Source organism: Argiope bruennichi, chromosome 3 (genome assembly GCF_947563725.1).
Source record: "Argiope bruennichi chromosome 3, qqArgBrue1.1, whole genome shotgun sequence".
Taxonomy (NCBI): domain Eukaryota; kingdom Metazoa; phylum Arthropoda; class Arachnida; order Araneae; family Araneidae; genus Argiope; species Argiope bruennichi.
Window position 1 is genome coordinate 86,910,972 of NC_079153.1, and position 62,699 is coordinate 86,973,670.

A 62,699-nucleotide genomic window follows, 5' to 3' on the forward strand; every position below is an offset into this window, starting at 1 on the left:
TTTTTTTCTGTGAAGGGTCTGACTCTCGTCCAACAAACTGACCCCTCGTGACCCGAAAATCCCAGAAAATTGAGGTTTTGGAGACAAAATTAGTATCACAAGAATAAAAAATATACCAAAACAAGTAAAATCAATCCAGATAAAAACTCAGCAAATCAAACCACAAAATACCATGAAAATGGAACCAAAATCATTTAAACAAGAAAGCAACATACTTACTAATTGAAAATATAATTCCAAAAGACAATGTGAGGTATAAACATGTTAGTGCCAACGCACTTCGTTAAATTGAACTAAAACTTAATTTTCCACGTTTACAGCTATATATGTTTGCCACATTTTGTCATAATGCAACGTCATCAAAGTTGAAGCGCCATCTGTTGAGCCATAACTCCAAGCCAACAAACCGGAGGAAGTCAGAAATCAGACAGACCTTCCCTTATCAAAACCTCTATATTGCAAAAGTTTTGGGGAAATTCGTTAATAGTTAAGTTTTTAATGAGATTGTCTGTTGCTAAAATATAAGAACTTTTATTATTGCATGTTTTTTTAATTCTGTTAAATTATGAAAAAATCAAATTTTTGAAAATTTTAGAGTGTAAATTAGAATGGTAGTTACTAAGTTTTATTATTTTAAAGTTAAATATAAAATTAAATTGAAATTTTATTCGTTGATTATTAACACTTCATTTAGAAAGCATTGATTTTTAATAAGAAGATTTTTTTTATGATAGTACTTTTTTAATTCCCTGTGTATGTGGGAAAAATTTGAAAAAAAAAAAAAAAAAAAAGATATCTGTTGTCGAAGATTTTTTTGTTTGTTTAATCTTTTCTCTCTTTACTCTGTTTTCAGTACAAAAAAAGCCACCAGAAATTTTTCTTTCAATTGAAAAGTTATAAAATATAAAAGAAATTATGGAAATATTGAAGGTGGGTAAAAATCTATATCTTTAAAATAATTAGAAAAAACAAAGAACCAATCACGATACCTGATCTCATTTTAAGAGTTTTGTTATATACTGAATCTCTGGACATCAATATGCTGACATTATTAAATTAATGCTATTAATATGATAGGCTGATTGCTGAAGACGTATTGTATTTAATTAAAATATTAAATTATTCGCTAAAAAATTGTTTTCCCTGCAAATCTTGAGGAATCTAAAATATGAAGTTTCCTGAGACTTTTCATGATCTTATTGAATTTAAGACATTGTGGTTTATAAGAATTCAAACGTTTTCCTGCAACTTTTGTTCGCGAAGATATTTGGATATTCAACCACTTCTTTCTTCAACCAAATAATTTGATTCGTTTAAGTATAACATAACATTTGTCGCCACGGTCAAAGTTATTGATCTAGCATCTATTAAAATATCGGTAAATATCTTTTCCTTGTTATGCGATTAAAAGAGCAGGGAAGCAATATTACAGATTCGTAACATTTAATAAATCGACAATATTTTCAGATTCACTCTGAAAATATTGTCGATTCATAGAAATACGAATTCATAGAAATAGATTCTTCATAATTTCTTCCTACCTCTCCTTCTTTCTTTTCCTTTTGCTATTTCATTAAGGTAGCAAGAGTGTTCGTCTTTCTGCATTCTCCCATTTATAAAAAAAATATGATACTTTTTGTGCTCCGAAGTAGATTGAAAATAATATATGGCGCTTTTAATATTGTAATGATTCAGCTTCTTCCCTGGGTGACCACTGTGACATTCCTTTTTCCCACACTCGATAATTTACATTCCGGCCATTCTTCATCAACGAAACTCCCACAGTGTTAAGTGCCTCCAGATTGCCAAATGGAAGACCCTCCTTTTAAGTACGGTCGTCTGGCCAATTAGTGCTAATCCAGATAAGGAACCACACGTGCGTTTCCCAGGGAAATAAATCGTGTCTTCGAAAGGCGAGAGTGTCAAACACTCCAGTTGTCCAGATGTCCTTCATTTTTCCCATTGTGGAGGGTGGATCATCAATGGACATTTCCCACGGGCGACCAGAGACGATTCAGGTTGTTCTGAACGGTGATTGGGTAACAGAGAGTGGACAGGAAAGGTGGAGTCTGAGAGAAAGATAAAAGAGGAGATTTTTCGGAAGAAGAGGAGAGAGGGGAGCTTCGTATGAAGTGGACTTCTGAGAAAAATTCAACCCGAAGGAAATTCGGTGGATTCCTAGAGTTAACTCTGCAGTAGCCTGAGACGCCAACCGCCTGTTAGCTGTTCTTGTGAAGGCGTTTCCTCCAAATTTGTTCGAGGAACTATTCTTGTTTAAATTTCGTGCTATACATAACATCATTCATTTAACCTAGATGAGAAAGAGTTGTTTTTATGTAATAAAGCAGCAACTAAAGAATTTGATCATAACGCTACCTGTTATTGGATCGAGACTTTACAATATATATGTACTTATAAAAGGAAGAGTTTGTACAGGGATCTGAATATCTAGACAAATCTATTATTTTTGCAGTTATGAAATTTAGTACATATGCAGTCATAATGATGACTCATTGTACTTTGAATTATAGTTTATAGTTTTAGTATAAAGACATTTTTTTTTTCTAAATTTTTTGGGCTAGGTCCTTTTTGAATAATCATATGCACAGCTCGACATAATACCAAATTGCAGGAGTGGTCTATAAAGAATTCTCCAATAAAGAATCCTCCACCCCCACCCATCCATCACCCGCAAAATTGTGAACCTTCAGTAAGGCTGAGAACGCTATTAATGCACAGATTTTTATTTTTTATATATGAGAGGTATATGTTTCCTAGTATAGTAAAGAAAATAAGTATGTTTTAGCTTCATGCCATTGGGGAACAATAATTAAGAAAGATCAGCATAACTTTGGTGTGAATCTGTGTTTTCACTGAATTTATCGCGCGATCATCTGGTACTCAAAAAATCAAAAATGTACTTTTCCCGCATATTTACTTACCGATTGAAACCAAAATTTGACAAAGCACTACAACTGTAGTTACAAGATCACGTACCAAATTTTATTTAAGTAGTTGCGTTTGCATACTTCTGAAAGAACAGAAAGACGGATGTTCAAACTCTTGGCACATTCAATTTCAGATTTCAAAGCATTTTTGAGTTATTGTCTTCATAGACACTCATAATTTCAAAAATGCGTTTTTTGGAAGTGAAGATTTACCAAAAATCTCGAATTCGAATGTTTCGATGATTGAAAAACTTTCTCTTTCGTATACACAAAAATAAAAATATATTTCACTTTCAAAGAATGATTGAAATGTAATTATTCATTAGGATTTGGGAGCCGGAGTTTCTGATGGTAACAGCTCTACCACTTGTATTCTTCGTATATGTGAAAGTTTGAAAAAACACTCAAACAAATAAACCGAGATTAGATTGATAAAATTCATCGCATAAATTCGCTCACAACAAACTCCTGAATATTTTTACTTTCTGGTATATGTAGTATAGCACAGTATTTATCAAAAAATTCGAACTCGAAATTTCGATGAATCTCCACGTTTTAGATTTCCCTTAGTTTTCAAAACACATTTTTGGGAAATGCTCGCCTACGTATCTGTGACAAAGATAACTCAAAAACGCTCTGAGCTAGATTGATGAAATTTGGTATAGGGTCTTTATACCAAATTTGTAGATTTCTATCAAATTTTCAGTATAATCCGTTCAGAAGTTTACCTGTCCGATTGTTCAAATATAAATTATGGTAACTACAAAACGAAGAGAACTGGATGGATAAAATTTAGCACACAAATTTATCATCTATAGTGCAGGCAGCGATCAAATTTTCAGCCAAATTCAATGAGAGGTTGACCGTCTGTCCGTCTGTACTTTCAGAAACATATAAACGTGATAACTTAAAAACGCAATGAGTTAAATATATTAAATTTGATTAGTGATTTTGTGACAAGTGTAGCTTTTTAACAAATTTTTGATTCAATCGATTGGAAAAACGCATCTAAAATACATTCGGATTTTCGGATGTTGTTAATTACGTGCCAGGGCTTCATCGCCAAATAATTCGCCAAGGATGACGCGAAAGATGCAGTAAAAATGCCAAATTCGCGCCATATTTTCCTAACTTTTGTACCTCAGTGTCATGCAAAGCTTTCTCTGGTATAACACCTTTAATATAGAGAGTATGCGAGAAACTTTTGCGGAGATCACTCCAGCTGGTTCTTCTTAAAAATCCTTTCTCTCATAGTTTTTGACATAGAAAAATGGCAGAAAAAGAATTAATTGGATGTAGAGTGGGTTATACATAATCACTTGGAATATATATATATATATTTCAGTTTTATATGTCACTTATTTCAGTCTATTTGAATGCCCTATTTACAAATATTTTGAAATTCGTCTCTTCTTTTTTTAAACCTATCATTCCGAACAAAAGCTTTGAATGTAATGTATTCCTAGATTGAAATCAATGCCGACGTAATTCCTTACTTCCTATGCAAAACTAGAAAAATGAGTTCTCAAGGAAATAAACTAAAAATAAAATTAAATTAGTTTCCTGTTTTAAGAATTTAATAGAACACGAAACTAGTTTGAGACAACGAAAAAGTACAGAAGGCAACCGACCTTATTAAGCATGCGTATACTTATTAAAGGAAGTGAAATTGGTTATAAGACTTTGAACTGCAGCCAACTCGTTTTCTGTAAGGCGAAGCTTCTCTCTTTTAATATCAGGCGGTTTTTAACTAATCGCGTGATTCAGTTCATGTGCTTAACGCGATAAACAAAACACACCCAGATATGTCGTCTAAACTTTCGTTATTTTATTTTCGAAACTTCAACGATCCTTGGATTAAAACTTATACTCTAATTTAAGAAATACTGTAAAGCCGCTTTATTATGTCGTTCAAGGAATCGTTCAAAAATGAGAAAGTAATGAATCTTGGTTGAAAATGCGACAAGTGACTTATTTTACTTTAGCCGTATAATTCATTAGTAATGCAGCCTACTTTTTAATGAAGTTCTTTTACTCATTTTAGTATATTACTAGCCGCTTTCGGTGACCTGTTTGGCTTATCGGGATTAATATTTGCTAAAAACTTCCGTTAAAAATTTTTACTCTCTGGTGTATTTAGTATAGAGAAAGTATAATCGTCAAAAAATTTGTACTCAAAATTTTGGCGAATCTTCAAGTTTTAGATTTCTCTGAGTTCGAAAGACTCTTTTTTAAGAAAATATCTGTCTGTCTATCTGTTTGTGACAAAGATCAGCTAGCCGGCTGAAATTTGGTATGCAATTTTTATACCAAATTTTCAGATTTCTATCAAATTTTGAATAAATTCTGTTGAGAGGAAATCCGTCTGTCCGATTGTTCAATTATAAATTAATACGATAATTACAAAACGAAGCGAGTTAGACAGATAAGATTCGGTACACATAATTAACATTTATAATGAAGACTCTTCTCAAATTTTGAGCCAAATCCAACAACGTGTTGACTGTCTGTCGGTCTGTATTTTCAGAAACATGTAAATGTGATAATTCAGAAACGGAATGACCTAAATATATTAAATTTGGTACGGGATTTTTTGACTATAAATGAAGCTCTGCGTCAAAATTCTGTTTCAATAAGTTAAGAAAAATATAATGGAGAAGCACAAATTCGATTTTCGGATACTATTAACGGGGATTAATCGCAAGATATATCGCCAATAATGGCACGATAGATTAAGTAAAAATGCTAAATTTACACCAAAAGTTAACATTTCGTAACTATTGCCATGCAATGTGTTCTCTGGCATGACAAGTTTATTAGAGAGTATGCGAGAAAGTTTTAAGGAAACCACTTCCGCTGGTTTATTTACAACTTTGTCTTGAAGCTTCCTCAACAAGTGTATTTAAATATCAAATTTTGATAGACTTAGAAATCGTACTGTTTGGGGGTCCTTGTTTGGTTTGGTTATATTAACGTCCCGTTTGAAGTAACACTAGGGCTATTTTGGGACGGACCTCGTCATTTTGAACCGCGGTCAGATGACGAGGACGACACCTGAGCTGGCACCCCCCTCTCCACACCAGCGGGAGGACGTTTGGTCATGACGGATTTAACGTGTAACAGACCCTCTTACACGACGGTTCTTCGGTGGAATCGGGTCACGAACCTGAAACCCTCCGGTTCCGAAGCCGAGACCTTACTACCAGGCCACCGCGGCCTGCATTGGGGATCCTTGTACCGTTACGTTCTTTGTGCTAAATCAGGAAAAAAAGTATCAGCACTCATTTTCTTCATCGCACCTAAAATTAATCTTAAACTCATCTTACTCCTGATGTTAAATTTTATTTTTATGTATAACACAACTTCAAAAATTTATTAAACGCATGCCTTAAATAAGAAGATATTTAACATGGCAAAATATGCAATATCTTTTAAACTTTATTAAGAACAACGCGAAAAAAAACTCAGGAATGAAATATATCAGGAGGAGTAAGAAAACGATTTCAGTTTCATTTCAAGTATACAGTTAGAGAAATAAAATCTGTGTACTTTTTGTAGGTATGGTATTCACTTCTATTCGAACAGCTACATACACAGACTTCCTCTGACTGGATTTCGTTCAAAATTTGATTACTATCTATAAATTTAAGACCATATTTCAATAACCAAGCACAAAAGCATTTTTGAGGTATCGTTCACATGTAGACAGACACAATTCCAAAAGTGTCTTTTAAGGATTCAAGAAATTTTGAAATGTGATAATTCATCAAAATCCAGCGTTTGAATTTTTCAATAATTACAATACTTTCTACTGTATACGTATACGAGACAGTAGTGGGGGGGGGCGTATTGTCGAAGATTATAATAGCAATGAAAATTAGTAATAATGTCATAAAATATTAATGAGACAAAATCAACATAGAGATTCTTAATAGTATCCCTTCCCTTGTAGCAATGATATCATAAACTTCGATAGATTTCTAAGTTTCTTGCACAGTTGGAATAATTAGAAATCAATGGAATTGAGTATCTCACATGATTCTTTTTTATAATCCATAAATAACTTCCTTATCACTTTGTCAAAGAATTCGGTAGTATTAAAAAAAATTTTAACTTATTGTGGAATTTTCGTTTTAGATTCTATTTGTAAATTCGATCAAATTGTTTTTTTTTTCCTTGAATGCAAAAATATGGCATGAATAGCAATGGTTAAAGGTCATTGTTTAATTTTATTTTTGGAAAAGCGTATTTCCGTTTCCACGTTTCTTCGTTCAGATTGTCGGGACGGAGTGTATGCAAGGTTACTTGAGGTTGACCATATGGTGGTCATTGATATCAGTCAAGGTTAATGTATTCATCCGAGCTGTCCAGGGTCAACCATCAGATGATTTCCCAGCATCTGCATAACGCAAGAAGCAAAAGATAAAAGAGTATCGTTACCCTTTTCCTTTCCTTTTTTGAAAATTAAATGAACCGCATCATCTTCGTTATATATTTTTTTCTTTCCTTTCATTTTTCATTTTTCTGAAGCATTCATTGTATCCTATGAATTTGGTGGATGATTTAAACTACCCATTTTTTTTTCATGGAGTTTTCTCCCAAACAATTCAACGTCCATTTAGTGACTGCAAATTTTGGCGATTCATTTGAAGGCGGCTTTTGTTTGGCGATTAATTTAAGTACCAAAAAAAATATGTGTATTTTGGAGAACATTGTTCCGATTTACTGATATCAAATTTTGACACAGAATCAAAATTGTAACCTTTAGGTCACAAATATGTGTATTTTAGAGAACATTGTTCCGATTTACTGATATCAAATTTTGACACAGAATCAAAATTGTAACCTTTAGGTCACAAATATGTGTATTTTAGAGAACATTGTTCCGATTTACTGATATCAAATTTTGACACAGAATCAAAATTGTAACCTTTAGGTCACATACCAAATTTCATTTTTTAAGCCATTGCATTAATGAGTGATCGCATTTACATGCATATGAAAATATAGATTGACAGATGGACTACTTTTTAACTGATTTGATTCCAAATTTAATAAAAGCATATGCTTTAGATGTTTAAACTGTGTTCCAAATTTCATTAATACAAATGATGTTTCAATGTTATCACATTCCCATGCATGCGAAAGAACAGACCCTTTGTCGGATGTTCAAAATTTGATACCTATTTACACTTTAAATACTAAATTTGTGTACTAATTTCTGTTGTTTGTTGTTGTTTCTGATCCCAGGTGGTATAGCTGCGCTGTACCACATCCGTGAAACCAAACATCTCTAAAAAGTCCAAAAACAATAGTGGATCCTTTAAAATCTCAAAAGTAGTAAAATTTAAACATTTAAGAATATGATTAGGGGAGGCTTGATCTGCCTTACACCAAGGACATTCAGCAAAGATCCTCCGTCCGTTTTGGAAGATGAGGGATTTGGTGTGTCCACTTAAAAAACGAGAGAGAGCCGTTTGCTATTTTCTAGAGATATTCAGACGCTGACACCAACCGGGACTCTTACCAAAGTACCAAGGGTGAGCAGGTGGGACTCTCCAAAGTGCACTCGACTCCATCTTTTTCATAGAGGAGATTTCAGAATAAGTTAGCGTTGCGTCACCACGAAATATGTGAGCTGAGGCATTCTTAGCTAAATTATCCGCTATCTCATTACCATTTAAACCAACATGTGAGGGGAACCACTGAAAGTGTATACAGTGTTCAGCGGGGAGTCTGGCAATAAGGTTTAAGATATTCGTTCTAATCTTTGACCTTATTGCTAATTCTATTAATTGCACTAAATTCTATCTATTCTGTCTGTTTTGGTTTCGTAGCTATCGTATTAATTTGCATTCGGACAGTCGGACACGCAGACACTTTTAATTAAAAAAATCTGTCTCGTGTCGTTTGAGATACTACAAGCATTGCGAAATATGTTAGAATTCTATATTATAAAGTTAGGAACAGCCTATTCCACCACTACTTTGTTTTCTGAAAGTAAGAAATTCTTAATATTAAAATTCAAAGGAACTAGACTCAATCACCATACGTAAAGGTTCAAGCAGCAGACTTCAGATGATAGAGTAATCCCAATAAATCATGGTAAAAAAATTTCAAAAATTATATATTTAATTTCTAGTAAAACTAGAGATTGATAAATATTGTGGATTCTGTGTGTTTACCAGCATTGTTTACTTTACCAGCCAATTTTCTTTTAGGATTGGCGACTTGATAGCTTTTGGCATGAAAGGGCCCACAAAAACAGGTTTCAGTCAAAATTTATTTTGGTTCTAATGTAGATTTCTGGGCCCCTTCGATTTGCGAAAAATTTCAGCAATGAAGCACTACTTCTGGTTTCCATAATGTTTGTTGTCATTGATGTTACTGTTGGGTTACCGACCGAGAATTCCCTTGACGCCAATCTTGGCGTCAAAAAAAATTGCCAAAATATCAAGGGGCACGTAATTGTAAACTTTTACCAAAATTTTAAATGTTGAATTCTAATTTTTATAAATTTTTAAAAGAAATAAAAAAATGTGTAACCAAGCATGAATTACATTATACATGAATATTGCAATCCCGAATTACGTGTTCTTACGCCAGCAAAGCATTAAAATCAACCAATGATCACTAAATAGTCAAGAAACTACATAATGTAAAACTCCATTTAAAGTTCTTAGTGTAAAACAAAGTTTACACATAAAATAAAGTTAAATTCTTCATATATCAGTTTATTGCTCGTCTAACATAATCAATCAAATATTATTTGTATGTTTCAACTGACATTATGCATTTCGCTGGATCAATTATAATTTAAAGCATCGGTTGATAAAATTTTATGCCTTTCCTGAACACTATCAATCTTTAGATTTATATTGCCGGTGCTGCACTTTTCTTGGATTTCCTCCTTCGTCGTTTTCCACCAGATTTACTTCCAGACGACTTCTTTCTTTTCTTGCCAGAATATTTCCTGCGCTTTTTACTCCCACCTCCGGAAGACTTCTTACGTCTTTTACATTCGGAAACTTTTCCGGTATCCCCAAGATTCCGATATCGCAAGTAGCAGTATTTATAAATGAGTGATACTGAATTTATATAAAGCAAAATTGGATTTTTCATTGCTTATTTTTTAATTTACTTCCTGCAGAAAATTTTCTATTTCTTAGTCGATTAAATTTTTCTTATCTTGCAATCTTAAAGAAATTTTAAGACTTCATGATAAAAAATATTTATTTTTAAAAAGAAAACGATTTTTTCAAAATATCTATCCACGCATGAGTTTAATGTTTTGGATTGTATTATTAAAATTAAAATCAAATTTAAAGACAAAAATGAGTGCTTATAAAAATTTTTAAAGTTGCAAGAAATTGCAAAATTTAAATTTTTTTTAAAACATTCAATATCTTCAAAATTAAAATTTATTATTAATTTCATTCGGTTATTAGCATTCGATTAGTCAAGAGATTCATATATGAAAGTTTCTGGTCTTAACACCACATTTTGAATACTTTTGAAAAAACTTCTTTTTTTTTTTTTCATTCCCGATACATATCATAGATATCACTGTATGCGATTACATTAAGTTTATTTTAGTTATATTAACGTCCCGTTATAAAGCATCTCTAGGGCTTTTTTTTGGACGGACCTTGTAATTTTGAACCGTGGGCAGATGACGAGGACGACACCTGAGCTGGCAACCCCCTCTCCAGACCACACCACACCAGCGGGAGGACGCTTGGCATGACGGATTTAACGTGCAACAGACCCCCTTACACGACGGTTCTTTGGTGGAATCGGGTCTCGAACCTACGGCTCACAGGTCGAGACCTTACCACCAGGCCACCGCGGCTCTACACGATTACATTAAGGATCTATTTTTTGAAAAATGTCACAAAATTGTAATATTTTTGAAATTTTGCATAAAATATATTGAAAAAGCACCAATGAAACAAATATACCAGTTAAATTCAAAAGTATTTTTAAAAAATATGGAGGAAATATGAGATTTGAAGAAACATGAAATAAAAATTCCTTTTTTAAAAAAAAGTTTATCAAATGATTGCATAAAATCTGACAGGTAGCTTAGAAATTTATTTCTTAGTTTTTGAATTTTCTTTAAATCACAATGAGTGGTCTTTCTCGCATTCTTTTTTTTTCGCACCAAAACTTTCTCACATTCAGTCTAATAAAGGTATTGATCCAGGGAACGCCTTGCATGTTACAAAATATTAAATAGGTTTGAATTTAATATTTTTACTATATCTATTGTGTTATCCTTGACGAGTTAATTGGTAATTTAGCCCAGGCATGCGGTTAATAATGTCCGAAAATCAAATCTGTATTTTAGATTGGTTTTTCAGAATCGATTCAAATAAAAATTTGTTATATAGCTACAGTTGCTGTCACCAAATCCCATATCAAATTTGATATATTTAACTCATTATGTTTTTGAGTTATCACGTTTATATATTTCTGAAAGTACAAACCGACAGACAGTAAACCCCTCATTGAATCTGGCTCAAGATTGGATAGGTGGCTACCAATTTGGTGTAAAGACTGTACACCAAGTTCCATCCGTTTAGCTCAAAGCACTTGTGAATTATCTTTCTCACAGACGGACAGACGACAAATTTCCCCAAATGTGTTTTTGGAATTCAGGAAGGCCTAAAATGTTTGATCATCGATGAACTCGAGACACGTCAAAATCTCGAGTTCAAATTTTTCGATGAGTTCTATACTTTTTCTATACTACGTACATGAGAAAGTAAAAATAGTCTCCTTCTATTCAATTTTTTCTCGACAGTATTTTAATTTTTCCAAATTTGTTCGTTGACATATTTAGAAAGTTTTTAAAAAGTATCGCAATTTCTTGTTGCACTTTTGTTCAAACAATTTAAATTGAATTTAAATAATCCAATTGCATTATTTTAGTGCATTACCCTTATAAATTAAATGAGAGCACAAATTTAAATTACTCTAAAAAACGCCGTAAAAAAAAAAAAACTTTATGTTTTTCAATTTTCTGGGTTCTTTAGGTAGTTGAATATTTTACCTATTTGATAATTTGTTTATGATTAGTTTTTATGATTTTTCAAATTATTTTTGAACAACTCATGAAAAAAGAATTATTCCTTAACATTTAATTATAATTCAGAATTTTTATAGTTTGAGGAGCAGAATTTTGATTACCTTTTTAATAGGTTATAAATTATAAATTATTATTTTGGAAATTCAGTTTGTTATAAGTTTCGAAAAATTCATAAAAAGTAACAAGCGAAACAACAAATAAGGTTAAAGAATTTCTATATTAAAATATCATATTTCAGTTTCTAACATTTTGTGTAAAGGTACCGCATATCTGATTACCGCCTTAAACTGTCCTGTTTGATAGTTTTGATATGTTTGATAGTTTGATATGTTTGTTCGCAAAACATATTTAATTCATATTTATAGAACGCATTTTTTTTCTCCTCCGTTACTAGAAACAAAATATTATAGATATGATAAAATCTTCACGAAATTTTTCTTTATATCAAATATGGACAGCATATATTCTAAAATTTAAGAAAAACAAACGATCATATAAAAACGTCCATCAAATACCGTAGAGAAAAAAAAAATCGTGCTTTGATCCTTCCCAATAAAGAGCGAAAAGTAATTGTCTTAGCATTCGCATTGTGAAATTTACTGCCACTAAAAAATTGTGGAATTCGCTTTCTTAATAATGTGCTTTGTTGTAAAATACACATGAAAGTCGTATTTTTTCGGAATAATGAATTCTTTTTCAACATTTATTTTAGTTGTGGCATCAGTGTACGAGTAAAATGACTTTTTTCATTCTGTTCCTTATTTGGTGCAAAAAATGGTCTTTGTACCCTTTACACTTAAAATGAAGCTAATTTTTTATTTATGCATTGTTCTATTTATTCCTTTGTGGCTCTTAATAAATTTTTCAGGATTATTTTTTTGTTAATAAAATAATAGAAATTAGATTCATCATAAAAAAAAGCATTCTTTTCATTTTTTTGAAAAATATTATTAATTATATAAATATATGTCTATCGCCATAATGAAACTAGTACTAAACAGCACAAACAGCGCCTTTTCTCATTAATTCTCCAGCTGCTTATCCCGAGATTTCAACGGGTTGGCTATCAGTGTTTTTCGCAGTTTAGAGTGTTTATTTTTACGACGACAGAAGGGCCGCGGTGGCCTGATGGTAAGGTCTGGGCTTCGGAACCGGAGGGTTTCAGGTTCGAGACCCAATTCCACCGAAGAACCGTCGTGTAACTTCTGTTGCACGTTAAATCCGTCCTGACCAAACGTCCTCCCGCTGGTGTGATGTGGAGATGGGGGTGCCAGCTCAGGTGTCGTCCTCGTCATCTGACCGCGGTTCAAAATTACGAGGTCCGTCTCAAAATAGCCCTAGTGTTGCTTCAAACGGGACGTTAATATAAATAAACTAAACTTTACGATGATAGATTTTTATTACCTAATATTGTCATCATTTAAAATATAGTATCAGTTCATATTGTTTGAAAAAGATTTGAATTTATTTACAAAAACCGCATCTAAATAGTGATTTTAAAAAATTAAGCACTCAGAGGGTTAAAGCGCATAAATATGGCATATATTATAATGATATTTGGATATTCACTATCACAGATGTCCAATGTCAACTTCAGATATATTGAAGTCTCTTCCAATGCGATCTCAATTTGAAGACAAAGACACAGAAGGTGAATAAACATCCACATAAACCTGGTTCACATACACACTAATAAATGGATTGTCAGACAGCTAACTCATAAATGGATTTGGCTCAAAGTTCATTTATTGTTTGCCAACGGATTCTAAAACCCTCCGCGCTTTTGAGCATGCGTCAGGATGGGTTTATTTCGTCAAAATAGGAGTGAGAGGAAAGATGAAAGGAGGATTACTTGCAGACTGGATTAAAATAATACTGTCAAAAACGACACAAATGCACGTGAAAAAAAGATTGAACAAAAAAAGTATCTAATAGGGTGAAAATCAAGATCAAAGAATGACGAAGAATTCCGGAAATGCGCTCATCCTTCCGTGTCTCTCCCTTTAATGAGATAGAATCGTCGAAAAGTGGTCGTCTCAAAATAGTGAAACGAACAGTATCTAAGTTATTGCGTTGTTAAAGCTATCGGCTTCATCTTAACATATATGTAAATTATTACATTTCATGTTTTACACAATAATTTATTTGATAGGGAAGATTGTGTCCTGGATGAAATGACTTGAAGACACATGTTGTCTTTTATGTGGTTTATTGGTAACATCAGCAACAAAAGGCACGTGATTATGCCCTAGTGTAGTAGGCCTGGAGAACTACACATAAAACATCTCGGGTGAGAGAGAGAGCCGAGATCACACTCCCCCTAGTACACAAGTCAAGTTCGCTTCTACTGGGAAAAAAAAATATACTAAACAACAACAGGGGGACCACGTGATACATGATTGGCAGCTAGCCCCGCCCAGGAAAATCACGTGGTTAACTGAATTCTTAACAATATACACTGACACGCTATTTACACGTTAACATATTGACTGATTAAGTGATCATCTAGTTGACGAATTTGGTCAAAATTTAATACATACAATTTCAGTAATAAAAGTGTAAAATCCGTACATGAAGACTTAATTATCTAGCTGGATGTGTTTTAAAAATATCTATTTCATAGACACAGATAGTTAATTTTAAAAGGATATTTTCGAACTAGGACGCATCTAAAATATTGATCAAATTTCAAGATGGTATATTTTGATGATTGTAATTCTTTCCCGTTATGTACAAAAAAAAGAAGAAAAAAAGTCGGTAATTTCGATAAAAACGTGGAAAAAAAGTATGTTATTTAAATTCAGGATATTGAATGCCTTTAAATGCTCTTATTATGAAATGCATATTTACCAATTAAACAGCTTATAAGCCACATGGCTGATCACCTGCTTTTACAATAAACAATGAGACGTGACACACTCCACGACGAAAACAACTCAGCTGTCAATGTCAAGGGACGGAAAATAATATTTCTAATAGGAAGTACAAGTTTACGCATTGCACAGAACGAAAACGATTATTTTTTACAATCTGATGCTTATGGTCTGGTTTCTTATTTTTAATTGCAAAATGGTTTTCAAAAAATTCGTTCAAAAGTTTTACAAAGCGTAGCACAGCACCGTAAAAAATATATAATTTGGTTCATTAACAAAGAATTTTTCAAAATTTTAATTAGATTTTTAATTGAAAGTTAGTCAAAATTTTAATATTATCTCTCTTACTTCAGAGTCTATTATTATACAAAAACTATTATTACACAACTTTAAAAATTTAAAACTTCACCTTTTTGTGATATAAATTTTTTTTCTCGCACAAGTTTTTTTTTTTTCCTTTCAATAAATTTCTCAAAATAGTTTGATGAATATATCTACAAAAATACTTTTCATTGTTTTGATTTCTAGGTTGAAACTTATGCGCGTAAATACAATTTTTTACTTTCTCGTACACGAAGCATAGAGCAAGTATTGTGACCGCCAAAGAATTTGAAATCGAAATTTTGGCGACTCCACATTTTAACTCCGTGATTTCGAAAAACTCATTTATGCTATTACGTCTGTCCGTCCGTGACAAAGATAACTCAAAAACACTTTGAGCTTGGCGGATGAAATTTGATATATGGTCTTTACAAAAAATTTGTAGCCGATAGGAATAGGAAATCTGACTGTCCGATTGTTCGAATATAAGTTAACACGGTAAATACAAAACGCAGAGAGCTATATAGATAAAATTCAGCACACAGATTTAATAACTATGGTGTAGACACGATTCAAATTTTGAACCGAATCCAAGAAGAGGGGTGAATGTCTGTCAATCTGCACCCTCAGAAATATATAAATGTGATAGCTCAGAAACGCAGTGATTTAATTATATCAAATTTGGTATGGGATTGTATGATTACAAGTGCAGTTTTGTATCAAATTTTTATTTCAATCGGCTATGAAAAACTTATCTAATACACAAATTCGATTTTCAAGTATAATTAACCGCATGTCAGGGATTAATCGCCGAAAAAGTCGCCAAGAATTCAATAAAAATGCCAAATTCACGCCAAAGGTTGATATTCCGTAACTACTGAGCAGCAATACCATGCAAGACTTTTTCTAGGATAACACCTTTATTAGACAGTATGCCAGAAAGCTTTGGGGGGATCACCCCTGCTGGGTTTTCCCACTATACTATGAGTGTACAAACTGTTTATGTACGGGATTCTCAAAAATAAAAATCTGAGCACTTTGACATTCACTGCCTTGGTCAAGATCCTCAATTCTTATGCGGACAAGAGAGTATGCGAGAAAATTTTGGGGAGACCATTGCCGCTGGTTTTTAGTACAAGCAAAAGATATGACGAAAAAAAAAATTAAAGAGTGCTAGTTTTTTTTTTTTTTTTAATTGGCAAAGGCAAACCCATAAGTCAAAAGTATTGCTAAAGCAGATTCAGTAAATATCAAGCTGTACCTATCTATATAAATTCTTAGTTTGTGATATTTTTTTTTCAATCAAGTATCTCTATCTCGAATCAAGTGATCGTAATTTTACTTTTAAAAATAATCTAAAGATTAAACTACTTAGAAATACGCTTTTGGAAAATTCCGTTTATCAATTTATGGGTCAAAGTCTACTTAAAAATATTTTAGTCCATCTTGATTTCAAGAGTAACTATCCAATCCTCAGAGGAATGAAATTATGTTTATTAATATGGAATGTATTTATCCAATGCATTTATCTGCAATTTCCTTTTTGTTGTTTCATAAGAACTGTGGTGGAATGCAGATCATTATGGTTCGAGCAGTGGAAGCAATAGGACGTATGTTTTCGGAAACATTTCTTTAATGATCACATTTCACACAAAACAAACACAAACACGAAAACAAAACAAGACATTAACGCGCGCACACTTTAACAAAACAGCATGACATCTCATTATTATTTACAATCGCAATGCACTATGGGATGCGTACCTAATCAGGCATCGCCATCTATTATCCAAAAGAGAAGATAGAGTAAGTAATACAACTGCTACAAGACTTAAAATTATGAATTTAATAGAAATATAAATTTATGCAAAAAATACATTATCTTTTTACTTTATCAAATACGTAGTATAGTAATCGTCAAAAAATTGGAATTCGGAATTTTGACGGATCTCCACATTTTAGATCTCCTGGAGTTCGAAATACAGAATTTTGGAAAACACCCGTCCATCCGTCTGTCTGTCTGTGATAAAGATAACTCAAAAACGCTTTTATCTGGATGGATGAAATTTGGTATATGATCTTTATAGCAAGTTTGTAGATACCTGTCAAATTCTGAGCAAAATCCGCTTAGAGGAAGTCTGTCTGTCCAGGTGTTCGATTATAATTTAACACGATAACTACGAATCGAAGAAAGTTAGATAGCTAAAATTCGGTAAACAGAATTAACATCTATAGTCTAGACACCTAACAAATTCTGAGCCAAATCAAATAAGGGATTGACCATCTGTCCGTCTGCACTTTTAGAAACATTTAAATGCGATAGATAACTCAAAATTTCAATGTCTTAAATATATCAAATTTGGTATGTGATTGTGTGACTACAAGTGTAATTCTGTGTTAAATTTTTGTTTCAATCGGTTGAGAAAAACGTGTCGAAAACACAAATTCTATTTTCGAATATACTATTAACCGCAGATTAATAGCCAAATAACTTTCCCAGAAGGATACGATAGATTAAGTAAAAATGTCAAATTCGCAACAATGGTTAATATTTCGTAACTATTATACTGCAGTGCCCTGCAAGGTGTTCTCTAGGATAACTCCTTTATTAGAAAATATGCGAGAAAGTTTTGGGATACTAATCCCACTGGTTTTAAGTCTGATACCGAAATAAAGCATTTTAATATAATTGAAAACTAAGTATTTACAGAAGGCGGAATCGAAAGGCAAAAATAACATACGTATATGTATCCAAATTTGTTAATTCAAGAGCCAACAATTAATATATTTTTGCTAGGCAATTTCAAGTTACTGAGTCTCATGCTTGAGAGGTCTTATTATAATTCAGTTCGCGACTTGCACTTAATTTAATATATGCGCAAAAACAAGCAATAAAAATTCAGCATTACTATGGTGACGATGTTGTGTAGTCTAACAAAAACGCGATCTAAATTTTTCCTGGACAATCAGGTAACGACTTTCTTTCTTCCAACGCCATTTAGGAATATTGGTCATATTTTATGATGATAAATATTCATATGCGTTTTCGGCTATGAGAGATTCCTTGAGAAAATAGGAAAAATTTTCAGATTTTATGATTCGGATTCACACCCGTACTATTTTTTAGGAGCTTTGTGGTTATTCACTTCCTGGTGCTTTTCACAATTATTCGTAGTTCTAAAACTTTGAACTTTAATGCAAAAGCAGAAAAAAAATTCAATTGAGTTTTCGTTGAATTGAAATTTGTTTATAAAAGTATCACAACAGTGTGCATATAAAAATAGAGGCAATAAAAAATAATTAATTACAATAGGAAAGTAAAACATGAAATGGATGGAATACCAAAGTATACAAATAGGTCAACTATAAAATTTTATCTTATCATTAGGCACTTATGAAATTAAATAATGTGAAATTAAAAATCAGCAATATTTTAAGACACTAGTACTTAAAAGTAGCAGAAAAACATGTGATGAAATACTTTAAGAAACAATAAAAATGATATCACAACATTTGATAGCATATGTTAACAGGAAAATAAAATGTTTCAATTATAAATGCTTAAAAGCTATAAAAAGACCAAATTCTGTATAATTATCCTATATAACCTGTATAATTAATCTATTCTGTATAATGTATTCCTAAATTCTGCAGAATGAAAGGGTAAAAAAGGCCTATTTTAAAGAGCACTAGACGCCGTGAGCTACTCTTCCAACATATTGATATTATTAATATAGTCAAGTCAACCAGTTTTGATAAACATCTAATCACAACAAAACTATAACTAATATTTTAAATTATACTTATTTAATAAATCACAAGTTTACTTCATCAATCCGCCGTGAGGCATAAAAAAACTAATAAAAATTGTATGAAACTGATTATTAAATATTTATTTAAAGATAAAATTGTACGAAATTGAATTGTTGTCATAGAAAAACAAAATTTTTAAAACTTTTAAATGTTGCAAAATTAGTTTTTTTGTGCGATAAATATTTTTGGAAGTTATTGCTGAAAAAAGTCAAAAAACTTGTTTTATTTTTAATTGACTTTTGGGCCTTGAAAAATTTATAATGAGTTTCTTCTGCCATGAATGCCAAATTTTATCAAAAATTATAGATGTATATGAAAGATGTACGAAAAAATGTTCATCTTTATATCGTTATGAATTTGAAATATTGTTTTCCTGTCCATTTAGTTTCATGATAAGGAAGAAAGTTTTACTGAGAGTTCTAGCGAACGCTTAATGGGTGCCAGGTCAGTGGCTCTAAGTCTTGGAAACTTTTCGACAACAAAATCTTCCTTGAAACTATCAGAATTTTGGCGATATATCATTTAGGAATTAAAATACAACATCTTTCCAGAACATTCGATATCCTGTCATGGGAGTTATACAAATAAAGGCTCACAGATGAGAGTAATGCCAAAATCAAAGACAGCTGAGTTGAGTTCAAACAAGTAGCTGTGGAGTATTGATCTAGTGCGAGACCTCTTTGTGCTCTTATTGTTATTTATTACAAATTTACTCTTTGTGTGCTACTGTTTACTTTAAATGTTGTCCTTGTGTACTCTTTGTTTATATTTTCTTTCTGTGAATTAGTACAGAATATAACGTAATTATCCATTTTTGAGTTTGTTTGAAATTTCACTATACACCCACCAAGCGATTTTGGATTCATAACAAGATATAGTATATGTAATGATATTTCTTAATCTAATTTAAATCTTAATTAATTTCCTAATTTTTATCTTAATTCAATTCATATTAATTTCCTTCTAAAATGTTTCCTTATTTCCTGATCCAATTCCACTTTTTATTTAATTATTTCCAACACGCGCTCTAGAAAACTGCTAAATTTAACAGGTTCTCTCGCTCCGATTGAGGGAATAAAAATCCTTAATGCTTAGCACATTCTTTTAAAGATACCTAAATTTCCCTGTTTTAAGACTACATGTGTTAAAGAAATGTCTGTCAAAATCTCATTATAAAATCACCGAGGGAAAAATTTCGGTCTCTCTTACGTTCTTTTTTGCTCTTCTGCTCTTGTGCCGCAATGTGAACGGTGTATATATATATATATATATATATATATATATATATATATATATATATATATATATATATATATATATATATATATATATATATAATTCTAATTTATCACAGAAAAGAGGGACTATTTTTATTTATTTATTTATTTTTATTTAGAAGCAGAGACACCAATCACTTTTTATGCATTGCTGTTTTCTCACACAAAAATAAATGATTTCTTGCTATTCATCCATTTCCGGATTCTTGAACTTAATCAAGATATATTGGGTGACAAATATCGTTATCGTGTGATTCCGTGGCTGAATCAGTGAATGTATAAATAATAAAGAGTTCCGTGTGGGTGGAATTTGTAGCTGCGTCATTACAGAAGAATTCTGTTGACATGCTGTCATTCAAAATAGTATTGAGACGCGTACTAAGGTCTTTCTTAAGTGTTAGCCTAAAATAGAACGATTGTAAACAAATGGGAATTTCAACCTTTCAAAGCGAAGGGATTAAATTTGACTCAAATGAGAGGTTGAAAAATTCATTCTGGATCCTCACTAATGTCTGTCGAAGAATTTCGTTCTTTTTATTATACATAAAATAGTAATAAAATAAGACAAAAGGACATTCATTTAAAATTTTTTTATTTATTTTAAAATGAGAAATGCTTTTTATTCGATAACCTTCAATGTTCAGTTTTGAGTACTTTTACAATTGCTTTTCTTCTTTTTCTAATATCACGATTCGGTCTTTGCACCTTATTTAATTTACTAGGCTTTATTGTTCTCATAAAAAAATGCAGATATTTATCTGAATTTTATATGTTATATACATTTATATGCATTATATTATTTATATGCATTTATACATTTGTTATACATTATGATATTTTATATGCTGTATACATTGTGTAAGTTTACACAGGAAATTTTCAATTCGATTTTTTTTTTCTCTGGTGTCTTGAATTTTTCATTTACCGCATGTTCAAATATTGTCTATATTATCAATTTATTCTGATTAGTTAAAAATCAAAATTAAGTAGCGAGAATGATCCCCACAAAACTTTCTAGCATATTCTGTAATAAAGACGTTATCTCCCTTCTTCTATATAAAATTGTGGGCCTAGGGTAAAGCCGCGAATGTCTAGTATAGCAATGGCGGATAATAGTTATATAAATTGTTTGCATAAATGAAGACTTTTTATTGAATCTAGAATGCAATTTTTCGTGGACCTTTCTTGGGATTAATTCCTAACATACAGTTACTAAACCAAATATTTATTTTGGACCCCTTTTTTCTGGCTGAAATCAACATTTAATATAAAGCTGCAGTTACAGTCATAAAACCAAAGCCAAATTTCATTTACTTAATTCAATGCTTTTACATGCATAAGGAAATATAGAATGATATAACATCGATTAAGAGAGAGAACGTAACTCTCTTTAAACTAATTACAGTAAATAAAATTTACTCTAAAGTATTTTATTGCGAATCAGTATCTTATTCCCACGATATTATGAATTATCTGGTGCTTACATCGCATAAGTCCATGCATAATGCAATTTCTTATTGATAAATGTAAACACCTCCTTCAATCATCATTCCTATTTTGTTTAAATAAATGCATCCTGATGCATGCGCAAAAGCGTGGAGGGTTTTAGAATCTGAAAATATATAATTTTATATATTTTGTATATATATAATTTTGTGTGTATATATCATTTTTAAATAAATTTATACAAAAAAAAAGTGAAAAAAATTTTTTAATTTTTTTTTTTTAGCTATCTAAGTACAGTGAGCGTAAAAGAAAGTAAACACTCCTGATTGATATAGAAAATGTTTTATTCCAAATATGTTATTGATTTATAATATAAAGTAGATATATACAATTGTTAACTTATTCATCTAGGATACAACAACTAGTAAGCGTTTAATTAAATCAAAATACAAAAAGAAATAATTCAACTAAAACAGAAAAGCATCAAATTTCATGCGTCAAAAAAAAAAGTAAACAGAGAACATTAATACAAAAAAAAAAAAAAACAATGAAAATGAACAGAATCCCCCCCCCCCAAAAAAAATCCCCTAAATTCTTATTAAGGTATTTTTTGGCAAACAGCAGATGCTTTTTCTGGTTCGATTTCGAGATGAAAGGTTTCTTACGTGGAATCCTGCCATGTAACCTATGTTCATAAAGAGTTCTCCTTATAGTGCTTGCATTTATTGTCTTCGTTGAATTTTGAGAGATGCTTTGAGATATTTTAATTGCATTTACAGATGGATTAGCACTGATCTCTCATATTACTGTTCTCTCTTCTATATCAGGAAGTCGTCTTGGTTTTCTTGTTCTCTAAAACTCTTTAATTTGTATGTATTTGTCTGTTTTTCACTGTGCAGGGGCTTCAATCAACAAATTTTTCTATTTCATGTAAGGATTTACCATTTTCCTTCAAGTTTACTATAATTTTTTTTTTTTTTTTCATTTCCAGTGCTGTTTGTTTCTCCATCTCAGATTATGTAAATTTCTAGAAAAATCACCCAGATCTTTCTAGAAATTTACATAAATTCAAACAGAATGTTAGACCTTAACTTATATCAAGACCCTGTAAGAAAAAACGTGGTGATATCTAAAAAATTAAAATATTTGAAGGAGAAAGAGTTATGAGTGTTTACTTTTTCTTGACGCAAAAAACCGGATGATTTTAAGTTGAATTATTTCTTTATGTAATTTATTTTAATTGAATGCTTGCAAGTTGTACGATTTTGCTTAAATAAGTTAATAATTGCATATATCTACTTTATATTATAAGTCAATAATATATTTGAAATAACACATTTTCTAACTCAATCATGGGTGTTTATTTTCTTTTAATTCTCACTGTATTCTAATTCAAAGTGCTCTAAAAGTGCTGATTAACGAGGTAATAAATCATTCTGATCTGTAAGTGAATTTGACAAAGATAAGTTTTAAAAAAATCTTAAAAATTATGTTTTGAAATTTCAACAATACTTTATTTTTACTTCAATAAGGTGGAGGACATAGTTTATGCAAATGAAATTTTTAAAAATCATCTAAAAAATGTGACCCAAGACAATTGTTTATTTATCTGTTTGATAATTTAAATTATAAACATAATTTATTATATTTGATAATTTAAATTATATAACCGCAGAAATTATGAACACTGCTAGAAAAAGTCACTGCACTTTAGATTTATCAAAAATTATCAAGTAAACAGAACGTCGAAGGAAATACAAGATTGACCTGAAAATCTATGTGGACTTTGAAACAAACAAACAAACAAAGAGAGAGAGAAAGTGAAATATAATTTTAGAAGCATTCTTCGATAATTTCGTAATTCCGATTTGAGTGATGTAAAGTTCAATATTCCATTTTCTCTCATCTTACAATCACAATACAAAAAATGCGTGCTATCTTTAAATCGATTGTTTCATTTATCAGTTCTGCTGTAGTAATCGTCACTATTTCACACTTTAGAAAACAAAAGCATCTTAGTAATAGTCGTTATTATTCAATACATAGATAAAACTATAATTCCCGTCTGCGTTTTTAGAAATGACAATACTTTTCTTCGAGAAAATTCCAAAAGGTCATTGATGACGTATGCACTAATTCAGTTTAATTCAATAAATATCGTTTCGAAACTATATTAGGATTATCGTGTGATTAATGTCATAATTTTGAAACTATAGTTCAGTGAACTAATTCCCAGGTCACTAGCAAACCTTTTCAAGTCGTTTTCACTCTTCCCTGTCGTCATCAATGGTTTAGCTCGTGTAAATGACACCTAAGGCAAGACAATTTTCTTCTCTTCTCCCACTTTAAATCTTGATGAGTTGACAAATTTTCTGTAGTTACTTAACATGGGCTTCTGGGGCATCTATACCTCTCTTACCACCTTGTAACGCCACTTCTAGAGTTAGATCATAAGAGTTATACTAAGACCACAAGGGCTCTTCCCTTTACGAAGGTTACGGGTCACTTGAATCGGGAAGCTCTTCCCTAAACTTCCGCACTTAAGAAGACGGGGAACATTTTTCTTTTAACAGAATCTTTCGTGAATCTGTGACACTTCAACGAGGCTGCCGTGGCTTTGATGCATACAATAATAAATAAAATAATTGACGCTTTTGGGAATATTTACAAAAATCTTAGTTTCTTCATTTACAAAAAGTATTAAGTATTAAATTCAATGTATATTACACCTTTTTACTATATTATGTGTTATTTTATTATATAGTAATAATTATATTGAAGTGAAAGCTTATAAGCCAGTTAACAGCTACGCTACCTGAGCAATTGCTTTTGTATCGTGGTTATGTTACTCGACTGCGAACCACAAGGTCCCAGGTTCTATCCTGGTTCATACCATTTCGCCACAATGCATTATTATATATTATATTTACTATGTTTATATATTACATCTTTTTTAAACAAATCTCAAAATATTGCACAATAATGATGATAACAATAATAATAAATTATTGGTTCAGCTTTTCTTTGTTTTTAGTACAATTTTAGTACAAGTATTTTCTGTAGATTAATTCGTTTTCAGTAAATAGATCGACTTAATTTTTGCCTTCTTTTGCCAATTTTTAAATAATTTAATGCTAATCTTTGCAAAGGAATGAAAATTTACATATCTAGAACCTATTTTTAGCGTAGATAAGCACGGGTTAAAAAATTGCATTAACTACTAGACGTACGAATTTACTTAACTTCCTAATTAGATGACGAATTTAATAACCTCCTAATTGGGACAATTACTAATATTTTAATTCCTTTAGTAATATAATACGTTTTTAAGTGATTTTAAATTGCCCAATACTTTTCACTAAATTGTAGATTTAAAATTTAAAATTCAGTAATTCGATGCACGTGTCAGACTCGTCATTGCATGCGAAATGGTTAAAATAACAAAAAAATTTTAACTAGCCAGACTTCGATTTATAAGGGGAAAACATTCAGTCAGATGTTAGTAAGATAGATTAGAAACTGCTGATTCTGCAGGTGTTCAAATATCAGCTAATATCCTTTCAAGATTATAGAATCACAGTTCCAGCACCAGCTGGTGCACAATTGTTTTAATGAAGTTTAAAGAAAAAGAAGTTCGACAATATCATGTTCCGAGATTTCGAAGGCCAGGCGAGACTTGACGGCTATAAAAATTAGTTCGAAACTGTTTTTCAAAGCATACGTGCAAACATCGTACAAACTCGAATGTTTTTTTAATGACTTCTTTCAGTTCTTTGACGATTTTCGTAACTTATTGTATAGTTCTGTCAGTACAACTCCTTAGTTTTCAAATGCTTTCGTCAATGCTTTCGTCATAACAGTAGAATTGAGCTTTAATATCAGAATATAAATAGCAACTAGACCGACATTCTTTAACAACTCATATAATCTATCCACAATAGGATTAAGACTTATTAAAAGTAACATGCAATACAAATTTTTGAGGTTCCATTTTTCCTTCCTTTCATTTTGAAAATCGGATTTTTTTATTAATTGCACTGAATATGCCTATAAGCAATTTTTGAATTAAAAATATTAGAGTTTAAATATTAATTATTAAATATCAATACTGAGTTAAAATTAAATGACTAATTAATTAAAATTAAATAATAAATTATTGACAAAACATTAAATGACAAACTAATTAAAATTAAATAATAAATTAATGACAAAAAATTAAATGACAAATTAATTAAAATTAAAAAATAAATTAATGACAAAAAATTAAATGACATTAAATTAATGACAAATTGATTAAAATTAAATAATAAATTAACGACAAAAAATTAAATGACATCAAATTAATGACAAATTAATTAAAATGACAAAACATCTAATTGCAAGTCATCTTCAAGAGAGCTGATTTCAATGTCTCGCATGTATAAACAAAAAAAAAAAAAAAAAATGAATCTGAAAATAATTTTGAATAAAATGGTAAAAAAATGTTCAGCTATTTTTTAAGACAATTCAAGTATTCGTTTATAAAGATTATCAGAGCTGTTAACTTAACTAAATGGAAAAAAAAAAAAAAAAAAAAATTATAGCATTTCGAAATTTTAATGATGGTTGAATATATATTTAATAAGTTCGGATATATTTTTCTTATAAATTTTATAAAAGCGTTGAATTTGCCTAATAATAATAATAATAAATCTTAAGGCTTAATGGCCCTAAAAGTCAAGGGGCGCCTATAAAGATGCTTTTAGATGCTCAGCACTGAATATATCAGCTTATGAAAGTACGAGAAGTATATCTGTGTTTTATGTAATTAAAACGAGTAATGGCTAGATAAGCCGAGTCGAAAAGTGATGACACGTTTCATCTGAAATTTCGAAACGAACTGATGAGCAATTAAATCAAGACAGAACTGTCAATATCATTCCACAATTTTCTTCTTGCATATTATTTCGAAATGAGATAATAAACCATTCCCTTCAAGCGTACGTAATTTTCATACCTTTGATTGAATTTCAAATTTAATGCTATAGATTATAGTTTCAATAGCTTTAACAGGTAAAAGGTTTTTTTTTTTTTCTTTCTAAATCAAATATTTTACTGCAGTTCATTAAATGATTGTTATATGGAAATAAAAGGCAATACTTATGATTTTTTAATAAATATCATTAAAAGGGATACAAAATAATGAATTAGAGCTATGCCAGTTTGTTGCAGATCAATGTTTACATTTTAGAATTTCTATTTTATAAAACAAAAGAAACAGAGTCAATACATTACTCTCCAAACTTTCACATTATGCCATCTAATGAGACCATGATTTCTTAGCCCTTTCATTTTTACGTCGGTTAGTCCGCGCGTCATAGGGCACTGAACTATCACTTCTAAAACTTATAAGATGAATTTAAAACATCCAAAGACGCTATAATTCAAAACAAAAATTACACAACTAAAGTATTATATGGATACTTACTTCAATCAGTAAAAACGTATATGCACGAAGTGAAAGGAGCAATTTAATTACATATTTCTTTTTTAAACGAAAGTTTAAGGGGGAAATTGGTTTCGATTTTCAGTCGACATTATTGATATAGCAAATGTAAATGGAATTCGATGAATGATTTTACTTTTTTCGCTTCATCGTCAGAATTGACTTTTAAAAAATTGACAGTTATACAATAAGGTTTTGACTTTATAGCAACCACTAAAATTGTGCTCGAGGAATCTCTCTCCCTTCCCACTTGTCGTTACGTTACTGGGCCATCATAATTCATGCTTGCAGGGAAGTAAAAAATAATGTGTTTCTATCGATGTATTTCTCGTTCATTACATCGGTAACTCAATAAATAAATAAATAAAAAATAAAAACCATATAATGTATAATGCTGATAAAAAATAAAATGTATTGTTAATTATTAACAGGAAATTTGATTTGTTTATAAGTCAAATACTGATTTTTGATTTGTTGTTAATTACTAATACTGATTTATATACTAATACTGATTACTGATTTCGATTTGTTTATAAGTCAAAAAGTGAGGTTGATTTTCATTCACCCATAAAAGGAAATTCACTTTTGCCTATTTTTTTTTATTTTTTTATTTCCCAATTTTTTGCCTAATTAATTTTAAGTTTTCCTGCAAAATGACCCTTGAAATATTTTTGTGAATAAAAATTACTACTTTTTTCCGCTTTTGAATAAAAATTACTAATCTTTTCCCCCCCCTTAATTGTTTTAATCTAACAGGTAAAATACTATAAAATAAATGCTATTTTTATCATTTCAATTCTTGGAAATTTTTTTATAGTAAAAATATTTCCTTATTTTACAAAATTTGCATATTGGATGCATGTTTCAGAGGGTTGACCTTTTCGATAAAGATGTGTGTCTAACAACTTAGTACAAAATGCATAAATCATATGCATATGTAGGAAAAAATTATACCTTCATTTCAAAGTAATGAAATAAATATAAATTTTCTTGATATAAGCAAAAAAAAAAAAAACCTTTCTATTTTATATTAAACAGGTGCATATTTATATGCTAATTTCAAAATAATTAATACACTAATTATTAATCCCATTCCTTGCTTTTGTCTTTAATCATACTATTTTTAAATGATTTTTTTTAACCATGTAAACAAAGAGATTGTCTTATTCTAATTTCTACCCAATGTTTAACAAGTGATTATGTATAACAAAAGGCATTCTGAATTCAAGAAAAAGAGTAAAAAAAAAAAAAAAAAAAAAAAAAAAAAATTGAATGCTTTCAAAATCCCATGATGAAGATAAAGTATTTTTATTTTAGTTAAGTAAGTTAATCCTTGTATTTAGTAATTTGGAAATATTGCTGAATCCTACTGCCTGAAAAATGCTTATTTTACTAGAAATTATTTTAAGTTAGATGGCTATCACTTTCATATTTATATTTTTAAAAATTTTTATGTTCTCCACAATTTAATTGCATCTTGTTAACTTAAAATGCATAATGTTGACAAAAATACTATTATGGCAAGTAAACTTGATTAATCTTATAACAGATTTATTTTATTTCTTTACTTAAATAGTAACAAAAGATTTATCAATTGATACTTTTCATGTTTGATTACATATATATAATATATATGGATATATTTGAAGGTTGATTCAAAATCACTATTGCTTGCTTCTTTTTATTTTTGAATATTAGAACTTGCAAATCACTTTGAAGCAAAACATAAATAAAACATGAAAATTTTCTATTTGTTATAAAAAGTCCAATTTTTTTTAAAATACTTTAAAATTTTTCATTTTTTAAAGTCAAAAAAATTATGAAAATTTTTTTAATGAATGGACAAAATATTCTGCCATATCTACATTTTTATCATTTCCTATTCCACGAACTGCGATAACATAATTTTAATGACAAAATCGCCTGAAATTGTTATCTATAGAACGTAAGGTTAATATCCGATAATTTATTTAATCAACAAAAACGGACTTGGTTTTTCATTTAAGTATTTTTATAGCTGTAGTAATTTTGTCACAAAAAATTATCAGGTTTATTTTTTGCTTTCATCAACAAAAGTGTTATTTCGAATTTTTGCTCCCGCTAAAATTTTGTAAACATGATTAAAATATTAAGGCGCTGCAATCAGTTGCTGGCAGACACGACGGCGTCTGATGTCTATTTATGTCTGTTAGCGTGCCAGCTGGAAAAGTAGTTCAGTTACATCTTTACGGAAGGATTGTATGTGTTTTAGATGGAATGATTACGTCAGTTCAGTGAGGAAAGGAAACGATACCTCTCGCTAATATCTTCAGGAAGATAAAGTGCTAATCAACGTACCTCAGAATATTTTATTACTTCAAAGAAGGAAACGGTAATTCACACAAAAGAACGAAGCTGTGATACTGAAACTTTTCGCCGCCTCTCCGAACGTAGCTTATTGCTTCCCATTCTGCTCTTTTGACATGCCATGACTTATTACGTCTGCTAACTGCTTCTGTTTTCTATTTCTGGACTAACTGTGTAAATTATTAGGTATTTCTCATTAAATATATCGCGTTGTAAATATTAGAATTATGTTCGGAATTGTTAAGCGCAGCGTGCTGTCCACGCCATCACGGCGCAGGCTCGGCGGGCATTTGGCGCATGTCACTGAGGATTTGGCACTGTCCTCCAAAACAACTGTCCACGGTGTTTTGAATCGGGGATCTTTCGCAGCTGGTTTTCGAACAGGAAGCAAGATGGACAGAAGAACTGTGACTTTAGAAAATATGAATCCTAACATTATAAAAATGGAATATGCAGTCCGTGGGCCACTTGTAATACGGGCAACCGAAATCGAAAAGGAATTAAAAAAGGTATGAATTCACCTATCTATAAATTAATAACAAAAAGGTGTCACAATTTTGGTGGGAAAAAATTGAGTTGTTTGCCAGTTATTTCATTCTATAAGTATTATTTAAGTTTCAAATGAAATTCAATTAATAAAGCAAGTGTTCTTAAATCTGTCAGTTATACATGTTATTATGCTTTCATTTTTAAACGACTTGTTCTTCCCCCTCTCCTTCTGAAAATGACCTTTATTTCAATAGTGAGTGACATTTAAAACCATCATTTATCCTTTGGGATCTGTTAATTATTCGTAATGTGAAAAATTTTTAATCACATGTTTTTGACAGCTGATGACCTTTTTAAGAAATTGCAATGAAAATTAAGAATATTAAGAACTTTATTTTATGTGCTTTGATATTTTAATGAATTTTATGTTTTAATGAATTTTCTTTATTATTTCCGGTTGAATAACCAGTTTTTTTTTTTTTTTTTAAAGTTATTACTCTAGATTGCATCAATCTTTTTAAAGCCTTACATTTTATAGATTTCATTTTTTAAATAGTTGAAGTATTAATGTAATAAATGGGGAAAATTATTATTCTTAATCGAGTAATATAATATAAGAAGTTAATCATTCATGAATGAAACAATTTTGTAACTATTATATGCAGTTAAATAAAATATATTTTGGGCAAGTATTTATTTTTGTCTCTTATTCTAAAAGAATTATTAAAGGACTTTTAAATGAAAACACAAATATTTTTTCTCTCACAATTTACACTATTTCAATTCCCTTAAGGCATTTATTGGGATGTATTTTAATTCCTCCTCCCAATTGCCTTAGGATTGATAAGGAAGGGATAATAAAAAATGTTTTAACTTTCAAACTTTGAACATATACTTTATATGGTTATGTATAGTTTTCAACCTTTCTTCCATTAGATTTTAAGGTATTGAAGGGTTATATTTATGTATGCATCTTTACTAATGTTAAAGTCGAATTTATATGCCGATACTCTACAGACAAGACTGTTTCACCTACAACTATAAAATTTTGCTTATCTTGGAAGATGAAAATGTGCACCTAGAAGTAATTTTTTTTAATTTAAAAAAAGAAGTTATATTTTGATGTTTTCCTGTGAAAACTTCCAAAGTATTATTGCACAAAAATAAATTTTGCATTATTTTAAAATTTAAAAAAAATGGTATTTTTATTGAAATCAATTTAAAATTCATGTAAACTTTAATTTAATATTAATAACTTAAATTATTTTATTTTGAACAATAGATTGCATTAACAAACCATTTTCAATGCTTTGTTAAGTATTTATTTGTACGATTTTTTTTTAATTGTTGAAATCTAAAGAAAAGGATTCTGTTTAATATGAATTTACAAAATAAGTAAAAAAAGAAGTTACAATGTTGAGAAAGTTAGAAAATAAATTAACTGCATGTTTACTTTTTAAAAGCTCTTTGCTCTTATGCAGTTGTCTCCATTAGAAAGGTTCATGTATATAATAAATAAAACTTAAATCGAAACATTAATAAACAATAATTTGATAGAATTGTGGACATTAATGATTTATCTGAAAGAAAATATGACCAATATGCCAAGAAGCTAGCTGGTTGCCTGAAATGACTATTTATAAATAGTGCAGTTTTGTTGATTGATAAAAATTTGTATATAGGGTGATCAGTAAAGTCCTTTTTAAGCCTTTTAAATTCAAAGCCAGGGAAATAATGTGTACCTGTAGTAAAGTGACTACAATGAATTTAATGAGACAGGTTACAGCACTTCTTGTAGCAAAATAAAGAAATTGTGAATAACAATAATTAAATTAGCTAAAAATAACAAAGTATCATAATAAAGCAACAGGAAAAAAAAATTATGGATTTATCTGCAAATTAGTGGAGATATTTGCAATTAAAATTATGTATTTTCTGTGATTTGGAAAAGGGTTTGTCCTAAAATTGAAAAATGCCTTGTGTGGTCATGCAGTTTTTAATCAAGTGACAGTGAAGGGAAATTAAATAATGAATAAAGCAATCGAAAATAATTTTTCAAAAATTATCTGAAAAATATACTTAGTAGAGAGGAAATCTGAGGATCGAAATTCATAATCTTTGTGCAACTATCGAAATATTTAATTGAAATCTCATATCCATATAGCCATGAAAGAATCACAATTTTAAAAGTTTATCCTGGCAAACTTCTTTCTAAATCCGTAATGATATTTCATTGCAGATCTGATGCTCTTTATAACTGTTAAAGTCACTTGAAATTTAATTGGCATTGTTTTTATAATTATAAAAATGCTTAATGTATATTTTTTGTACGATTATTCCAAGCCCTTAGTGAACTCTTTAAGTACCCTCAGCTCTCACCTTTTCTCCTCTTTATAAAATCAGTTAATTTTTGTTGATATTAATTTTATCTCTATATAAACAGTTTTAAATAGTAAAATTAAGTATTAATTGAAATAATAAAATGGTTAATTATAGATTACTTTTAAGTGAGCTCTTTACAGGATCTTGAGTTTAACCTTCTCACTGCTAATCTGGCTGTACAAGTTGTATATTAAAAATCTGTTTCAGGACCAGTTTCTGTTTCAAATGAAGATATTTGTGATGTAAAGCCAGAATATCTTTGTGATAATTTGCTTTGCATCCAGCACCTGTCATTTGAAACTGAAATTGGCCCCATTAATACAGAGCTTTCATGGCTGGGTTAGTAGTGAAAGGTTTAAAAATTTATAATTTAAAAAAGGCAACTTTACAAATATTTATTTGTTTTAACTGAATGTAAATACTATTTAATTATAGGATTAGGCATTCTATAATTTTTAAAGCAGCAATTTTTTAAAATTATAAAATAACACAATATAGAATTTGCTAGTATTAATTAACAATGTCACAAAATTTTGAAGGCAGTCTATTTTAAGTTGGCTAAATTTTAATTCTCAACTTTTGTGAATTCAGATAAATGTGCTCTTGGGAATGTAACCAAAATAGCATTAAAATAATTACACAATCAGTTATGTATGTAACTATTAATATGTTTTTCTTTTTGAAAAGGGTGCCAAGAAACCTTTTAAGGAAGTCATTCGTGCCAATATTGGGGATTGTCATGCAATGGGTCAAAAACCTTTGACCTTTATTCGACAGGTAAGTGCAACTTTGATATATTTCTCTCTTTGCTAATAATATTAGTGAATATGTATCTGTATATTACTTTCTCATGAAGTACATGTTTGAATCCAAAGCTATCAGATTTGATTCAGATATACTTTGATAGATGAAAATAAGCGCATAAAAGTTATATTTAAAAAAATAATCAAATTTAGTTAAATGTTGATATTTTATCCTTCATTAAAAATATTTTTGCATTATTTAAAATTCAAAGAATCATCTTTTCAATGATATTAGCTCAATCGTAATGTAATTTTTTTTTTAAATCTAATTTCTAAAAATATTTTTTACATGACTTGCACTATTGAACCAAAATTTTTAAAGCTATGATTAACAAAATCTAATTTCTTTTATTTATTAACTCATTTCCATATATTTATATACTTCATCTGCGAGAGAGTGGTGGAATATATAATCACCATTGCTTTCTTGCAGATAGATTATATACTTATAAAAAAATTTAATTAAAGCTCATTAAACTAAGAGATTTTTGATATATTTTATTTAATAAATGTTGGTATATGAAGCATTTTTTCATATCACCTTTAAATTTATGTTTTATAGTAAAAGAAATTTGTTATTTGGTTTACTTTTTAATTTAAATTTTTAGTTGCATTTTAACCTTCTGTTTGCTTAATTCTTTAAAATCACTATTTAGATGCAAATAAGTTAAAATATTTTTCAAAGACAATAAACTCATACTATATGTTACTTGATAATAATATAATAAAAGTCTGTAATCATAAAAATAAACTCTCGAAACTGCAAAAAACGCTGGATGCAGCAGAAAATGGACTGATTACCAACCCGTGGAAATTGCAAAATATGCTGCTGGAGGGCCAATTCTGCAATTATTAAATATTTTTTAAATATTATAACATTAACAAAAAAAAATTATTATGTGCAAAATTTTATTAAAAAAATGTATATATTTGGAAAGTTTGTTCCATTTTGAGATTCTTTTGTTTTTCTTTCCAAATCATCATCATTAATGTTTTGTATGATGTACCTGATGACAAAGCTGTTTTATAACTTTCCCAAACTTTTAATACAATAGTCTCTCAACAGGCTACCAAAAATGTATTAATTTGTTTTTCTTGTTAAATTTGTTCATGCATTAGAACTTTAGCAAACATTAAAAGTTTTTATTTGGAAAGTATGTTTAGATAATAATAAATTATTTTCACATTTTTGTTTTTATTAAATATGTTTCTGTTTGATTGTGTGAAAAAAATGAAAACTTTTTAAATAGTATTGCTTTCTGAATTAAACATTTAAGATAAAATGGCCAATATTCTATACAAACAAGCAGATTGTTGTATAAGCAAAGTTGGTCAAAGTAAAATAATTATGAAATATCTGTAAATTTTGCAACGCTTTTTGAAAGCAATTTTATTATCATATGAATTATATTGTATCTTTTCCATACTGACAGCTTGGAGCGAGAAACATTTTACAATGTATAATACCATCTATTGCATTGATTTACAACTTTCTCAAATGTAAAAAGATATTATTTAAAACCATGATTCATAAGAACTTAATAAACTTGTTGTCAAAAGATTTTTTGATTGGATCAAGAATACAAATTTTACTATTGTAAATGGAAAAGAATAATTTCTTGTTTATATATGCTGCAAAAATTATTTGGTTTGTGATCTCTAATCCTAATTCAGATATGTTTTTATATTAGGTATTGACTTTATGTACATATCCTGCATTGATGACTGATGATAGATTTCCTAATGATGTGAAGAAACGAGCTCAAGATATTTTGAATGGCTGTGGTGGGAAGAGTGTTGGTATGTATATGAAATCATTTTTAAAACTTGCATTGTTTTTCAAATAAATGTAATATATGAAGTACAATATATTTAAAGATAAGAGATTTTTTTACATTCCTCCTTGAATGTGTAAGATATATTATACACTTTTTTTATCTGTTCTGAATTCCTTGAAATTAAATATTAAAAACTAGCTAAAATAAATTTTGGAATTCAAGTACAATAATTGTCTTAATGCATTAAAATATGTCTTATCATACTATGATAATATTAATAAAATTAGAATGTTTGAATTTCCATCCAGCATGTTGTCTGATTGCATTTTTATAGCAGTTTCAAAATGAACTTAGAGTTCTATCTTCTAACAATTTATTTGTATATACTGTCTATCTTTATTCTTTTTTAATCAATTAAAAGAATTAATGATGTTTGAATTTTTTTAAATTTAAATTTTGTGTTATTGAAAGAAATTGCTCAGAATTCTATTCAACCCTTTATCTATGTAATATTTTTTTAAAAAGAAATAGGAGACTGTATCGATTAATATTCAATATTAATAAACTATGTAAATATATTTAGTAATGAACAAGCTCTCTATTTTTATTATTTTTTATATAATTTTATTTATTATATTTCTGATCATTTTATACTATGAATTGCTAATTATACTCCAAACTACGTGGCAAAATTACCTGATAAAATAGTTATTTAACAGATTTTTTTCACTTTTTTTTTAAAAAAAAGAAACAAATAAAAATAATAGCAAATCTCAGATAGTGTTAACATAAAATATCTTTTATAGAAAGTGAAAATATTTTGTATGATTTTAGGAATGTAGCTTTGCAAAGGAGAATATAATTTATTTCATGGTCTTTAATACCTCATTTGATTCTGAGAACAATAAATTTTTTTGTTTAAATTCACTAAGCCAAAGATAGACATTTATAAACATATCTATAAAGATAAATAAATTTTGAAAAAGAGACTTATTCATTACTTTATTAATTTCCCTGCTTCTAGTTATTCAGTTAAATGCTAAAATATATCATAATTTTAAAAAAAGATCCTATTTTAAATTTGAGGTTGCATTTTTTAGGTGCATACAGCGATAGTACTGGTGTGGAAGTTATAAAGCAACATATTGCTCAATATATTGAAAGGCGAGATGGATATCCAGCTAATCCCATGGACATTATTTTGAGCACTGGTGCCAGTGAAGCTGTTAAGGCATGTATTAATTTTATTTCTAATATTTCAATTGAGTATATGTAAATAAATAGAATAATAAGTATTCAGATTTTATTATAGAGTGTATTGAGTATGCTGAACTGCACAAGAAATGGAAAACCACCTGGTATAATGATTCCTATCCCTCAGTATCCTCTTTATTCTGCCACAATAGCAGAATATGGAATGCATCAGGTGATTATTTTTATATTTTAGGATTCTTTCTAGCTTGTAAATTGTTATATATGCATTTATTTCATTTTTTATGTGTAAATTATTAAATATATGCCTTTAGTTTAAGAGGTTTTTTCTTAAAGCTATATTTGTTAAAGTAATGTAATTATATGTTGCATCATTTAGTTTCTTATTTATAATGTCATATTAAATATAATTAATTGGTTCTCTTATCAATATTATTTACTCTTCGTTGCAAATTCCCATTGACTGTTTTCCAATCTTGTCTGATGTTTCTGTATATATGATTGTTCTTCATTTCATCTTTACATTTCTTCTTTTTATACATGTTACGCCTACTGTAAATAAGATTTTAGTGTGATCTATTCGACTGTATTCTATTTGCATTTTTACAAAATTATGTTGATGTAAATTTTGGGTTATGCCTGCTATGTGTTAGAATCATTTTTTTTAAAACATATGTATTAAATTTATTGAAGCTTTTTGTTAATTAAGATAATTTATGTAGTATTGGATACACTTGAGAAATATAACTACTTTTCTTTGAACATTCATCATCATCATATGCTGTAGTGTGATGCTTTATTCTTCTTTTCCTTTCCAAATGTGCAGTGGATTGAAAATGAAATTGTCTCACGACATATGTAATGTGCATCATGCAAGCAGGAGCTCGATTCCATTTAGCTTCCTGCTGTTGTTTTTTGATATAGGTATTTTTATTTGTATGATGTAAAAAGATTGATACAGATCTTTCTCATACACTGATGTTTCTGCACTAATTGTCTGTGTACATTTTATTAATTATATGCCTTTGCATTTTTTTCTTGTCTTACTGTGTTAGCTTGATATCAATCATATAGCTAACAAGTAATTATAATAAGTAGAATAAAAGTCATAATATCTGTTGATAATTCTTGTCACAAACACTTTTAGATTCCGATTTACTGATATTTTTAAGAATTTCATTCTGGGTTATGAAAAATTTTCATGCCTCCAAAATATAGTTTATTAAACCTTGAGATTCTATTTCATTTTTACTCGTGACATGTGTTATGAAAATATAGCTCTAACTGCTGGTAAACCATTCATTAAGTTTGTAGAGCTGAACCCTCTCTCTTTTAACATTATTTTAAAAACATATTATGTTTCCACATTGAGAGTTCCATGAAAAAAAGACTCAAAAGTTATTGAAACAAAAACAAATGGTTGAAAATAATTCAAAGGTATAACATTCACATGTCTGTGTCTGTATATTAATTTGCCCTCGAAGCATTCAAAATTTGTTCTCTAATAACATAATTGCTCTCTAATAGGAAAGCAAGAAGCCACTTTTTCTTCCTTAAATTAACCTTGGGTAAGCCAAAACTTTTGTAGCTTAGGGCTGATATTTGATCAGTTGCTCTCTTCCACTCAAAGTTTGCCTTTTGATCTCTTATCCCTCACCCACACACACTTTTTTTGTTTTTATCATTTGCTATTTTATGGCTTTCAGTTTGCATGTATATTTTCCAATAAAACTGCATATTCGTTTTTCAGTATTAGAAGGAATACATTGAAAAAAAGATTCATTTGAAATTTTATTATACACACTTCAGATAATTATAATAAAAAATTTTAGGCTTCTTGGAGGTAACTTTTTTTTTTTTTTCTTTTCTTCATTGTATTCTGTTAAGAAATATTCTTTACATTATAAATAGTCTCTAATCTGGAAAGATCAGAAAGCATTGTTTGTAACCAAAGTTTGATTGTTCCTTTAATTAAATAATTATATTCTAATGATCATTTTTGTAGATCAATTACTATTTGGCTGAAGATAATGCTTGGGCCTTGGACATTGCAGAGTTGAAGCGTTCCCTTAATGAATCAAGGAAATCATGTGAACCTAGAGCTCTATGTGTTATTAATCCTGGAAATCCAACTGGTATGATTTTAAAAACTGATGAACCTTATTAATAATGAATTGCTGTAACTGTTGTTCTTAAATAAAATAATCTGAAATGTCACTAGAGTGATGTAATTGATTTGGTACATTAAATTGTGTAATTTTAAATTAAAAAAACCTGATATAAGATGTCTTATTAATGAAATACTTTTTAATTATCGCCTTTCATCCATTCTTAAAGATTAATATAATTTTAGAAAACTATTTGTTTAACTGCAGTTTTAAGATACTGTTCTTTTGTCATTATTTTTAAAAGTGAACTGTATTTATCTATTATTGCATCTGCATAAATTTTAGTGGAAATTTTTATAAATGTTGACATTTCATACAAAATAAATTTGAGAAAATGAATGAACTCTAAATAAGATTCACAGGAAAAAATTAAAATTAATAATAAAGATTAATTTACTTTTAAAATTTGTTTTTTTTTAAAAACTGTTTTCTCTTTCTTAGGTTCTGTTCTTACACTTGAAAATATTAAGGAGATTATTAAATTTGCATATGAAGAGAAGTTATTCCTATTGGCTGATGAAGTAAGCTATAAGATTTTTATTATATCCATTAATTCATTTCTATTAGCAAAATATTGCTTAAACTATGTATACTGATTTTGTAATGGTCAATAAAATAAATTACTCTTTATTTTTGCATAAATTATAACTAATCAGTATTGCTCAATTCCAAATAATCAATATTGATATAAATAATCAATATTGCACAAATTTTTTCTCCCAAATTTAATCCATTGCTAACAACTCTTAGATATGGATTTAAAAAAAAAAATCAAACTATTTTTAAATTTTGGAAAGTAAGAAAAAAAATTTTAATACTTCATCATATTTCTAATGATATAAGTGACAGTTCTTGAAAAATAAAAGTGGTAAATTTATAAAATTTTGAACTTTTGAATGAACAGATTCAAAACAAAAAAATTATATACAACTGAATACTGCAAAAAAAAACAAAAAACATCTATTTAAATTATATTATCTAAACAATTATTGACTTTATTTTTTTCTTGTAATTAATTTGTTTTACTAATGAATATATATTACTGTATTGGATTCTTTTGTATAAACTAAATAATTTAAGTATCTTTCGATGGATGTTTTTCTCTAGGTATATCAAGATAATGTGTATGCTTCAGGTATGCAGTTTCACTCTTTCAAAAAAGTGATGACCGAAATGGGCGAACCTTACAAGAACATGGAGCTTGCTTCCTTTATGTCTGCATCTAAAGGCTACATGGGCGAGTAAGACGTACGATTTCTGTCTTTGAATTGTGATTGTTTGGTTTTGAAGAGTTTTAGTAACAGAGTACTTATTTCATTCTGTGAACAGTTAAATGTGATTTGTGATTTGAGATTTGGTTTAATTTTTTTTCTGTATTCTGTTTTCTTTTAATATATAAATCTTTCATAATACAGGGGTAATTCGAATGTTGACTCGTTTCACTCACTAGCCCCCTCTTAACTGTCAACATTCTAAACTGTTCAATAATCTGACACATCATGTTTTCTGTCGTTAAAAAGATTTAAAGAATTTTTTTTCTCTAATCTGTTTATGAAAAGTCCTAAACATAATAATGTATTAGGATTTGATTTGAATATCTTTTATTTACAAAATTTGATTTTTATTTTATAACAAGATGTAATGTGCATATAAAAAATATTTAATATTTTCACATAGTACATGAATTTAAATCCTATAACTAAGAACAACATAATGCATTTTTAAAAAAATTTCTATACAAATATTTTTAAATATTTATGTTGGAGAAAAAAATAAAATTGGTATAACTGATGTATTTTTTTAAAAAAAAATTCAAACTAATGTAAAAATAAAATGGATTTTAGTGCAATAACACGCTCCAAATATTGAAGGGAAAAATGTTAAGATTTCGATTAATTTATTAAAAAAAACTAATTAAATTTTGGGAAAAAATAGTTCCTTAGTGAGAACTTTCTATCCAAGAAGTTGCTATGTGACAAATTTGATAGCTCTGGACCCAATAATCTTTTCGAGTATTTTGTTAATGTTTTCAAAATTAATGTTTTGATTAAAACATAGTGTCTACCTATGTTATGATATGTAGAGATTTTAAAGTTTATTTATAAAAAAAGAAATTGCAGATAATATGAGGATTATAAAAGTTTTGTTAACATCAACTTCCAGTATAATGCAGATTTCCGATATATAATTTGCAAATGATAATATTTTTAGTGAATATAAAATAATGTTTTAAAATATTATTATGTGAATGGATATCACACACACACACACACACACACACACACACACACACACACACACACACACACACACACACACACACACACACACACACACAATGTTTATTTAAAAGTATACAGGGAGTTAAGAAATAGCTTATTTCAGATTTTCTTTATAGAATTTTATGTTCTTAAACATAGTTTCTCTTGCTTATAATCAAAGAGAAATCTTTAATTTGGTGATTTTTGTTATAAATAAAAAATAAACTATAGTTTGCAGTAATCTATATTGTTTTTACTGTATTATTAAAACAGTTCAGACATACATTCTGTTACATGCATAATGTTATGTACAGTGCCATGGAAACTTCATTTTAAGAATTTTTTTTTAGATGTGGATTACGTGGTGGTTATGCTGAAATAATAAATCTTGATCCAGATGTTAAAAAGATGCTTCTAAAATGTGTGTCTGCACGACTGTGCTCCAGTGTTTTAGGACAAGTTAGTTCATTTTTAATAACTCTTTTTTGAGAATTAAAAATGAAATTAGTGTGGTTAAACATGCTTTTATTTTCATTTTAGGCGACAATGGATTGTGTAGTAAATCCTCCACAGAAGGGAGAACCATCTTATGATATTTTCATCAAAGTAAGTTTTTGTAATAATTATAAATGTGTTATACCCTTTCAATTGATATTTTATTTGTTCAAAAGTATTTGAAATGCCTTTTTAGTTTTTATGTGCTTGTGTAAGACAATGTACAATCCATTCAAATGTAATTTTTTAAAATTCTGTTGTAATAATAAATTTACGTTCAAATTTCAAATGTTATGAAACTTTTTTTAAAAAAGAGGTTTATATAAATATTTTTAAATGCTGTTAGAATGTTTATTATTAAATGGCAATTTTATTTCTTTGCCAGTAATCTAATTTCACTGAATTCTATTATTAAGTACATGCAATAACTTTAAAAATACTGGAATAATTTTATTTAGTTATTGAAAACAATTTTGGAGTTTCTGTTTTAACTGATGTAAAAACATTTCATTATTTGAATTAAACATAGTTTTTGCTTGATTTAAATTTCTTTCCAATTATTTGTTTTGAGTTTTAATTGTTAAAAAATTAGAAAGAGAAATTGGAGGCAAATTATATGGTTTGTCCTTAGTTAATCTGATGTGATTGACTTATAAAATTTTTGTACTATCAGTACATTATTGCTCAAAGCTTCTTTTCTTCTACCAAACCTATACATGTGCTCTATCAACAGATGTTTTTTGTAATATTCACATGGTATCTTCTGGCTAACATGTGAATTTTGCATTTTTGTAAACCAGATTATATGACATTGGTTGTTTCATATCTTTGCGTCTGTTTTTTTTTTTAAATGATTGTCTATTACGAAATGTTTTTTCAATTTAAATTATTTCAAACAATATATCTCTCCAGCAATTAATTCAAAAGCACCTTCAATGTAATTGTTAGCAGTATAAGGTATTTTATTATATTCCTTTTAACTGGAATTTTTGACTATGAAATATAATTGTCGTACATAGAATGCTTTCTCTCACTTGCATCCTAATTTATAGAAGATAATAAATCATTTACCTTTTTTTAAAAAAAAAAATTATTTCATGCATTTTGAGCAAACATATAATAATTGAACAAATGAGAAATCCTTGATAGAATACAGTTAATATACTTTATATTTATATTAACTGAGAATCTCGTATGCATATCTTAATTTTTATATAAATAAAAATATAACATGAAAAATTTTGTTATATAATAAGATGGGCACAATGACTTGATGATAAAATCTTTGCTTCAGGCTCAAGACCAAATTTACTGAAAAATTGCCATGTAAGCATATCTGATGCATGTTAAGTTCATCCAGGCCAAATGTCTTCACACTGTTGTGATATGGAAGTTGAAGTGGGGGTACAGATGAGGTGTAATTCTTGTCATCTGACTGCAATTCAGAATTACAGGATCCTTCCTAAAATAGTGCTAGTGTCCCTTTAAAATGAGACCTTAATATAATTTACCGAACTAAATTAAATATACAAAAAGTAATTTTAGGTAGAATCGAATTTCATAATAATAAATCCAGCATCTTTATACTTATCTTTTTTTCTTTCTTAAAATTATTATGTTGATTGCTGTGTACCTTATAAGAGATAATATGTCCTCTCTATGTCACAAAAGTTTTTAAAAATTTAATATAAGTAAAAACTTTTTTTATTTATACCAGCTTTCCTGTTTTTAAAAGGTACTCAAATGTGTTGAAATATCTATATTTAACTTTTAAAAAATTCTACATTCTTTTTATTGTACTCATCTAAATTGTGCCTGTTCTGTATGTGAATTACAGGCATGATCATTTTTATTAGAAACAAATAAAAAAATCATGTAATAGACCTAAAATTGATGTATTATTAAACAGAATCCTGTCAATTTTTATTGAACTAAGTTGCTAAGAAAGCATTTTATGTTTCAAATATATGATTATATCAAGAATCAAATATATTATTTGGTAGTGTTTTTTTTTTTTTTTTTTTTTTTTTGTTAGCATTTATATTTCATTTAAAGATAAGTATAAATTAAGTGTGCCAAATCTATTTGTTTTAGAATTTATGAGAATTATATTATAAAAAAATTTTTTCACTTTTATAATATGAAGAATAATATTCGAATTGTGTATGAAAGAACTACAACTTGAATAATACTGGCATTTATTCTTGTATTGAATGAATCAAAACTGGAATCAATAATTTTTTTTTTAAATATGAAAAATTTTATTCCTAATATTCAGAATGTTAACAAAAGTTTAACATTCTTTGGAGATGTGTTGTAAAAGAATTGAATCTTGAGCAATAAAACTTAGTTTTTGGAGCATTCATGGATTGCAGTAAGCTTACGAGTTTTTTGAGAAAAACCACTATTATTTGTGAACTTTGGAAAGCTTTGAATAAAGACTGATTTGAATTATTTCAGTAGTTTAGCATACTAGGTTATATTCAAATTTAAAAAATAATTATTCAGTAAATTGATAACCTATTATTAATCTTTATTAAATTCAGTACTTAAAAAAATATCCTTGAATTGCATATATTTCTAAAATATGCTTGAGATATGTTGGATTGAATTTACTATTAGGATTAAGAATTTATATATTTCATGAAGATAATAATTAGACTTGTAATTAAATTATGCTTATGATTTGTTTCAGGAAAAAACTGCAGTTTTGCAATCTTTGAAGGAGCGTGCCTTGTTGGTTGAGAAAACTTTCAACAGCATGAGGGGGATAAAATGTAATGTAGTGGCAGGAGCAATGTATGCTTTCCCACGATTGACATTACCTGAAAAAGCCATTGAGAAAGCTAAGGTATTTTCTTAATTATTTTGTTGTATGTACTTCAAATACTCTCTTTTAGAAATATGTCCTTTCAAATTTAAAGTTGCTCATAATTTGCTGAATTTCAATCCTGAAATTAGCAGTAAAAAAAAATTGTTGTCCAGCAAATATATGGTATTTTTGAAAACTTTTATTGAACTGTAATACTTGTCTCTAATAGAAATAATAAAAGAATTATTAAAACATGAAAACTTATTTGTAGATGGTGTGCCATTTTTATACATATATTTATATTTTTGATGCGATAAGCATAATCCTAATAATTATTAATATAAAGATAATATTTTTTAAAGTCTTCTGTTCTTCTCCCTCTCACTTTTATCTCTCATTTTACGTTACATTTTTTCCTTATCAGTAATAGAAATGTTATTTTTTACGAGCTCAGATGAAAGAAATAATACTCCTGAAATAGTGAAATCTCGATCTATTTAATCTAGTTATTTATATTGATCACAAATGAAAGAATCTTTTAAGAATAGAGAAAACTGTTTTGGGGATTAGATTCTTTGAATATTTAAAGAATGTTTTATATTTTTAGAACTTTCCTTTAATCATGCCTGTATTTATTTAGAAGTGAAGAGAATCTATAGAGTAATTAGAATGTATTTTTTTTAATTAATGAATGCATATATTTTGTCTTGAGGATAGATAATTAAAATTTTAAATTATTACTATAAAGATCTTTCTATTAATTTAAGTATGTATTTCTTTTATTGGATTATCATTAATTAAAAAATTTTATTAGTCATATTGAGATAATGATTTATCATACTGTTTTTATATAAAAGGTTTAGATTTTGATAAATTATTTCATTAATTTTTAAAATTTTCTAGAGATTTTACTCTATCAGATGCTGAAATTATTATATGATAAATGTTTTAGAATTCACAAAGGTGTTTATACTTGCATATACTCTTTATACTTAAAGGGGATCTTTATATTTGCAATTATTTAGTGTAATTTTTTATACTTGTAGTTGTTAAATGCTAATTTATTGTTTTTAAATTTAGCCTCTCTAAAAATTACATTACTCATTTCCCATTTGATGCTTCCTTTTTAGTCTCTCGGACAAGCTCCTGATTTCTTCTATGCTATGCAGTTATTGGAAAATACTGGAATCTGTGTTGTACCAGGAAGTGGATTTGGGCAAATACCTGGAACATTTCACTTCAGGTAATTAATTAATTTTAATGCTTAAATTATTCAGATTGCTACATGTGGCAAAAACACATGGACTATTTGCCATAGTTTTAGCTTATCATACATTAAGGAAATGGTCCATACTAGTAAACAAGGAATTAATACATCTGTTTACAATGCTTTATACGCATTAAGTGTATTTTCTTGAACTGTTTTTGATTTTAAATTCAGATTACTTTGTTGTTCTTAAATTGTTTTCATTAGGAGCACTCTACTGATTCAAAAATAAATTCATAAAAAATAATGAATAAAAAAAACTATATTGCATTCTTTTTTTTTTTTTTCTATGGTTTGATCAAATTTTTCCTTTTAGCCATTTTCTCCCACTAATGCTAAAAATTAACTGTTTTTAAATAAAAATCTTTAAAAATTATAATATTTAAATTTTTTTTTTTTGGATATTGAGTATGTGACGAAAAAGCATTGCGATTGTCGAAAACTTCGAATTCAAGATTTTGGCAAATCTCCACATTTCAAACCTGTTTGAGTCCAAAAAACAGATTTTTGGCATTCTGTCTGTTTGTGATCACAATAACTCAAAAACAAATTCAGACAGATAAAATTTGTTGTATTGTATTTTTACCAATTTTGTAGATTTCAATAAAGTTTTGTTTGAAATCCGGTTACAAGGTTCATCTGCTTGTCTGAATATAAATTGACATAATAGCTATAAAATGAAGAACACTAGCTAATAGATAAAATGTGGTACATGAGTTTAGTATTTAAATGTTGATGTGTGCAAAATTTTGAACCAAATCCAAATAGGGGTTTGACTGACAAATGCAAAGATTTAAATGTTTGAAAATTAGTATGTGGTCTTTCAATTTCAGTTGTAATTATTCAAATTCAGATTTTGAGTTTTAATTTAAAAAAAAGTGTCCAAACAAATAATTTTTTTGTTTTAGTTTTTAGAAAAACCACATATAAGCAATTTATTCCCCCCCCCCCCAAAAAAAAATCCATATACTATTAGGTTTTTTTGTAACTTAGTCACTAGCATGTCGTTGAATATGCAAGAATGTTTTTGATAAATTATTCTTGTTGGGTTATTCTTTATGTTACATGTTTGTATTATTAAAGTGTAATGCATACTTGACTCTTGTGACATAAAGCATTTTACCTTGGTATATATAATGTGTGGAAATAAATAACAGCTGATTTAAGTTTGTGGTTGTTACTGTAACACATCACTCAATAAGTCTGGTCTAACTAAAAAAAATTTTTTTTTAATTTTTTTTTTTAGAAATTTTACTTTATTCATCAATATACTCTCCTTCAAGAGTGATACATTCATTCCAATGCTTCTCTAACTTTTCGATGCCTTTTATATCAAACGATTTGTCTTTTATCTTAAAACAGGCCTCACTTCTTCAATTGAGCCAAATTTAGAGAGTACTGAGTACTGTGGCTGGGAAAGCAGTTCAAAGCGTAATTCATCCAATTTAACCATTGTTTTCATCGACTTGTTACGCGGGGCATTGTCCAGGTGAAACAGCGCTCTTTTCTTTTGCATGTGGGGCTTTTATTTTTTTATTTCTGTACTCAATTGATCCAATAATGCCTTGTAATATTCACTATTGAACAAAATTTCATGCACATCCCAAAATACAGATGTCATAATCTTGCCAGCCGACTTTTGGTCGGTTTTGACTACTTTACCGGATGTTGCCTACTCAACTGACGATCTTTTTGATTCAAGTGTGTAGTGGTGGATCCATGTTTCATCCATTTTCTCATACTGACAGAAGAAATCCTTTTTATTTCGCTTAAACAGCTCCAAATAGTGCTCTGAATCGTCGACGCGTTACTAATTCTGGTCCTGTATGAGCAAACGCAACACCCACTTCAAAAGCAACTTGCGCATGCCCAAATTTTCATGTGAAATTGTAAAGACACTACTTTCTGATATCTTCAAGGTGTCAGCTATCTCACTTTTTATGTTTTCCGGAACAACTGCCGATTTTGGGCGATCAGAGCGTTCAGCATCATCGGTGCTTGTACGACCGCGTTTAAATTCAGCATTTCAGTCAAGAGTAATTGATTCCCCTGGTGTAGAGTCTCCATAATGCTTATCAAGCCACTGTTTTACTTCAACAATATTTTTCTCCATAAAAAAAAACTGCATAATCAACACACGAAATTCCTTTCTATACATTGTCTTGAAAATGACAAAACTGGGGTCACTAAAACGACTGTAACCTCTAAACTAACAGCCAGAATGCCATGAAATTTTGACATGTACTGTTTGAATGTTAGTGCTACCCAGAAATCACGTGGGTCTGTCAACAATGTTGTTATATATGTGTCAGACCAGGGACTTATTAATTGATGTGTTAATGCAAAAAATTTAGCTTTAGTTCATTCCTGATAATTAAGATTCATTTTATTTTTCTTCCTTTTTATATGATTAGAATTGAATTAGTCATTCAAATAAGATCCATTGGTGAACATTTGTTTGAAATCAAATTTAGTCTTGATTATACTTAGTTATCTAAATATTATTGAAGATTTAGAAAGAATTATTGACAAATATGTATGCTATCCATTTGTTCTTGAACTTTCATTATACAGAGAAACAATTTACAACACATTGCAGTTAACTAACATGCTCGTGTGTGTTTTTAAATGAAATATTTTAAATTGTAAAAACAATACATTATAATTGTATGATATTTCTTTTGTATCCAGGACAACTATTCTTCCTCAACCAGAGAAATTGAAGATCATGTTACAAAAATTAGAAGAATATCACAACAAATTCTTGGAAGAATATAAATAGGTAACTAACCTTTTCAGAATTCTTTTATCTGCTTATAAATTATTTGTAAGTTTGAAAATTTTGCTGAAAATAGATAATAAATATAATGAAATGAATAGGGTAAAAGAAATCTATAGTTTAAGTCTATAAATAATTGTTTATGTTCAATGGAATACTATATTTATGAACTGTAAGGATTGTAAATGAGGAATTGTCTCTTTATTTGAAAATTTTAAGATGTAACCAAGAATTTTTTTTTATTGTGCTTTTAACAGCAATTATCAAGGTTATTTCTTAATTTGGTTTATAAATTATATTTGGATTTCATACATTTGACATCATCTGGTATCAAATTTGAAGAAAAAGTTTGTTTCTAGATTCCTTAATATTTATGAATTATTTATATGAAAGATTTAAAAATATCAATTATTGAAATAAAAAACATTTTAAAAAAAAATATGTTGTAAAGGTATTCTGTGAGTTCTTCATTGAAAAGTCCAAGAAGTTCAGTGATGAATAAAAATGTTTTATTCCACATGAAAGTACAAATATTCATTAGTAAAATATTAATACAGCACATACAAAGCAGCAGCAAATCGGTAATAAACAACCATAATAGCATTAAGTACTGAGAATGATTTTACAGCAGATCAATATTCTGAAGAGAGCTTTCACTCAATTACTTGTGTCTCTCAATTAGACTTGCTCTAGATGTCTGTGTCACTTTTTATGGCTTCTGTAACAAGTACCAAATGTTTTATAAGGTTATAATATCTTAACTCCTTATCTATGTATTCCAAAAATTCTAGCAGTTTCAGGTGGTCATTGACTTAGCATCCATTCAGCAGCTTTTACAATATCTGTAAAATTATTTATATTATTATGATTTACTGTACACAGAAGCAATATTGCAAATTTTTAACATATTATACTTTATAAATTATTATTAAAAATGTTAAAAACTGTTTGTTAAATTTATTTAGTTATATTTAGTTTAGTTTAGTTGTTTCTTTTTCAAAAAAATGTAATAAAACTTATTTTTAAAAATAGGTTTTTGCTTCTGCAGTTTCTATAAGCTGAAGCATTGCATTCTTAGGAAAGCATGTGTGTTAGATGTTTGAAAATGTCACGACACAGCAATCTCAGGATGTGTGTGTGTAGTATTTACAGTCTTCATGTATATTGTTAGTGAAGTGGATGCTATATTAACTGAGTGATATAGTTGTTACTTTTTGAAAATGCATGTTGATGTTTTCTAAATATAAATTATGTTATTAAAGATTGAAAATTTATAAATTCAGTGGATATGCAAAGGCTTAATTTCTTAAAATGATCTCATTTTCAATTATATTTTGGAAACTATATCATGAATATTTTATCTTTAGCAATTTGGAATGTATTATAATTTCAGTTACTAAACTATATCTTAAGACTTGTTATAGATGTTAATTTAAAAATTAATTTACATTGTTCAAAGGTAATCTCAGTAGAAAAACTAGGATAAATTTTATTAATTGTATATTTGTTGTAGTAAATGTGTAGTAGATTGTTTTTAAAGTGTCCAATATTTATTGAATTTTGTAGTGTTTAGAATCGATTATTTGTAATTGAACTGTAATGTCTTAATCATATTTTTAGGTATTTCTAAAATTTTAAATTGACTTTACTTTGTAATGCTCATATTGCACCATTCCATTTTTTATTGTTATGTAGATATTAAAATTTTGAATGTTATGTATTAAAAATCAGTTTTATCAGTATTTTTTATGTTCTTATGCTGATGTTAGGAATTTAAGATGACCTTTGACATTAGACTTCTGTTACTGCACATTTCTTCAATTTATTTCATGTATTATTTATAAATAAAAATATGATTTGGAGTACAAACTAAATTTAATATTTTTAGTATTTTTATTTTCAATTTATTTATTTGCACAATTAATAGTACAAAATTAGACCATTAGAAAACATGCAACATATATCTTTTTTTAAAATTTTATTAATAATTTGCCTATCATTTTTAAATGCCAATATGTTTAAATTTGTGATACTGTATACATTTTGAATTTTCGTGTTGTATTTATATGTATTGTATATTGAAATCATCATCCAAATGTTGCTTCCTTTTTATAGATTCATTCATAAATATATATATATTACTGTTGGTGTTTCGAAATGTGTATTTTTTTTCAGTTATTTTTATAGCATTTATTTTTAATCTCTCTAATATTGATATTGTGTGTGAAAATATATTACAGATCTGATTACGAGATTGGAAATAAAAAATAAATTCAGTTGTTATCTAATTTTGGAATATATTTACTGTCTTCTATATGTTAAAACTAATTTCTTTGTCTAATAAACCAAAATGATTCCATGCACAGTGGGTGTGGGTCTCACAAATACATGGATGAATAATCTCTTGATTAGCCTGAAAATGCATTTGTTTTATAGGGTGGCTGGTCTTGACTAATCTCAATTGATTTGATAAAATATTTATCACATATAAAGCATTTTTGAATTCAATTATATCTCAGGTGGTCTTGCAAGTGGTTGATTTTATGAATTGCCCTCTTTTCAAGTGGGGAAAAAAATGGATATCACTCCTAGGATTAGGTCTTGAATTGTTGCCGTAGGTCGTCATATACATATGACGGCCCCACCCTGGTGGGTACACAAAAGGTGGGGGATCTGGCTCCTCCCATCGATGACTGGACGTACTTCCTTCGGGAAGGATTGTACCGTGGCCGGTGAAAGCCCTTAGGACGCAACCACAGTTCCCACCAGTACTGCTATTGCGGCGGTCCGGCCATTCAGTATTTTTATCCGTGTGCCTTCGAGCGGGTCGGAGAGTCAGATATATAACTTACACTTATGACTGCGAGAGATTTTGCTACAGCAGTTCAAGTTGGAAAATCCAGTGATTCTGGAAGTATTAATCTATACTTATATAAAGCTTAATGTGTGTGTGTGTGTGTGTGTTGGCGCTCTACAGAAAAGACCATTTGACCTATAGCTACCAAATTTGGTACATGTATATCTTGGAAGGCGGGAATGTGCACCTGGGGAAATTTTAAAATTTTAATTATTAATTAAAAACTAACTTTCCCGCAAAAAAAAAAAAAATCTTTTCATTTTCCCCACCGCCAAATGAGTGAGGCTTCAGCATTTTTTCCCCCACGCTAATGAGGCTTAGGCTTAACATTTTTCGGCCGATTATTTCAAACGATTCTGTTTATTTTCTTAATGTTTGATGCATTTAAAATTAAACGTTGTTAATTAATTGATCTTTCAGAATTATTCTGAAGTACTTTTGAATTAAAATAAAACAGAATAAAGGAAATTAAAAATGTCTAATCGGCATAGCGTTACCCCAACTGGCGTAGAAAAATTCACGTATTTGCGTTACCGTAACTGGCGTTGAAAATTTACGCATGCGCATTGTGTTCTGATTGTTTACATCTATTTTGAACGGAAGCGTTTTATTTGATTTAAATTATTTTTAGGTTAGTCGTATGCTTTTGCAATTAAATTGTATTTATGTCAGTTTAAGTTCATCGTTTTTTAAATAATTTTTTTTTTTTACCTGTTTTCCACCGATTATTTTAAACGATTCTGCTTATTTTCTTAGTGTTTGATGCATTTAAAATTAAACATTGTTAATTAATAGACCTGTTCATGATGAATCTGAAAAAATTTTGTTGACAAATTCTTGAGATATTACATAAATTAAGAAAGATATTCTTTAGTGCCCATAAGGTTTAAATGCCTCAGTGACTCTGTTTTCAATAATCATATTACAAAAAAAAAAAAAAAAAATGCTTTTTTTTTTTCAGTAAAAAATATTATTATATGAATTGCAGATTAATCATTTCCACTTTAATTTAAAGCATAAATTCTACAGGAGCTAACACAAAATTAGAGATACATATTACGTTATGATTGAAGGCCTTTATAATATTATGAGTGAATTGAAATGTGATGTTTTAAAATATTTTAATGAAGAAGCTATTAAAGTAGGAATTACATAAAATATTTAATTATTAAAATTTTAACGAGCATTAAGATTGGCTAACCGGCTGGTCGCCAAAGGCGGCTGGTTAGAAAATAAGTTTGGACACTTTCTTCAAACGGAAGAGTAAATGCGGATGCAAATATATAATACATAAATTTATATACATATGGATACAAAATATATAATACATATGCAAATATATAATGCATAAATTTATATACATATGGATACAAAATATATAATACATATGCAAATATATAATACATATGGATACATAAATTTCTTGTACTAAATAGTAAAATGCATCTTCGTAAGACAAGTGCAGAGCATCAAAAAGAATTATTAACTGCTGGTGTAAAGTGACGATTCGCTAACAGTATGATTTACGCTTATTGCAGCTGGGAGATAAGAAAGAACACCAATTTCGAAATAATTATCAACATTTGCAATGAAGAAGCATTTATATTTGGACAGGGAGTATTAATCCAGGACTACACATGAGTGGGATAAGGTTGTGATCAGCATTTATCAGGTGAAATCCTCCAAAACCCGTCTTGGGACATCTTAATCAAACAATTAAGCACCTTCAAAAGCGGATGTTTTAGGGTAATCTGCAAGTCTTGGCAGTTCAGTATTGGAGAAGAGAATAATAGACAAGAAATGCATTTCAATACTAGAAGACGAAATTATGCTTTTCATACAAATTTTTACTATTTTTTGGTGATGTGCTTCAACAAGATCTTGCTCCCATGGCATAATTCTGAAATGATAAAGTATTTAAAGTTTTGAATTGGCCTGTTAGTTCTCCATATCTAAAGCGCATCGAAAATTTGTGCAGCATTGTGAAGAGGCGTTCACATAAGTTAAACTGCTCTCTAAGAAAAAAAGATTGAGAATAATATTTTATAAAAATTCCACCTCCCCCCATGATGACTGCATAAAATATCTATGTTCCAAATTTGTGGAACTCTTTCGGAACATATACAGGATGTCATTAAACTAGAGTGTATATTTCTTCCAGTAAATTGCTATACCATGCATTAATTGAATTTATACTAATTTAACTGCGATTTTGAAAATGTCTGTGTTTGTCCCAATTAATTTGCATATTACTGTACCTCATAAATGAGAGTAGTTTTTGGCAATAGCTTTCTGGACTTAGTTTCCATTTTTATATCTGTACATAAGCATACAGCAGAAATGCTCCCTGCGGCCAATAAAGTCTTGTACAGAATAAAGAAGCCTGGCCACTATGCATACTATAAATTATACCGTCGCAACAACTCTTAAGGGCCTGGCAAAAACGGCCACCTACACTCAGAAATTGATCCGAGATGCTCTAATTGCCAAAACTCATAGACCCAAAAAAATCCCCCCCCCCCAATACACACTCACAAAAAAAAATTCCTTAAAGAACAGACAGCTTCAAGGCCGTCAAAATAGTTTGACGCCTGGATCAGCTTTGTATCCCTCGGAGTCTACCCTTCCAAATATCATGTGGGGGTCTCCATCTACTGGACTTTGCACATGTTCACCGACCAAGATTCTCATACACTTGTTTCAATAAATTCAGCATAGTCACTTTACTATAGATATATGTTAATTCCCTTTTTATATGAGCTGCCGCTTTGAATTTAAAGGGCTTAAAAGTACTTTACTGACCAATTTGTGTTTGTGAGTGTATATATGTATTGTAAATTTGTGCTTTTTTTTTATAGCTTCTCATTAGTCGAAGTCGATACAAACATATCGGCTGCTGTAAAAAATAATCGCACCTGAAAACCATGAGAATTGTTGAAGGAGATGTAGAGCCGCACAGATGTTAATATTGTGACTACTGTATTTTCATATTATCCTATCCTATTTTCGGGCTGTGCATCGTCCCATTGTTACATTGAACCCACAAATTCGATACACGTCTGTAATTTTGTTATGATAACTTGCCAAATTTCATTCAAGTAGCTCATCGCAGTTTTGAGTTAATGTGTTCATAAATATATTTTATTTTATGATTGGAAGGACATAGTAAATTCGAAGTGTATATAGGTTTGGTATGTATTGAATCTGAAGGGGCCAAATTCCGAAATTAGTGTGGTATGGAAATTTGGAAAATGGTATGGGTGATAGTGCAGTTAAGGAAGCTTTCATTTTCATTCATGACCATGGTTCTAAATTGCAATTTTTTTTTCTAATATAGTTCAAACAAAAATACTATTATCAGTCAATCAATTGTTTTGATATTTTCATCTGTATTGAATTTGAGATGAAAAATATGGTCACTCTGTAATTGGTAAACACAACTTAAGAATAATGTTCTATCGCCAAAAATGAATGGAGTGAGTCTTGTGCCAAATGTGATGATTTTGATCAAATCTAATTTTTATTCTAACCTTAAAAAGCCATTTATTATTATTTCATGTAATCATTTCAGATAGCGTATTTTTGACGTTATTTTTTATTGGACATTTCACATTATTTTGTCATTTCTAACCAGAAACCACTCTGATTTCAAGTTTTACCGCTGGAAGAAAATAATCCCAAATGCCAGGGAAAAAAAACATTAATAATAGTAGCTGGGAACAGAACATTCTTAATAATTTCATCCTTTACATAAAATGATTTCAAAATAAAATTCGTAAAAATTTTTCCTATAGTTTTTATATTAAAAAAAATTGTTTAATGTTTAATTCTGGTAGTTCTTTCAAAATTTTAATAAAATACAATGATGTAAGAGTTTCAATTGCTATATTTAAAAAAAAAATTTAAAAAAAACATCATTCCTAGAAAATGAAACTTCTAGAATTTTATAGAAATTACCAAAATATAATTTTTATATTAACAGCTATAACTTACTTGTTTATGCATATACATAGCGTTCAATTCCACTTAGAAATTCTGTCCAAATTTCAATACAACAATATATTGTCTGAAATAATAAATTCTGTGAAACTGAAAATCCTTGAGTTTTAAGCTAATTGCTAAAATATAGTTATAAAAAATTTTAATTTGTGCTGCCAAATATTATAGAATGTTAAGAAATCCTTCATATTGAAGGTTATTCTGTTGTTCCCCAAAAAACGAGAGATACGCAAGCAAATAATATTCACTTTGTCTTGGTACTCGGCCATTTCTTGTAGCTGAATGACCCACCAAGTAAGTAATTAATACCGATTAACCTTGGTATTAAGGCCATTTATGAAAAGTCCTCACTGGCCCACATATTAATCCCTTTTGTAAGAGGTAAGATTTGTCATCGGGATGTGGCTGTACAACCATTCACTATTACTGCCAGCTTCAGGGAAGCTATATTCTGGTTACTCATCCGATGACTCTTCGAACCCTCTGATCCTTTCAGCTCTTATAGCATTCAAAAATATATCTTTCCGCTCCCCAAAAAGTATTCAATGTCTTGCCTCAAAAATTCACATAAGAAAAAACCTAACCAGAAAAATTTCCATTTTATGGATACCTGGTCACTCGGGTTTTTCATAGAATGAAGAAGCAGACGTTTTTGGAAGGGCAGTTACAGAATTCTGGCTTTTGCAATAATGAAGTCCTCACAACTAGCATCAGACAATTATCAGGGGAGCAAATATGGAGCTTTGATTGGAAACTTTTCAGATATTAAATTTACTAGAAGCAAAGTTCAAGATAAGACTCATTGCACGTGTAATTTGTAAAACTATCATTACTCCAAGTCTCTTAAGCCATTTTCCAACAACCTGTGCACGTCTGGATACACGCACACTTTCCCTTCTCTTGTGGTTTTCCGGGGTTCTTTGATGTCTTCAGTTTACCGACAAATTGCGGGAAGCTCCCGACCGACATCTACCAGCGAGAAGCGTCATACAATGGGTCAGTTGGAAAATTTACGACCATATCCGTAAAAGTCACAGGTCTTCGGAACCTACGATCTGTCCGGGACAGGACAATTTGTTGGTAAACTAGGCAGACATCAAAGCACCCCAGAAAACCGCAAGAGAGGTCCAAGGAGGAAAGTGTGCCCTGAAGAGTCACAGGTCGTTGGAACACGGTTTTGTACAGATTCAATCTTTTCGACAACCCCTTGTGAATCAAGTGCAACGAAGACAACATTTACCACATTCTATTAAAGTGCTCAAAGTGTACAGCATACAGAGTTGTACAGTTGGAAAAAAAAATGAAGAACCGAACATCTCGTTTGACTTTCTTTTGTCTCAAGCTCTCACAAGCAAGCATCATATGAGCATCTTTATTCAAGTCCTCGAATATTTTGATATCCACTAACTGTAACCTGTAGGCACCTACAGGATAACAGCCTTTGTGGCTGTACCTCACATTTTTTACAATGAAGTTCATGACTGCTCAAGTCGATGTTTGAGTGCTGTTACTTGCCTATTAACCGCCTGCCAAAAATTAATCGCCAAACGTCGCACACCAACAGATTCTTCTTATCTAAAATTTGATAGTGGCATGCATTTAATTTTAACTTTCATCATGGCGTGCGATTAACACTATGTATCCGTGTATCTTCCAGAGATATATAATAAAATAATTAAAGGCACTTCTTTGAGGAATGAATACATTTCAGTTCTAAAGAGTCATTTTGTGCGGTACTACTCGTACCTGAGCTATCGACTTATCATTACATAAATCAATTTAAAGGTTTCTAAAAATGGGTCATACGAAACATTCTAATCATTTTTTTTAAAAGAATTGTAAATTTATTCTGTTATTTGCCACATCATGCATTTTCAAATACATTGGCGCACAAATTTCGTATCGCATCCGATATCTCAGCTGGAGCCTTGTTATATTTTTCATTAAGTGACTTATTCATGATTGGATTACATTTGTAATATGATTTGGCATTTTACTTGTAGAATTTTGTATGCAAATTATTATTGTCATTGCAAACATTGTTGAAATGCACAACCTAATTCAAATAGAGGAAGAGGTAGCTTATCAAATAAGCAATCGTTCAATTGTTCTCAATTTTCGAGAGCTAGAAGCATCTCGAATTTTTTTTCTCCCTTCTTTCAGGTTATTCAAATTTTTATTTAATATCGTCGTAATAATATGGTCAATTTATATTTTTTAAAGATAAAATGACTAGATTTAAATCTATTTTTTTACTGTAAATATAATTTTGTATCTGCAGTTTCAATTAAATGGCGTTTTGTTAATTTCCAATATACAGGGTGCAGAACATTGTTTTTAATCGGTTTTCGTTTTCGAAACTGTTGGATGTAGACATATACTTCCGATCATTGGGTTAGCAACTAAGTGACTGCGAATTTTTAATTAAGATGTAAATTCACTATTCTTGCTTGAAAATATAACTTTATTAAATTAAGCACCATCTGTTTTGTTTGATGAATTTCGCCAACATTCAGATATTGCCATAATTCCATGTTAATAAAACTTATGATTTTTGACAGCAAATCTAAGAAGATCTAAACTGATAATTTCCTTGATATGGTTCTTATCAACTTTAACTAAACGGCCAGATCTTGAAATCTTTGATGAAAATCACCGGAAAGAAAAAATATGGCATACCCATTTTCTTCCACGCTTTATTCTTATATACAGAGCGTAATTTCGTGTATGTTTCGTTCTTTTTTTTTTTTTTAATAATTCAATAATATATTCTGAAATTCATATTTTTTAATTATTTTTATTCAATAATATTTTTGGAAGTTATCGCGGAAAAACTCCAAAATTGAGCTTATTTTTTAATTTATTAAAATTTCTGAAAAAAAGTCGCTTTGAGGAGTACTTTCCCACCCTTTAATTTATATATGTATCAAATTTGGTAGCTGTAGGTCAAATAGCAATCTGCCCTATAGCTATGCCGCATTCAGACGTATTTCAAAGTTATTCTTGGCAGAGTTTTATTGTTATAAAATGCACTTGCTAATCTGATTATCAAATGCACCCAATAACAGAAAGTACTCGTGTATATATTAAACTGTAAGATGCTGACGTACATAAACATATGAGAAATGAAAAGCATATTGTCATCGGCAAAGATATTGTTCTTTCTATTTCATTTTCTGCTGTTACTCTAATTTAACATAACACCACGTAAAGAGAAAGAAAAAAAAATCACCTTAAAATTTAAAAAAGCAATAAATGCATAAATAAAAAAAATTAAAAGAAAACGAAAAAAGTTTATATTAAAAAATTTGATAGTATGGCTTTTTTTCATGTTTCGAAAATAATTAGAAAGAAATTAGAAGTTACGCAAAAAGGTGATGTATGTTAGTATACGCTAAAAAATTAAGGAGTTGTCGAATTTATGATATTAAAAAATGAAAAAAAAATCGAGGAAATATTAGTTAAATTCAAAAGAACCTTTTTACAAATTAGTAACTATTTAAGGAAAATACAAATGCACAGTTGGGATACAAATTCATTGCTAGAAACCTCTTCAGAAGAAAATGAAGTAGTCAAAGAATAAATTACGATGTGTCTTACTTAGAAATTCCCGCGGAGCATGCAGCATATGAAAGTAATAACTTAAACACGCATTCTTATTCTTTATCAATCAGGCTACAGTATGGAGGATGAAAACCAAACATTTTATGTTGACTTTTAAGAGCAATGATGTAAATTAAATTCCACTTAATTGTTCGGAAAGGAATTCTATAAAATATCAACTAATGCGGCTCATAAAGTTCCAAATGATTGTATAGAAGTAATAACTAGTGTTCATTGGAAGAAATAGAAATAGGCAATAAAAATGAATTGGATTCATTAAGTGAACAATAAGATTGGAAAATACTAGAAATGCCTGCAAAAAAAAAAAAAAAAAAAAAAAAAGCTTCAAAATAAATGAGCTAATTCTTCAAAAGCAAAAAATATCGCTAGAGGAATAAAATGCAAAGCGAGGTTTGTTGCAGCTGGTTTTAATTAGATAAAATATATCCATTATTCATTCTTAAGCCTTTATTATCTTCCCGATTGTTAATTGCACTTGCATTAAAATTAAATATCTGTTAAATTCTTTGATATAAAAATTGCATATTTATATAATAATCTATAAGAAATTTTATATATGCTACCTCCCCCTGGTTATGAAAAATTAACTGATGAGGAAAAAGATTTTTAAATAGGAAAATACTATTTATGTCTTATAGTAATTGCGTAGAAAATGTCTTTAAAAAGTGAACTTATTAGAAATAATATTAAGTTTAAAAGCAACAAAATTTTTTTATTGAAATAAAAAAGAAGAAAGGAAGAATTCGGCCTGAAGACATTAGCAAAAGTCACCCTGAGACAGGGATTCAAAGAAGGAATTTTTTCTGTGAGGGGTCTGACTTTCGACCAAATATTGACCTCTCGTGGCTCACGACAGGTCAGTACGAAAGGGCGAATTAGTCCTCAATCACAAAGGACGAAAGTCACAAACCTCATAGGAAAGAAAAAAAAAAAAAAAATGCTGTTGAATCCTTGTCTTAGGGTGACCCTTCTAAAGTCTTTAGGCTGGATTCTTCATTTTTTTTTTTTTTTTTTTTTGCTTTTAAACTTAATATTATTTCTTATTTCAGGCATGTTATAGATAATTTAGCTATTTTCTGTAAAAATGGTGAAATGTACCATGGAAGTGAAACCAAGATTAAAAATATTTTTGAAAAATGCACGAGAATAAAGTTGGTAAATTTTTAGGTATAGAAATTATAAAACATGAAAATGGTATTAGTGTGTCATAATCTGATTACGTTGATTTATTATTTGTTAAGCATAATCTAGAAAAATTTTAAAATGTCAAAACTTTTATTGTAAAATTAGAAGATTAGAGTTTTTTTTAACTACAAATGAACAGATTAAAATTATTATGTATAGGAATTAATTGGCTAATAGAACGCGGGTCTAATATATCATTTATCACAATTTATCTTTCCAAGTTTAATCATGAACCAGAAAAAAGGTATTATAATTTAACTAAAAGAATATTATGATAGAAAGAAATAGAATTTGTTTTATGGTAACAAATTTGGTTTTCTGAAAGCTAGCTCTGATGCTGGTTGAGGAAATGAGAAAAATGGTAAATCATTTTTTGGTGGCAAAATTTTATACGGTAACTCATTAATTTCTTAGAAATGTCAAAAAACAAAACAAAAACAAAAAAAAATATTAATCTTTTAATATATGAAGCAGACTTATATGCGATCTCTATAATTTGTAAAAACATTTTTGGATTGTAAATTTATTAACTGAATTGAAATGTAAAATATATATAAATGATGATGTAACCTTAAACTTAGACAGTCAAACAGTGTTGACTTAGATTGTCATTTGAGATTTTGTCAGCAGATGGAAACATCTTAATGAAAGCCAATTTCATTGAATTAAAAGTACAAGATTTTAGATTAAAGTAAGGCATATAAGTTTACGTTTTGATATAAAGATTAGTTGGAAAAAAATAATATAATTAAATTAGGATATGTTCAAACTGAATTGTTAATTGCAGATTTTCTTACAAAAGCTCATAACAATGGAAAATTAAAATATTCTATAGAAATTATTTCATTAATTTTATAATTTTTGTGATTATTATTATTTCTTTTGTGTGTGTGTGTGTGTGTATGTTTAGTAATAGAATATTTGAAAAATGCATCACTCTCAGGGAGGGGTATGTTGGAATAAAGCGAATATTTTTTGCAGCATCTTTGCGCGAATGAATACTTACTATGTGATTATTTCCCTTTCTTCCCTGATTCAAAGACATTTTTTCACCTTTTTCGCAAGCCCTTGAAGACGTAATTGTGCGCTTACGATACTAAACCGATAATACTGTGTGTTCATTTTTCATTTGTTTTTCCTACATATATGTGTTTGTACTAGGGTAATAAATGTGTTGTCTAAAAGAACCATGACCAATATCTTATTGAAAAACAACAACACATTTCATATAGGCACATGCTAAAAATTGCACTTTTATATGTTTAGTTAAAATGACACAATTGCACTTTTATATGACAAAATGACACAAAAATTCACACAAAATATAACTTAATCTCTGAAACAGAGCTTTGGTCAGCGTGATGACAACTTGATAAAAGCTAATTTTTCTTTTTCCTGCAAGCATAACGTGCATGTTAAATTCTATTTTATATTTTGTGTGAAACATATTGTTGAAAAAGATGCTTAAAATATTTTTTGAAAATCGATTAAAATTTAAAAAAAAATTATGTAAAAATGAAAGCTATCAACTACAAAATAATAACTATAATTGAAAAGATATTTTTTTGAATTTTAAGATTATACAAAATCATTTTGATGATATAATATTTTCGAAAATTATCGTCGAAAAACGTCAAAATTTCACTTAATTATTAAAGAAAATTTTAAAAAATCACTCCGCTTCCGAATCATTCCCACCCTCCAAAGTATGCACATAACAGATTCAGTAGCTTTTTGTCAAATTGTATAATTTTTAGAGCGCCTGCACACAAAAAGACACACAATAAATGGAAAAAGCATTTAAGTAAGATTTACGTTGATAGTTTAGAAATAAATAGTATTGTAAGCTGTTATATTAAATAATCTCAATCAATTAAGAGAAAGTTATATATATATATATTGAAACTAACATATGAATAAAAATTTTTCTATGAATTTTGAGTTTGAAAATAAATGCAATTGTTATTGAAAGTTAACAAAATCCTCAATAATTAAAGCTTTACATATAAATGACGTGAAGAATCTTAGGGTTAAATACTTTTTTTTATTTTGGTGTTCTTAGTATATATTATTAAATTGTAGATTAATTACCGTTAGAATTATTACTGATTTTTAAAATATATATATATATATATATATATATATATATAATTCCTTTTTCTTAATTAAATTTTTTTTTGAAACTACTACTGCATGAATAATTATTGTTGCATACAGTATATAGTGTTAAAAATACATTTTGTAACAAATATTTCTGTGCTGATTTTTAAATTTTATTGGAAGAAAATTATATTAAAATTTAAAAAGAATAGTGAATTTTGGTAGTCGTCCTCTTTTCCCCACTCATGTAAGTTCGGCCGACGAATAATATTATGTAAGATTTAAAAGCTTGTGAAGTTTTTTTAAAAAAAAACGTATCTTAAATCAATTTTGAGATAACATGTTTAGTATAAGTTACTGATAGTTTAAAGGTTGTACAATTGTGAGATCAAAATAATGAGTTTAGAAATCTGTCATAAAAAAAATTTACAAAGATTGGTTTCATTGTTGAATAATCAATGAATACGTAGGAGATGAAAGATTGGCCAATAAGCACGCATTTGAATTCAAAAAAATTAAAAATTCTACTCGAAATCAACAAGAATATGTCGAAAGAATCTGTCATTAGAGAAATAGACTAGCCCAAATTTTAACTGATTCGCATTCTCCGAATAATATAACCCAAAAGAATATGAAATTGGACTTTATTTGACAGTGTTTTAAAGTCAACTGAAGTTCTTAACTATACTTGAAACTAATTAAATCCTATACTTGATTGGCTCATCACAACAAAAGATAAGCCAATTAATTACTAGAGAAAATGAAAAGGATTCTAAAGATTACACTATAGTAAAAGCCTTTGAAGCGATATAGATTTACATATGATATATATATATATATCAACAAATGCTTTCTGTGCACAGAAAATGTACAGAAATCTCATGGAAG

At 29.0% G+C, this 62,699-nt stretch overlaps 1 protein-coding gene across 2 annotated transcripts; it reads left to right on the top strand.

Annotated features, from left to right (window-relative positions):
• The first annotated feature begins 29,420 nt into the window (after positions 1 to 29,420).
• LOC129963224 (alanine aminotransferase 1-like) lies at positions 29,421 to 50,334 on the top strand. 2 transcript variants are annotated; one of them, XM_056077423.1, is made up of 14 exons: positions 29,421 to 30,109; positions 33,159 to 33,248; positions 34,966 to 35,074; positions 36,153 to 36,283; positions 36,365 to 36,478; positions 38,270 to 38,399; positions 38,874 to 38,953; positions 39,540 to 39,673; positions 41,044 to 41,152; positions 41,234 to 41,299; positions 43,884 to 44,039; positions 45,131 to 45,243; positions 47,959 to 48,049; positions 49,079 to 50,334. In XM_056077423.1, the coding sequence occupies exons 1-13, from the start codon at positions 29,828 to 29,830 to the stop codon at positions 48,047 to 48,049; spliced, it is 1,605 nt and encodes a 534-aa protein (XP_055933398.1). In that variant the 5' UTR covers positions 29,421 to 29,827; the 3' UTR covers positions 49,079 to 50,334. The 2 variants fall into 2 exon arrangements, with proteins under 2 accessions (XP_055933398.1, XP_055933399.1); XM_056077424.1 differs by having other exon boundaries at positions 49,095 to 50,334.
• The last annotated feature ends 12,365 nt before the right edge of the window (positions 50,335 to 62,699 follow it).

Coding starts and splice junctions, on each gene's coding strand:
- LOC129963224 (XM_056077423.1), top strand. CDS start 29,828: ATGTTCGGAATTGTTAAGCGCAGCGTGCTGTCCACGCCATCACGGCGC. Junction 39,674..41,043: donor TCTAAAGGCTACATGGGCGA/GTAAGACGTACG, acceptor ATTTTTTTTTAG/ATGTGGATTACGTGGTGGTT. Junction 41,153..41,233: donor GCTCCAGTGTTTTAGGACAA/GTTAGTTCATTT, acceptor TTTTCATTTTAG/GCGACAATGGATTGTGTAGT.